This window comes from Saccostrea echinata, unplaced genomic scaffold, assembly GCF_033153115.1.
Source record: "Saccostrea echinata isolate AGI-Se365-2 ecotype Australia unplaced genomic scaffold, CSIRO_AGI_Sech_v1 ptg000022l, whole genome shotgun sequence".
In the NCBI taxonomy this organism is placed as follows: Eukaryota; Metazoa; Mollusca; class Bivalvia; order Ostreida; family Ostreidae; genus Saccostrea; species Saccostrea echinata.
The window spans coordinates 2,680,199-2,741,146 of record NW_026889771.1 but is presented as its reverse complement, the minus strand read 5'-3'; the positions used below and the strand labels follow the sequence as shown (position 1 = coordinate 2,741,146).

At 32.7% G+C, this 60,948-nt stretch overlaps 1 protein-coding gene across 1 annotated transcript; it reads left to right on the top strand.

Annotated features, from left to right (window-relative positions):
• Positions 1 to 546: 546 nt before the first annotated feature.
• LOC133190223 (receptor-type tyrosine-protein phosphatase mu-like) lies at positions 547 to 35,442 on the top strand. The gene is made up of 21 exons (XM_061325735.1): positions 547 to 751; positions 4,020 to 4,205; positions 9,452 to 9,640; positions 14,701 to 14,812; positions 15,339 to 15,457; positions 15,555 to 15,751; positions 15,901 to 15,988; positions 16,103 to 16,179; positions 16,316 to 16,352; positions 16,484 to 16,581; positions 17,293 to 17,412; positions 19,665 to 19,813; positions 20,971 to 21,106; positions 21,291 to 21,440; positions 21,770 to 21,869; positions 23,237 to 23,307; positions 23,430 to 23,576; positions 23,765 to 23,908; positions 24,834 to 24,979; positions 30,337 to 30,472; positions 35,365 to 35,442. Exons 2-21 carry the CDS (start codon positions 4,058 to 4,060, stop codon positions 35,437 to 35,439), a joined length of 2,439 nt encoding a protein of 812 aa, XP_061181719.1. The 5' UTR covers positions 547 to 751; positions 4,020 to 4,057; the 3' UTR covers positions 35,440 to 35,442.
• The last annotated feature ends 25,506 nt before the right edge of the window (positions 35,443 to 60,948 follow it).

Below are 60,948 nucleotides of genomic sequence, written 5' to 3'. Positions count from 1 at the left end.
TTTTTTGTTTGGTTTTATTTTTATTATTATTATTATTATTTTTTTTATATTTACTTAAGAGAATATTTTTTTTAATTTTGCTACCGAATCATATGACTAACATCCAAAGTGTTTGCTAGTCAAGGATGGAGGCTCTTACATAATTACAATATAGTGCATTTTACATGGAATCTTACAATGGCAATATTTTTATTACATAAAAGGTATTAATATAGTCTATCATCGTTTTTTTGTAGGACTTTTTATCTTTTAAAATATTTTTATCAAGAACAACGAATCCATGTCTAGTTTTATTTATTGGAAACATCATCAGGTAGTGTAGAATTAACATTATTTTTGTGATAGTGTCTATTTTATCACAGAATTTTTTTTTTTTCAAAAAAAAAAATTGCAGTAAAAAAGTACTCAATGACTTACAATTTCCGTTGGACAGAATATATATTGTACACTTAACAAGTCTGAAAATGAAGCATGATTATCACTGTATTCAATGTCTAGTTGGTGGAAAATCTTTTACATACATTGTTATTCAATTGACTGTCTGTTGTATTCATTACAATTCTTTTATCAGTCATCAAATGTAGAAAACCCATCTTGCCAAATTCGGAAATATTACCCAGCGGAACTGAATTCATTTACAACACGACAATAAATATCAATTGTGAAGAGGGTTACTATCTTCAAGGATCCTCCTTTGCAATATGTGGAACTAATGGTTCATTTACATTTGAACACAACCCTTCATGTCATAGTAAGTATTATGCAACTCATATTTCATTTTTGTTTAAAATTCTTCATGATTGTGTTATCTATTAACTGATTTTTACCGTACATTTTAACCAACATTTGAAGTAATACGTCTAGGATTGATGTGCATCTCATTGAGAGACATAACAACTTTTTGGAATATTACATTGCAATCTTCTACCATTGCTTTGATATAAAATCAACAATATTGTCACAAGCAATACCATTAATGCCTGTTTTGATATTATATTTTACAGAGTATGTAGAAATTAAAAAATAGTACCAATACATTATATTATTCGTGGGGTTTCCCTATGTGATACTTCATTTCATTTTGTGAAAGCATTGTTAATCATGTCCATTTCAATGAATATATTAAAGGTTTTAACGATATATGATACAGATTTTATTTTAATTGAAGCTTTTGTACTTTTCCGCATTAAAGATAACAATTTTTATATAATCTTTTTACATAAGTCATTCCTACTTCAAATATATAGCACATTTAATTATTCCTGTAAATTACCGATGTTTAGAATAAAGCTGTTCATCTGAAACCTTTATCAAAGTCAAAGCAATAATTAAGCTTCATTTCAATATATAGGATTCAACAATTTCTCAGAAACTAGGCACTGGAGCTTCAGCAAGATTTAAACAATGACAGCTGTCATATCTGTCATATTTTTCACAGCTTTGCCATTTACTTTAATGAAAAATAAGCCTCTTTAAATAACAAAAAATATTATAAGTTAATTATTTTATATATACTATCATAGTTGTCATAATTTTCAAATACTATTTCAGGACATTTAAGGAGGTGAAGGACCTTGGGCTTAAAAAAATTCCGTCATTCAATTTTTTTCATATTTTGTATATTTCTAATTAAGTATGTCCCGCATATCTTAAAGCAGTTAAATCATTAGGTTTCTTACCTTATTTTAGAGATATTGATTGACAAATACTATGCCTTACAGTATCTACAGTGTAAGTGGAGTTTTAATTCTCCATGTTTTCGGGTCCATTACTCCGTCCACAATTGGATTTTTTAAGCATACATAAAAGATATTTAAGGGGACATGTGTCTTTTAAAATATTTCAGTGTATGGATAGGGTTTAAAATTCGAAAAAGCAAATTTCTTCTGTCTCACTGCATCTGGATAGGGAAAATTACGTACTTTTTAAAGACAACTAAAACAACCAAAAAAATAAATTTGCAAAAAATTATATCATTCAATATTTCTAAATTTACGTTGAAATGCAAGTCCTTCGCATTATTGATTAACTGTAAAAATTTCAAATGGTGAAGCTGACCTCAATATTGCACAGGACATCGTTAAAGAAGACATAAGCATGACAAAAAGGTGTCATGTTTACATTTCTTGAGTACGGGAAAAACCAACTATGACGTCACACGTAAGCTGAATAAGCGAAATAAGGTATAACGTGACCTACATAAGATTTCCGTCACCAGCCTTGCAAAAATAATTATTGTGTTCCCCGTTTCTCAAAATATTTCATCATATACTGATTATGACCTATTTTTACATAACAGTACCGCCCCTATATTCACCGAGTCTGATTTTGCTGTACTAACAGATCGTGTATGACGTCACCGACGTGTTGGACGCGCAGTGTAGAGAAATAGAGGAGTGGATCAATCTATTTCATAATTTGAAAATGTTTACAAGAATGTTATTTTTTCAATTTTTCTATATAGGTTGGTAATTAAAGTAAAAACAAATTGTCAAAAATTTATACAAGAACTTATGGATTACATGTTTTGCACTTATATAAACAGAGACTATGACGTAGTTAAACAGTCATGTGACCATGTGTCCTTCATCCCCTTAAGTAAAAGAGTGTGAAGTTTCTGTTTTTCTATCAAATTCTTCGTCTGTTGTTTAAAACTTTCAATTTTTCCTACACAACCAACAAGCCAGGTTCAACCAACACACGGTCCAGCAAATGCTCTATCAAGCCTATATCTTAACTTGTCACTGTTAACTGCTTTAGAGGAGAAATTTCTAACGTACTGTGCAATATTTTTATAGTGATTTCAATCAGATATTTATTCTCAAAAATTCCAGAGAACTTTTAGAAAATTTAAACACACTAAATTTTTTAAGAGTCAGTAACATCCAAACGTATAACGTTCGCTGCACTTTATGCAACCATTACTTACGATAAATTAAAAAAAAAAAATAGGCTTTTTGATACAGAAGGGAACTGCTACGTCAATAAAAAGGTAACTTGGAAATTTTCATATCTTGTGATTGCACGATCACTTGCAGTGACATTCAACTCCATTGGTATTTTTCGGCGACGTTAAACAGTCTTTTCCACTCCGAATTCGACCCGATATATCCTAGTGAACTAAGATAAAAAGATACAACAGATTACCACAGATTCTGCCACAACTGTTGCATATTTGGGTATTAAAACACAGGGCTCGGGGTAGTTGTGACCGATTGAAAGGTGATGTTTACTCGTTGTAGGCGCCTGATTCCACCCCTGAAATTTTTGGGGGTCCATGTTTTACGTTCTGTTTACAATTTTTTTTCATTGTTTGTAGATTTTTTAAGATCGATTTATGTTCGTTATTTTCATATATCAGTCTTAATGCGACCAAATGATAGATTATTTCATAGCATTTGTATTCAAGGTCATTAAAATGATTGCCTCTGAAAATCGCTAGCATCCTCTCAATATAGATTTCAAGGTATTTATCACAGTATGTTTAAATAAAGTAATTTTTTGTGTTACTTATTACAAGGAAATGAGTTTTTGGAGGTTCAATTTTATTGAAGAAGCTATTGTCAATGATGTCAAAACGCCTGGTCTATAGTTTTTGTGAGTAATAGATGTATGATGTGTATAAAAAGTTTGTGAAACATAAATGTATGAAGTATAGAAAAGTGATTCTTTTTTATGTTACTGATTTGGGGAAAAAATTGTGATTTCAAATTTTATTTAAATTCTCTTAAGTTATTAAAAATCCTCATTCGAACAATACATCTACTGAGTGAGTACTAAAGCTTCTCCTTCACAACTGTTATTATTATTGGGGTTTAAGACAAAGGCTTTGCTAAATGCACTTTCAAAATTATTCTGAAGGACCTTTTTTACTTAGCTTACTTCGGCTTCCTTGAGTTTAATATTCAAAGCAACAATGCCTTGGCTTCTAATCTCTTGTAAACAAACGTGGAGTCATATAATATATTTGGAGTTTTGAAAGAAAAAATAATGCAGCTGTGTTTATATTTGTATTGCAGGGATTGAGTGTCACGTTCCTGATATTAAAAAAAATGACATGCTCTTAATAAATGAGACAAGAAAAGCAGTATTCTATGGTGAATCTATTTCGTTTACTTGTGAAACGGGATTCAAGATTAACGGAACATCAGTTAGTATTTGTGGATTGAACGGCACATTTGATCAAATTATACCTCACTGTTCACGTACGTATGCAGTTGCAGTCGCTGTAAGAAAAGTAAAAACTCTTTGTGATATATTATGGTCTAGGAAAACGAATGTGTAAATATATGTGTTAATTTCTAGAATTTAGGTTTTTAAAATAATTTTTTTATGAAGAATTGAAAGAAAAAATCAAAAGTTTTGTATGTTTTTCTCTCATTAATTTAATAAGAAGGAAGGTAGAAAACAAGATCAAGATCATAATATTAAGGTCATATATTGCGATTTTAGGTCACCTGAGTAACTCAGGTGACCTATTGCTATCCGTTTTCGTCCGTCGGCGTGCGTCGTGTGTTAACATTTCAACATTTTTAGCTTCTTCTCTGAAACCGCTCAACCAATTTCAACCAAATTTGGCATACAACATCTATGGGTGAAGGGACAAAAATTGTGATTTTCATGGTCCCTGCCCCCCTGGGGCCTTGGGGGGTGGGGCTAAAACCACCAAAAATAATGCAATCTTTAAAAATCTTCTTCTTTACTCCTGGACATCAAGAAGTCAAATTGTTGGCATGATTGTAATGAGCATTGAACCCTCTACCAAACTTGTGAAATTCATGGCCCCAGGGTCTGGGGTATTGGTGCTAGGGCGGGGCTATATAGATCATATAGTGAAAGTGCATTATTTCTTTGAAAATGTTCTTCTCTGCTCCTGGGTATTAAATAAAGTAACTAAGTACATAGTTATGATGAGCAAGAGTGCCTCTCCCAAAATTGTGAATTTCATGGCCCCAGGGTCAGGGGTACTGTTGTTAGGATGGGGCTCTATTGACTTTATAGTGAAAATGCATTGATTCTTTGAAAATCTTCTTCTCAGCTCCTGAGTATTAAACAAACTGAGTACAAAGTTATAATGTGCAAGGATGCCTCTTCCAGAATTCGGAATTTCATGGCCCCTGGGTCAGGGGTTCTGGTGTTAGGGTGGGGCTCTATTGATTATATTGTGACAATGCATTGGTTTTTTTGAAAATCTTCTTCTCTGATACTGGAGATTATTTAAACAAACTAAGTGCATGATTATGATAGGCAAGGATGTCTCTTCAAAACTTTTGAAATATATGGCCTCAGGTTTGGGGGTTCTTGTGGAGGGGGGGGGGTCTATTGATTATATAGTGAAAAAGCATTAATTCTATTAATTAATCATTAGTTAATCCTGTCTGCTCCTTAGTGTTGAGCTGATAAATAAATTGCTTAGCTATGATGAAAAAGGGAACTTCAAACAGAAATTTTTAAATCTTGTGGTCCTAGGGTCAGCGGTTCTGGCATAACGGGGGGGGGGGGGGGGGGGGCTTTTGATTATATAGTAGAAAAGTGTTAATTCTTTGAAGTCCATAGTTATGATGATGATGAGGGTAACTCTTCCAAATTAGTAAATTTCTTAACCCTGGGTCTTGGGTTCTGGTGTTAGGGTAAGGCTTTGTTGAATCTGTAGTGAAAATGCATTGTACCTGTGAAATTCTTCTCTGCTTCTGGGCATATCGGAAGCAAACTGAGTAAAAGTTTTAATGTTATAAGTAAGGGTATTTTTACCAGATTTTTTAACATCTGGACCATTTGGTTAAGCATTCTTGTCCTGGACAGGGCTCTATTAATTTGTATTCTACTGAGAGGAGTTATTCCCCTTTTCCATTCACCTTTGTTAATTAATCACTGTAAATAATGTATTTGAAAGGTTAATAGAATAAGATAATTATGCAAGAATTTTTATTGTATAATTCAGAAAGTTTTCTCTTAGTTTAAATAATCAGGTAGACCTGTAAGTAAAAGATAAATAAAAATGAGACAAAAATAACTTATCTTATTAAAAGTTCTTCAAAGACCATAAGAGAGGTCAATGTTAGAGGTATTAATATGGGTTTAAAAATAGTACAGAAGCACTAATAGTTTGTTAATAGTTTGCATAGTGATAGTGTTAAGTAGGGGACAGATTAGAACTTAATGTATGAGTGGATACTGAATACTAGACTAATTATTTTGTTGATCCTGATCTTCTTGCTTTAGGGCAACAAAGCTTCATCTATCAGTGTATTTCTAAGTCGTTGTATTATACTCAGGTGACCGTTAAGGCCCTTGGGCCTCTTGTTTAATAAGTTCAGACTAACTAAAATTAAAAAGATTTTTCTATTTGTTTTATTACTTTATATAAAGATATGACTTTCCTGTAAATTACATAATTTATATCAATCACGTTTCAAAGACATTAAAAATTTAAAACAATAACCGATTTATTTACCGACTCCTCATTTAAATAACAGACACAGTTTAAAGTCAATTTTACTAAGGAAACAAGAGGTTAAGTTCGAAATCGGTGAAAATTTTAATTTGAACGTAAATAACATATATCACGTTTATCTATAATCGGTCTCTTATTTTATCTTTTAGCTCAGATACGCCATATATAGCTTGAATAAAACTCATAAGCTAAATATATGTTTCTATTAAACTTTATGCACTCTGTAGGAAGTTTCGTTTTCCCCAAGATAAATGTTTCAATAAAATCATCCACACACTTTATAGTTGTGTTCGAATCACGGTCCCGACTGACCTTAGTCGATAAAAAAAGGTAGCAACTGTACCTTCGCCAAGCGCTCGGCACTTGACTGAAAGTTGCGGGTCTTTCGGATGAGACCTTAAAAACCGAGGCCCCTTGTCACGGTAGGCGTTGTCACTACCAAATGGTCCTATAAGTGCAATGGCATGATGACAATTTTTGTGGATTGCTTAAATTTTACTGGTTCGTGGGGACGTTATTTCGTGTATTTAATCATCTCTACACAAGGAAATATGACTTGAATCCCATGAATATTAATTCGCGGAGGCTGTAAATTTTGTGGATAAGAATACCTACGAATTCCATGAATAATGCCTCCACGAAATCTAATCATTCCACAGTACTCGTGGGTTGTTTGTGCATCTATCGAACTAGGTTGCAAAACTGTCGTGCATCTTCTCCCTTATAACTCAACGAAACACGTACTGCAATTTTTTTTAATGCTACAGACTTATTTTGTCACTCCAAAAGCACAACATACTTTCTTTATTTTTACATCCACTTTACAAAAAACTGCTATTTTTTTCTCTACTTCCTTTGCGGCTTGTACGAGTTTCGTCTACGCAAAACGCAATGGACTTGTGATTGAAAAACCGTACTGCTGGTTTTGATTTAGGTTTTTAACAACAATCTCAGTCGAAATCCCTATGGAAAAAAGCTATAAATACGTGAGGGCCCTCCACACCCCGGACTTGTGACGTATATCGAGAAATATTCTTTTACTTCCGTTTTTTATAGTTTTGCACTGACGATTTCCCTGGCACCGCCTGTAAGAGAGTCTTATAAACGCTTTAGAGATGATGGTTTTGTCAAAGGAAAATTACGGAGTAAACTGAGAGCGACACCCTAATTATAAACAATGAACACATGGCATGATCTCGGTGTGACTGAAAGAAAAGGCCCCGATTTTTTCAATAAATGAACAGCAAACTTTTGAGTTTTGTAGTATAATAATAAAACGTAAATAACAGGTTTATCTACGAGAAAAAGTTTTAGTTTATTTACTTTCAGGCTAATCGTTCTGTTGCGATATCGTCAACAAAGTTTGTTGTAAAAGTTGACATGATTTGTGCGCTTCAATAATACCGTAATAATCTCATTGTGTGTTTATAAATACTGATAAATAATGTGCATTTTAGAGGTCCTGTTCAGTTGCCAATAACTAGTTACTTGAGTATCATGACGTATGCGGATACTTAATAAAGTTTTTGAGTTCTGGGTAACAGGAAAGATAACTCTAAAAAGGAACTTTGATACCAAAGATTTTGAAAATAATTTTTCGAAATCAATAAGTTTGATTTTCATTTAATTTTTTGTTGTAATTTAACTCTTTAATATTTCTTTTATACTATTGGGAGTCTTCCCTAATTTTTTCCCCATGTATCTTAGAGAAAATAAGGTATATTTATTTTTTTAATATATTTTTATTAATTTCTTTTAAAAATATGTCGACTGATAAAATTAAGTTTTTGTCGTTTTTTTCTGACCTTAATAATATAAGCCAGGGAAAAAAATTGATGCGCTTCTTATCAAAACGCGGTGGGGAAAAATTCCTAAAACAAATGAATTTAAATTTTCAAAAAAATCAGTATAAATTAAATTTCAATTCCTGGCGAGATTTTGAAGGTTGATATGCTTGTTAATAGTATTGCTCATTAATATGAGAACAAAAGCTGGGGTGCGTGGAGGACCCTTAAAAAGGTTACACCATGCACAAACAATTTTTGAAACGAGGCAAGCTATTGACAAATAAATATGAAACAAGTATATGAACTGTCTTGTTTAAAGTCAACATTATGCAAATGACCTTGAAAGTAAAAAAAATCAATCTATAATTCGAATGTTGACTGGTGTTTAATTTAATACAAATTGTTACTCCCTTATTTCCACTATGAAATTTTCTATGTTTTCTCAGTTTACCCGATCATGAGTAGTAGCACGCCGAGGATGTGACCGGTCGACAGGGATGCTTACTCCTTTCTCAGTGGCACCTGACCCCATCTCTGATGTTTTAGAAGTCCGTGTTTGCGCTGCTCCCGATTTTGTATTGTTTCAATGGACTTTTGAGATTAATTACTGTTCTTTATCGTCATATTTTTTTAAACCAAGTGATTTTCACAAGATTGACTAAACCTGAGATGAGAAACACGTGGAATTACCGTTTGATATAAATTGTTTCATGTTCTCAATTGCAGTTGAGCCTTTGCGATTCCCTCGGGTATATGTCATGTACTTCGCTGTGTGAATAGGCTAAGTGTTGTATTTTTTTAAGTTTAATTTCTTGATCACCCAGAGTCAGATATAATTCTTTTCTTTTTTGGACTACCATGTTTATCGTCCTTCGTGCGATTTGTTTACTAAGCTACTTCATATGCAAAATCTGTTTATTCTCTCCATTTTTTTTTTCGTGACCCAACAAAAATTTATTTCTAGAAAAGAATAAATAAATATTTTTTTTAAGTGAATATTTACTACAGAATATTATTTTTCATCAAGCGAATTTAAAAAGAAATTGTCGTGATAATTGTAACCTTACTTCATTTTGTAATAAAGGCATCAAATTAACATTTTTAAAGATTAAAGACAGATCGCATCAACAATGAAAAATATATTTATATCAGTACTTAAATTAGAAAATTTAGTTTTACATTAAACTTTTTCTTTTATTTTCTTTTTCAGGCATTCAGTGTCACGTCCCTGAAATCTTTAGGCAAAATAAACTAATTGTAAACGAGACAAGGAAGTCTTTATTTTACGGAGAAACTATTGAAGTTGCGTGTGAAAAGGGGTATAACATTAACGGGACAACAGTCTCTTCCTGTGAATTGGATGGTCATTTTGATATTCAACTTCCTCCTGTTTGTATAAGTATGTATTATTTTACAAATTTAAATGAGAAATTAACAAGTTTTGTTCTTTTTCTATCAAAATAGCGGAAATTGAGAAATAAAATAGCAGATACTACAGATGAAAAAAAAAGTGAGTGACACCTCAATCTAAATACACTAGACAAAATTGCAAACGCACCACCAAAGAAAATTTATATTTTACTTTTCAAAACTTGTTTTTGATGTATTTGATATATAATTATGGTACTTAAAGAGGTTCGTTCCTGAGCTTTTGAGCAGATTTTTGTTTTGCCCTTTATTTAAAAAATTCTGCTTAATGTTTTAGTTACTACAATAAATTTGGATTCTACAATGCATACAAGTATTAGACTATATTCAATTAAAACCCCATGATTAAATTCCATACCAAAAGGATTGAGGAACTATATTTTGTGGGGAAGGTTTTTTTTCAAGAAGAAAATGATCAATTTTTCTCTTTCGAAGTATTTACAGTATTGTTAAGTTTGGATTCCTATTTTTCTATGCAGCCTGCACACAGAGTTATTTTGTGCAGTGAACTATTTTATGCTGTCCTAAATTATTTATTAAATTAACTTTTATGAATTCTATCATCATATTTGACAAATATAGCAAATATATTGTAAAAGTGCAGAAAAATAGCCCCAATTTAAGCTTGAAATTAACACTTTATTAGTAATATCTAAAAGTTAACATCACAGACCCCCACTTTTCATTTCCCTTTCTGAATATGTAAGATAATTTTAACCAATCAGCTTAAATTCAGTAAAATGACATTACTTTCAAATTATTTCATTGGTTGTTAAATTTTTAATCCCAGAAAAAATGACATTTTTGAAGTGCAGAAAGGTCAATCAAATGACCATGCAAAGTAATTTGAAAACTATTTTGTGGTCACAAATTTAATGTGTTTATTCAAGATGAAATAAGACTGTGATTGTTCCCATAATTTATTAGAATAAAAAATATTGGAGGAAAAATTGATTTATGTGTTAGACGTGCAAAAAGATCATATTAATAGCTCCTTAGCGCTAGATTGAAAAAGATGGCACATTAGATACACTAGTACCGAATTAGACAATTATTAAATTCACAAATAAATTAAAAAGTGGCGCGTTAGCAATTTTGTCCAGTTAATATATATATATATATATATATATATATATATATATATATATATATATATATATATATATATATATATATATATATATATATATATATATATATATCACATTCTTGCAGGGGTTCAATGTGTTGTTCAGGAAGTATTGCAAAGTTTTTCCAAAGTACCCAATGAAATATATGGAGATAACGAACAGTATTCAAGTCCATTAATCAATACAAAATAGGAGCAGAGCAAACACGGACCTCCAAACATCAGAGGTGGGATCAGGTGCCATGGAGGAGTGAGCATCCCCTGCCGACCGGTCACACCCGCCGTGTGCTCCTTGTCATGATCGGGAAATAACGGGAAAATCCGTCGAAAATTCAGTGTGTAAATAATGGCCTTACAATTAGTGTGAAAAACGTCAGTCAGCATTTGACTCAATGATAAATTGTATTTGCTGACAAGGTCATTGTATCGACCATAGAACTTACGAAATGATGACTTTAAACGAGACAGCTGATATTCTTCTTTCATCAACTTATTTGTCAATAATTTACCTCGTTTTAGAAATTGTACATACGTAGAGCATGCTCTTGCGTATCGAATCAACTGAGAGATATATACCCCGTATGCAGGTGATGAAGGTATATTGCTGCATAAGTAAGGGAAGTTGACGATTGAAAAGTTAAAGTCATCACGTTTATCATAAAGCTTGGTTGTTAGATTACCATTAACGTCTTTTTCAAGTAAAATATCCAAATATGAAACAGATGTGTCAGACTCTGTGGTATCTTTTATCTCAAGTTCACAAGGATATATCGTATCGACATAAGAATGGAAATAGCCATTGTTAATTGACAATACGTCGTCGATATATCTAAATGTCGAGTTGAAGGCCACAGCAAGTGTTTTCTTCTTTTCACGTACAAGATTTTGGACAAATTCTGCTTCATATGAATACAAAAAAGGTCTGCTAATAACGGGGCGCAATTGGTACCCATGGGAATTCCAATAGATTGTTGGAAGATCTGGTCTCCAAAAACCACATAGATATTGTCAATCAGAAACTCAAGCATCTTTTTAATGTCAACTTCAGAGTACTTGTGTGAACAATCAGAATGTTTTTTAACAAAATAATTTAGCAAATGACCAATGACAAGGTAAGTATATTTACGAGTTCCATTTTTCTTGAAAAAGCAGCTGTCAATGATATCAAAAAGCCTGTACTTTAATTTATCGTGGGGAATGGTTGTGTACAAAGTTGAAAAGTCGTAAGTTTTTAAGCTGTTGATTTTGGTAAAATCTTGTGATTTCAAATTTTCCAAAAGTTCCTTGGAATTTTTAAGTATCCACATCTGATTTACACCACTTCTCGAATATATTGTTGCACAGTACTCTTGAAGTTTCTCCTTCACCACTGTTAATATCTTAGTGAGAAGTAAAAATAGAGGCTTGGTTGAACATTTACTGGAACCCGCTATGTATCTTTGTTTGTAAGGATTTTTATGAAGTTTCGGAATCCAATATAAATATGGTAATTCAAATTCATTTTGGTTGTTTGGAATATTAAAAATACCTTCAATATTATCATTACTTTTTCTTGTACGGATGGTTTTTTCATATCGCTCAATATCACTGCAATGTGCGATTATGGCAATATATGGAGAGTTCGAAACTGGCCAGAATGCAATCGTATGTTCCATTTAAATTATGGACTGAAGATAAACTTTCATATTAAATTTAAAATACTTTCCCGTTTATATAAAAATCACTATTTCTATCTCTAGGTATAACATGCCGTTTACCCACAGATTTCCAAAATAGAAATATTATCCTATCACCAAATTTGACGGCGTATGATTACAATACTACATTCAAAATATCATGCTTAAAAGGTTATCGTTTAATGGGAGAAAAATACAAAACTTGTCAATATGATGGAAGTCTTCAGCTGCCGACATGTGAAGGTAGGTACTTAGAAAAGGTGATGTTGAAATATAATAAAGAACTCGATTCTAGACTACAAGCACACTTAATTAGAAAAGGGTCTTGAAAGACATAATGAACTGCAAAACATGACAAGAAAATAAAATATAATGAAAGGGTCTACTTTAATGTATCTCATTTGCATTTTTCGAATATTGGCCAAGTCAATTGCTTTGGACAATTAATGCTGTTATATATGTCTGATGAATCATACTTTGACTCATACTTGATAATAAGGTTGTTTACAATTAGAGCTGGCACAATTTTCAAGCAAAAAAGAAACCAACAAGATATGGGTCACAAGGATTTGCAGTATAATTCTTTTTGCAAAATGTTTTTTTTATGCTAAATAAGGCATATCTGATCGGGAGGGGAGGGAACATGGGTACAATTGTAATAAGTTTCATGAGGGCATTTTTAGATCGGTCATATGAACTTGGAAAAGTCGCCTTAACTTATTAGGGTCAAAATGGAAGAAAGCCACAAGTCCTCAGATTTTTTAACTATGTATTTTACTACTGAACAAAGTTCTTAAAGTACGCATAGCTATAGCCATGTTTCTCTGATATTCTAAGTAATATCATTATATACATAGTGCATGTTTTGAGGCTCACTCCTCCATGGCAGCTGATCCCACCTCTAAATTTTGAGGTTCATGTTTGCTCTGCTCCAAATTTGTACCATTTTCATTGGACTTTCGAGATTGAATACTGTTCGTTATCTTAATATTTTATGAAAACCAGGTCAACTGACGCATTACCCTGAAAAACATATGCATGCACTGTTTATTGTATTAAATTAAATGTCTTTTTAAACTTCAATATAACTTATTATGTAACTTCACTGCTCAATGGCCCTGAATGACTAGCAGACTTTCTCAAGCATAGGTGACTTCTTTATACAGACTGTATGTGTTTAAAATTCTAGAATGAACCGTTAAACAACATAAGATTTTCTGTACGTTTAAATACCGCCTTTTTACCTATATATTTAAAAAAAGTACCCGTTTTTCAATTATTTTTACCTCTCGGACACTAAAACAACAGTTTGGTTATTTAGAATTTTGCAGACATTCTAGTTACTGCCTTATTTTATTGGAGAGAGATAAGTGAGGACATGCGTGCTTTTAGGTAGCATTCTTAATGTTATATGTTGAAATTTAATTCCGATTCACTTGAAAGCTTCATGATTAAGAAGACAGTCATATTGCGCAATTTATATGTTCTTTGATTATTTATAACATCTATATCATAATTAGTTACGTGTATACTTATGATGAAAAATACTTGGAATTTTGAGTTTCTCAAATAAACAGTCAAGCTACTAAAAGATGAAATCGTCTGGATTGATTGTGAAAGTTAATTTTTTAAATTAAGTTTAAAATAAAGGGGTGGCTGAGATATATTTTACGTCAACGAGATGTTTCTGAAGTATAAATTTTCAAATCACAGTTACTGAGAACCCTCATTTTTATTTCTTTCACTAAATTATATTTGAATAATAAAATCTCTATAGTGGCTGCAACGTTATTATTGACAAACCAATCGTGTAGAATCGTGCATTTGCGTTAGAAATCGTGATCGTTCGTGTAACGTGTAGAATCTTGTGCGTGAAGGATCATTCGTGTAACATGGTTAATCGTGCAGAATCTTTCGTGAAACGTGATCGTTCGTGTATTTTGTCAACAATAACGTTGCAGCCATTGTAACAGAAAATCTATCTGTTTAATTATTCTTTGTGTGATTTTTTTTTTAATTTTAGTTATTGCAAAGATATTTGTATAGGATTCAAATATTCTATTTGGAAGTAATTAAAATTAAAATTAAATACATTTAATCACATTGTTATTTGATAGGCTGGTTATCATGCAATAAATGCTTGTTTTAAATATTTCGACTACATTAAACACCTGTATTGACATGCTGAAGTTGTATGATTGTATGATTGTAACATATTGGTTTCAGTGGAGAGACAATCAACGTCATTAACTTCCGATGGTGTAATAGCTGGAGGTGTAGTTGGTGCAATATTCTTTGTTACAATTCCATTCATCATCATTGTCATCATAGTTTGGAGGTAAGAGAAACCAGATTTTAATATATATATATTAAGAATTAAATATCAAATGACCATTTAGAAATATGAAATGCACTGATGACTTATCAACAGCAGCCTGCTCAATAAGGAATATCATTATCTTTATACAGTGAAAGATGATGCTTTATGTATTGAGATGTAAAACAGCTGCTTTTGATTTGTTAATGTTTCCACTTCTATAGTTGTTTTTGAAGCATTAATTTGTTTAAACACTGACAAGATAGTAAACAACATTTATTTATAAAGTCATCTTCTTCCGGAAATTGAATAGCCAAAAAAAAAAAAATAGATTGAGCAATATGATTATAAAAAAGTCACTTTTAATAACTCGGCACATTTTCTCTGCTAGAAATGAAAAAGTGGGACATTAAATCAGATAAATTTCAGTTAGAAAAATGTTGTTAATTTATTATCAACTGAAGACATAAAAATATCATTTGTATGAATTGTATTAGGAAGTTAATACGCTGATATAGAATTTTTGCATATAATATTAATGAAACAGAAGACGAGCTGGAAAACCCGATTATACTAGAAACACTGAAACCCATTCCCTTAGTAGTCTTAATTCTCTGGGTCTAAAAGATGCCATTGGAATGCAGCAGAAAGACGCACCAAAATCAAGTAACTAATTTCTCGTCTCTTTTTTTAATCAAAAGATAAATAAAACTATATAAATCGAATTGAAAAATATAAAACAAACCTTTAAAATATTTTTAAGATGCAGTAGGTGAGACATCTACCTATTACAACCTTAATAGCACAGATGCAGAAAAGGCGAGGACGGCACGACATGATGTATATTATGAATTCTCGCCAATTTTAGCGCCATCAGCAACATCTGTTAAAGTTACAGAGTTTAAGGATTATGTGGAAAACAAAAGGAGACAAAAAGAATGTTTCAACGAAGAATTTAAGGTATCTTTTGTAAAATATTACGTGCATTATCGATATTTGATGTAAACATTGGTAAAGTCGATGGTTCAGAATTATGACTAGCTGAATTCCTTTTTTTTTTTGAAAAAGATTGCTCAAGTTCAGAATGCTTTTTTTCTTATCAATTTCAGAGATTTTTCACAGGACTTCAGTTTCCTACCACTGCAGCTACAACTCCAGGAAACAGAGCAAAGAACAAATATAAAAACATTTATCCCTGTATGAACGCTTCTTCAAGCATATCAGAATATGTGATTACATGTGTATCTTTGAAAAAAATACTACATGTGCAAAGATATTTATTAACTAACCTTTTTTATCGTTTTCCTCCAGATGATGACACAAGAGTAAAATTAAAAACTGACCAAGAGCATTTTAAGTCGGACTTCATTAACGCTTCCATAATACACGTAGGTATCTCTTTTTCTTTCCCTTCCCCGCCTCTCTCTCTCTCTCTCTCTCTGTGTGTGTGTGCTTGTGTATATGTGTGTGCGCATGTATGTGTTTGTTTTGAATTTAGTGTAATATCAAAGTTTGTTTTTTAAGGGATATGGAAACGTTAAGTCCTACATTGCAGCTCAAGGTATTTATATGAAGGAGAATGCATTCAATTATTTTATGATTGAAACAAAAATATCATGCTATATATCAAGATTTTAATATATTTAGAAAACTTAAACCCTGTAATAACCATTTGGTATTCTGTTTATATAGGACCATTAGTTGATACAATTGGGGATTTTTGGTGGATGGTTTGGAATGAAAATTGTGAAAAAATTGTCATGCTTACTAATCTTATTGAGGATGACAAGGTAAGATTGTTTGTTTGTTTGTTTAACGCCAGTTTGAAAATTTTTCACTCATATATCGAGACGCTACCACTTACCGGTGGAGGGCTGCAAATTTAGACCTATACTCGTGACTTACGGTCTTAGAGCAGTGAGGGATCTTTTTCGTGCCAGCACCTACTGCATCACGGGACCTCAGTTTATACAGTCTCATTCGAAGGACAAGACTCTACGTCCCGAAGTAGGATTCGAACCCGCGACGTAATCTTCATGTTTATGCATTTATTCTTTTTTTAATCCTTCAATTTTTATATAATTTATCAGTTTAAATAGCAAATGTTTTTAAAAAGCATTGATGCTCCATGCATGGCCATTGAAAAGTGTTTATAAATTATGATCACGAGTAGTTTCATAATTGAACAAAGGTTATAATGATATCAAATTTACATTTTTCACAAATTAAAAGTTATCTTTGCATTATATTGCTTTATACATAAATACAGAGAACTTACGGTGGGTTTGACCGGTCGACATGGGTAGCGTATTTCTTCCAGATGCTTGATTTTTCCTCTGATATTTCTAGGGGCCCGTTTTTTCCCTTCTGACGACATGTCTTGGGTTTAAAAAATTGATCACTATTCGTCATTTTCATTTTAAACATATTAATGCAGGAATTATTGACTATAAAAATATAAAATTGTGCTCGAATCATGCTCTTTTTTTCTCATTATCTAGGTCAAATGCATCCAGTACTGGCCAGAAAAGAATAAAATGTCTGCAAAAAATCTTAATATAGAAGTGGTAGATGTTGAAAACTTTGCAGACTTTACTATTCGAACATTCCTTTTAAGAAAAGTAAGTTAATTTTTTTTGCGTGTGTTTTTGCAAATGTTTCGCTTATTTTGACCAACACCACCCCCAAACAAAAGAAACAATAACCGTGAAATACAAACCTCTAAGAAAAATTGAGCATTTGTACGTTTGGTGTATTAAAATTAAGTGAAGGTGGATTTAAATCGTCATGTGAGAGGTATGAATGACCGACAATATGGTTTCAAAGCACTCTTGGGGCGGAATCTGTATGCACTACTAATGGTATTGAATCATTCATGATTGCCCCTGCACAGGACTTCCGTGTTAACGACATTCTGGCAAGACAATTCCGTTCAGCTTTTTCATGCATAGTAACAATAAGCCTTTTATTAAATCTCTTTCAAATTTTACAACTATAATATTCCCGGGACAAGTACAAGAACTGTTCGTAATAGACTTTTGGAAGCAAAAAATGCGTGTAGTCCTTGAGGTAGGTCATAGAACTTTACTGTACATTGAACAACCTACATCCTATTATAAATCATATATGGTACCAATTTTGATGGACCAGATCCGCATTTCGACAATTGTGAGGGAAATATAAGAGGAAGTTGATATTGGGAGAAACTGTTCATCAATATTTCTTGCCTTTCATCCAGAACAAGTTATAGTTACACTATAGATATTAATTGGTTAGCGGTAAATACACTCACAGTTTTTCATTCACGAGGGGCGGAGTCCCGAGTGGATAAAAACAGTGAGGTATTTACCGCTGACCAATTAATATCTATTGTGTAAGTAACTTGTACCAGAGGACCAATGAGAGAAAAGCGAGTTGATAATTAGCACCGCCTACTACGAGGTGTCAAGCCACGGTCCGGAGTCTGTATAAATAGCTGTCTCCATCTGCAAGGATCATACTTAACTGCGGCACTGCACTGCAAGTTGTTGATAAAAAATTCGGAATTGGTACGTGTGAAGATATTGTACCTTTGAAATGTTGAAGACGCAGAAAACATGATTTTTGTCACGTACAGGTATAGGGGTAGCGATTGTAGGCTTTTATATTCAAGCTGTTAACTCTGAAAGAAAATTTATCTTTTTAGATCTTTTTTTTTTTTTTTTTTTTTTTTTTTTTTTTTTTGAAAAAGGGGAGATGGGTATGGGAAACATCGGCATTGAACTTTTTCTTTATGACAATTGGCGTACTGAAAAAAATGAAATGATTTGTGACATTTTAATGAAAGTTTGAAATGGTATTGGTAAAAAAAAAGCGCGGGGACTTCTGATGTGAAATTGCTATATGTATTTGGAGACGGGAAAGAGAATGACGAGAATTCGAGATAGGACGTATCATTTACTGATTAAGGATACGCGGAGAAAACATACAGAACCATTTATGAAACGAACATCGACAAGCTGATGTTAGTATTTTTGAAAATAAAAATGTTGACTTATTTATTCATTCATCAGCCATTGCCAAGGTCTTAGAATTGACATATCATTCATTAATCAGTCAAGGTCTTGACACAGTATGGCTTGATGCCAAAAAAGAGGGCGTGGCTAAAAAAAATGTGATTCTTCTGGCAAATACACCACAGCAACATCAAAGCAAAATCTAAATTTACCACCAGTCCTATGGTACAATATTACTTACAACATAATGTTACAATATAACGTGGTGCAACACGTCGTCGCAAACCAGGCAAAAATGTACGATCCTTTTCCATTTTTTTTTTGTCGAAATAGAAGAGAATATTTCGTAGCTTAGTAAAATATTGACAAATGCGAGTAAAGCATAGTTGGAAAATAAACTTTGACGCGACCTTAAATAAACAATCTCAGTTTACGGAACATTTCTCGCTTATAATTGATTTCAATTGCGATAAAAGAAAATTATGTTTATTGGTTCAACTTTAATTTACGCCATAGCATAGAGGCGTTAATGTTCAAGATTACGAGAAATCAGGTGATCAAGCAGCCACGGGTAGGACAGAACTATATGCGGACTCCGGACCGTGGCTTAAGACCACGGGTGCAACAAGACAACTTAAAATTGCTGTGATTGTTTAAAACAAAAGAATGTAAATGAAATAATGTGTTGACCTTCGAATTATTCAGCCATTCAGAATTTTTTGTATGAAATGTATTCTACCACGGTACGGCTACGGTTATGATTTCGCTTTAGTTTACATTCAGTGTAATTTTAATGCTGAAAATATTCTACGACCTCATACCAGATCGGGCATAAATGAAGGTTAAAAATTGTTGAAAGCATTCCAATTTTGTTACAGAGTAAAGAAGAAAGAATAGTCCGCCAATTCCATTTTACTGCTTGGCCAGATAAAGGAGTGCCGCTGTATGCTTCCTCGTTGGTTCACTTTCATTCTAAAGTGAAAAACACAACATTGCAGGGCAAAGGACCTTTAGTTGTGCATTGCAGGTATCATTGAATGATTTATGGAATGATTGAATGTTTAAATTCAAACCAGTAGATTTACCTGCAAATTCATACAAAGGAGAATCAAAATCATTTCAATATCACTGTTTGTCAGTAATAAAATAGAGAGAACTAAAAGAAAGTTAATTAAAAACTGTGTTCATGTACCACCATAATTTTCTACATGTTTTCTATTTTATAGATTTGTACTAAACTATTTGATAAAAAATAAATGTAGGTAGTGAATGTTCCTTCGCCAAACAGCCAGCATTAGAAGTAAAAGTCACGGGTCTTTTGAAAGGGCCCTTAAAACCCGAGGTCCCGTTCCACGATAGGTATTGGCAGGATAGAGAACTCATACTGCCTAATGGCCCTGAGTGTCGATTATAGGTCTAAATTTGAAGCTCCACGGGATGAAACTGCATATTTCAGTCAACTGAAATGTCTGGAAAGATGACTGAATGGCAGAGCTCTGACATTAAGTCACCTTTCAGTGAACTTTCAGGCACGCTTCGGTTAACTGAATGGCAGAGTATTATCCTGTGCTCTTTACCAGTATATTATGACGTCTTTATATGAGTAAAATATTCTCGAATGGGAATAAAACATTAGACAATTAACATGTCAATCATCCTTCAAGCGACATGCATTTAAGGGCTTATCATACTGGGTTCAATACTTTTTCTTGAGTTTGTTTTTTTTTCTTTAAATTTGTTAAAAAGTTGGTTATATATATGCATATATATAATTAAGTTAAAATTATAACAATTTTTTTTGAATTACAAATATTTTATCATTATTTATCAAATTTGGCCCAATTTTTATAAAGTTCTTTCACAGATAATTAATCACAATTCTACATATTTATTTTTTTTACAGCTCAAGTCAAAATATGTATTTGAGGTGAAATGTTGAAGTCAATCAGTCCAAATAAAATAATGTTCATCAGTGTGCTGTTTTCTAAAAAAAAAAAATTAAAACTTGGCTGTGAATAATTCACATTTTACCGGTTGTTGCAACTTCTTCTGATCCTGGTGCCAGTTCAGTCTTTTACCTTACTTTATATACATGCGGTAGAGATATTTTCTAAATAGATACTTTGGTTCGTATATTTCAAGTTTCTTGCTTTCCTTGTCGTAAACGTATAACATTTCTTTCAGTGCAGGGATAGGTCGAACAGGTACCTTTATAGCGTTAGACTACCTTATACAACAGGCAAAAGAGTCTGAATACGTGGATGTGTTTGGATGTGTGGAGACGTTAAGAAGACAACGTGTTAATATGGTACAAACACTGGTAGGTGTATTTTACAAGCGAAATTTAATCAGTAAATTAATGATTAGGATATGATATTATTCTTACAGCATTTGAATACTATTGGGAGGTTTTCGGAGTATATGAACATAACATGCTGCATATACTACGAATTTCATCTTTAATTTCCATGTTTACATGTATATTAATGAATTATTTCCTTTAGGAACAGTATGTTTTTGTACACAGTGCTTTGTTAGAGGCTTTGATGTGTACATCATCTGATCCCTCTACTGCCGAATTCCCCCAGTTGTACAAAGATCTGATGAACATAGACCATAACAGTGGAAAACGAAATATTGATATACAATTTGAGGTACATTGATACTGTAATGGCGGGAAATAAGTGATGCAAAAACAATTTTCTTGTGGCAAAAAAAAAAATCAATTGAAGAATAAAGCCGGCTTAAAAGAAAGAATATAAAAATATCATTTTGCTAAAACCATAATCACAGTCAGTGCAAAACAAGAGCGTTTGCATACCAAAAGCCATTGCTTTTTCGTTTTGCAATAATTTATTAGGGAATACATGTATATAAATTCGGTAGGAACATTTGTTTTAGAATTCTCAGACAAAATTACTTATATAAACATGTAAGTTATGTAGGAAATATCAATTGTATTGAAAATTTATGTTGTTTTCAGTCGTTGTTGTCCTCTTTAGGAGAAATTCCAGAGTCTGCTTTCAGATTTGCTAAAGAGCCATTAAATAAGAAGAAAAACCGATACAGTAATGTATTGCCAGGTACATGTGGTCACACTCTGGGAGGTTCTTAAACTTCTACTTTGCTTCCTCTGTCTTTTAAACTACAAATCTATTTTGGAGAATATAAAAAAAAATTTAATACTGTATTAAGAATTGGCGATTAATGACAATTAAAAAAAATGCTTAATATCGTTTATAGTTGCACTGTTGTATTTTAATTATATACGCACAAATTATACATATTAATTATACCCCCCGCAAACGAAGTTTAGGGGGGGGTATATTGGAATCACCATGTCCGTCTGTCTGTCCGTCTGTTTGTAGACGAGATTTTGTCCAGAGCGTTTCTCGGAAACTATTGCATAGATTTGTCTGAAAATTTGTACACTTACTATTCACTATATGAAGGTGTGCACCTGGTATTTTCATCATGATTGAATAATTTTTCTGCAGTTTACAGGTGTTTTTTTTCATATTTATTATGTGGTTTTGTCCTGATCTTTTCTCAAAGTCTATTTCATAGAATTGTATGAAAATTTGTACACTCAATATTTACCATATGAAGATGTGCACATGGTATTTTCAACATTATTTGATAATTTTTCTGCATTTTACAGTTTTTTTCATTTTTATTGACTTAGTCATTTTGGGTTTATTTCTAAGGTTTGAGACATAAAATCTGGAACATCTGTACAAAAATGTGACCTACAGCTTAAAACTATTCATTAAAACAACAACAAAAAATCATCAAGTATTAAAAACAATTTTTATATTAGTGATAGTGTAAATCCATTTGTCCCTTGGGAGTAATGAGTGGACATGCATCCAGTTAGAGATAAATTAATGAGTTCAGTGTGGGAAGTTGTTAGGTCGAATCTGATCAAGCAGGTCTTATCTATATCTCCTGGGAATTTAAAGATCTCTGTTCTTTAATTCTCTTAATTGTAATTTATTGTCTGTCATAGTACATAGTTACTGGATGACCAGCCTTTTATTTTTAAAATGACGTTGATATAAAGTTATCAAGATTAATTTGATTTTGTAATTAATTGATTTTTTTTCAACAATCAATTTGCAGAGTGTCATGTCTCAAAATGATGACAGATAGCTGCAATTTATTTTATCAATGTATTAAAAAAACAATGTAATTACAATGTATTTGTATTGATGTTTTATTAGGTTGTTCCTTGGTTTCATTCATTAAAAAATATAATAAGCAATTATTTTTTCACTCTAAATGTTTATAAGAAAATTGTGAACACCTCTTAGATCCATAAAATATTAGTGATTTGGCACTTCTGAAAAACCCAGCGGGGGTATTTGTCCCTTTTGGACAGTTCTAGTTATCATTTGAATCGCAGCTATACACTTGAACAATGTACCATATGTACATATTTTATTTGTAGTTGACAATGAAATGCCGGAGCTAAGAGATGCAGAAAATAAGCGTATATACATTAACGCCGTTTTTCTTCCGGTAATTAGATACTTGTATAGTAGTTTTAATGTATTGTTTCCCAAACCAGATCTTTTAAAATAACTGTAAATAATATACCCGTATGTTCAATTTTTTTGTATGTTTAAGTATTGGTATTTTAGGCCTACAAAACAAGAAGGTCATTCATCGTGACACAAATGCCTCTCAGAGAAACCGTGGACGACTTTTGGAAACTTCTTTCTGATCAAAAAATTTCTACTATTGTAATGCTTAACCAGACTGTACTTTTAGAGGTGAACGACAAGCAGGTAAATATGTTTCTTGTTTTCTCATTCAACTTTATTAAACACTTTATGAACAGTCTATAACCAAACAATAAATTTTGAAAACCAAATCACCTGAAAGACAAGAATAGATTCCTGGGACGATGTCATAAATATCTGAATCACAAATCACTTCTATTGCTCAGAAACAAGGTTTTTAAATCAATTTTCAGAATATCGGAATGTACTGGCCAGAAGGTTCTGAGAGTAAAGAGTACGGGATGGTCGTGGTGTCTAAGGAATGTTCGTCTGTCAACGAAAAGGATTATACTATCATCGATCTTCTTTTCAAGATAAAGGACGACGAGGATGATGAAGTATTTATACTATTTACCATTTTCATTTACTGAAAGATTAAGCACAATGTTTTTTTTTTTTACCAGTTTTACTTTATTTTTGATAGGGAGATGATGAGAAAAAATAGATGAATAATCAAGCATTCTGAGAGTATTGATAAAGCAAGACATGCTCCCTATCGACATTTTCAATAATAATAATCTGAATTTTATCTTCAACAAAACATACATAAATAGATGATTTTATAGAATACTATGAATTTGCAAAATTTGAAAAATTGCAATGCGGTAGCATTATTAAAAAAAGTAAGCACATTAAAGATTGTAGGATAGATTTGCCATCCCAAACAATCTGCTGTCAAATTAACGTATATGACTGAAAAATTGAAGAATCCCTTGATTAACTTTTTTAATCTTTTACTATTATTTTATGCAAACATTTTTAAAATGCTATAAATTCAAGCAACTTTAAAGGAGTTAATAATATCTTTAAAATAAATTTTGGCTATTATGACTAAAATTTACACAGTGTAATATAATTTACAATATACAGTTAAGTACAAACAACCAGCAATTCTCTCCTAAAATTTGGTATCAACTTTTAATGAACAATCAGAAAGCTTACTAAGCAAGCATTCAATCAGTTAAGTGCCATACAAAGTTAGAATTCCTCGAAACTCAAACATCATCGCTTTGCAAGAAGTGCAACATTTTAAAAGTATCTTGATCTTATGTAGATCATCGTCTATTTTATCACTTTATCAAATCACGAAGAAGTGGTGACCAAAAAAAATGAATAAAGAGCTAATACTATTTAAGTTATCTTTGAAAACCCAAAAAAAATATAAACATGAAAATAGATACAAACGTGCATTTTAATATTTATTTGAATAAGAAATTCTACTGCATATTGATTTAATTTGAAACATGCCCTGTACATTTTTAGGAGAGGAGTGTCAGTATTTTCAAATGCAATTTCTGGCCGGATTCCACAACAATTCCGTCATCAATCCTCTCTTTCCTAAAATTGGTAAACGCTGTAGAGCTACATCATGACAGAAACAACACCGGCCCAATCGTTGTCCACTGCATGTAAGGGAGCCTATAATTCTGCTAGAAATGTACAATATAATTTTTAAGAACTATAATCGATTAAAAACTTTGTTTATTTCTTGTTTATTTCTGCTATTAATTGGTAGAATTTGAATCACTATCATCTTTAACGTGTTGCATGGCATATACATGTCTAATAAACCCATTTTGATATCAGTAAAGCGAGTGGTAAAGGTCAGTTCTTTTTTATAATTAAATTAATTAGAGAAAGGAAAGTTGAAATAATTCGACCGTAAAAATAAAACATAGGAAAACGTTTAAGTTTTTGTACTGAATTCTGTTTAGTTACTAGTAGTACATGTATTACTAGGATATACAAAAATTCTATCTTGGTGTAATTTAGTATTTGATAGTGTGTGATTTTAAGCTTATAACAAAATCCTACAACATGCATCCTGAAAGGGAAATGGTGTCTTCTAAGCTTGTAAAATTAAAGGATATCTGTCATGTTACTCCAACTTTAAATTGGAAAAGAATTTATGGATTGTATGTTTTTAACTGATTTCGTATCCATGATCACAACTTTGTCACGCGATTTAGTGCATTTATCTGTAAAAAAGCATAAAGCATCCTCGGATTATTAAGTTAAGTTTGTTAAAATGAAGAGAAACACTACTTTTGAAAGGGAGATAATGCAGAAATAGTGAAAGTACGGTGGGATGTGTTCTTAACCCTCTCAATAACCAGAGTGATATTTCAAAACATAACTTACACGATAGTTACCTTACTGAATGTACATGTAATGTAAAATTTGTTCAGATTTAGGTTCTAAAAGGAAAAAATAAAGGAGGGGGTTCCAAAGTTAAAATAGAAATAAATAGAAGTTTCCAATGAAGTGTGTTTACCTATTTCAAATTATGATCAAGGGGTACTGTAGAACCAAGATAGGGAATCAAATTTCTACATTGGACGTACAGTAAAAATATTCTTTTCAAGCAAAGTAGAATCATGGTTAGTTATATTAATATTCAGGCATATTATGTACATGTACGTGTACATTTGTTCAAATATTGGTCTAAGGTTCTATTATAATAGTGAGTGTACAATATACATGAATGGTAAAATTAAACAAAAAAGAAGAACATATTGAGAGACTTTAAAACCTTCCATCAAGAATAGCTGGATACTGCTTGGTCATCTTCACATGGGGAATCATCATGTAGTGTGAATATAAATTTGTTGAAAAAAATGACCATCATGGACTCGTGTGGGGGCCATGTCAGGACGTCAAAATCTTTAGCTCTACTGGTCAGAAACCAGAATGCTACTCCTCCTGCAGTTTTAGTCTGATTTCAATATAGCTTGGCACACACGAAGGCTACAATTAGATCACCTTAGTCACTCAGGTGACCTATTGCAATCCGTTTTTGTCTGTCGTCGTCCGTCGGTCATAAATTTTTGAACATTTTCAGCTTCTTCTCTGGAACCACTGAACCTATTTTGGCATATAGCATCTATGGGTGAAGGGGAACAAAAATTGTGAATTCATGGCCCCTGTCGCCCTGTGGCTTGAGGGTTGGGACTAAAACCATCAAAATTAATGCAACTTTTAAAAATCTTCTTCTTTACTCGGATCATGAACATCAAAAAGTCAAACTTAATTGGCATGAATGTAATTAGCATTGAGTCCTCTACCAAAATTGTGAAATTCATGGCCCCAGGGTCAGGGGTTCTGGTGCTAGGGTGGGGCTATATAGATTATATAGTGAAAGTGTATTATTTCTTTGAAAATCTTCTCTGTTCCTAGGTATAAAAGTAAACTATGTACATATGTACATAGATATGTTGAAGATGGCTGCCTCTTCCAAACTTTATTATATGTAATGAAAAATGCATTATTTTTTTGAAAATCTTCTTCTCTGTTCCTTGGTATTAAATAAACTATGTACATAGTTATGATGAACAAGAGTGCCTCTATAGAAATTGTGAATTTCATGGCCCCTGGATCGTGGGTTCTGTTGTTAGGGAGGGGATGTATTGATTATTTAGTGAAAATGCATTAATCCTTAAAAAATCTTCTCTTTTCTCTGCTCCTGGGTTTTATTTAAACAAAAGAAGTGCATGGTTATGATAGGCAAAATGTAAAATTCATGACCCCAGGGTCAGGGTTTCTGGTGAAGGGGGGGGGGGCTCTTTTGATTATATAATGAAAATGCATAATTACTTTCAAAACATTTTTTTACTCCTGGTTATAAAGCAAAGAAACAAGTGTACAGTAATGAGGAGCAAGGGTACTTTTACAAAATTTTTAAAACTTATGGTCCCAGGAGTTTTGTTTGTTTGTTTGTTGTTTAACGTACCTCTCGAGAATTTTTCACTCATATGGAGACGCCACCACTTGTCAGTGGAAAGCTGCAAATTTTGACCTGCACTCGGCACTCAGAGCCATTAAGCAGTGAGGGATCTTTTTTGTGCCAGCACCTACTGCAACACGGACTTCTGTTTATACGGTCTCATCCGAAGGAATGGTCTCAACGTCCCACGGTGGGATTCGAACCCACGACGCAAGGATCAACTCCTTACTCCGCGACTGTAGAGCAAATTCTCTCACCAGTGCGACCCCAGGGGTTCTGTGTTTCTCCGAAAAGTAGTGAAAATGTGTGAATTCTTTGAAAATCTTCAATATATTGCATAATTATGATGATGAGTGTATCTTTTCCAAATTTGTAAATTTCATGACCCATGCACAGTCAAGGATTCTGGTGTTAGAGCAGGGCTGTGTTAAATCTGTAGTGAAATTAGATTATCTTCTCTGCTCCAGGGCATAATGGAGGCAAACAGAGTAAAAGTTTTAATACGCAAGAGTATTTTTACCAGAAATTTGAACATCTGGACAATTTAGTCAAGTGTTCTTGTCCTGGCCAGGCTCTATTAATCTGTATTCTACTGAGCAAAGATATTCCTCTTTTCCATTCACCCTTGATAATTAATCACTGTAAATAATGTATCTGAAAGGCTAATAGAATAAGAGAATCGTGCAAGAACATAAATTGTATAATACAAAAAGTGTTTTCATAGTTTTAATGGTCAGGTAGATTGGAAATAATAGATGAATAAAAATGACACAATGTTCTTTAAAGGCCGAAAGAGGTCAATGTGAGATGTAATGATATGGGTTAAAAATAGATATTTTGTTAATAGTCTGCATGGTAATAGTGATAAATGGGGGACAGATAGATACCAGACCAATGTTGTTAATCCTAATCATACTATTTTTCTTGCTTTTGGGCAACAAATCTTCATTTATGAGTTTATGGATCCTCTGAATTGTTGTACTCAGGTGACCGTTAACGCCCTTAGGCCTCTTGTTCTTTTTATTGACTTTTTTGTGAGTGTTGTGAGTGCCATGGTTACTAAAAAGGAAATAATTAATCTGTCAATACGGTACTCCTCCTAAAGTTTTGGTCTAATTTAAATATAACTTGGACACAAGATTTCAAACTCAGATAAATAATTCTGTGTATAAATTTTTGATTTGGAATAATGGTGATGCCATGCATACTAAAAATAGATTTCCTTGAAATGCTTTCAAAAAGGCTGCTCCTCCTACAGTTTTGATCTGATTTAAATATAATTTTGCACACAAGTACACTACAATGAGACATCGAATTCTCGGAAACGGCTCGCTCAATTTTCATGAAACTTTCAGGACTGATAGAACATCAATATCTCAAAAGTATTGAGATTATAAAACAAAAAGAAGCAAAGTTGTTCAAAATGATATGTAGCAGCTAGTGAAATCGTCAAAATAACGTCTCTTCTGGCCAAACAGGAAGTAGTCACAATTGCTACTTTTTACAGATATTGACATGGAATTAAATAATAAATCTCAAAGAGAACGCCAACTGTATTTCCTATCGAGTACCGTCACTTTCCACCGCTTCCGGTTAAACTGGATGAAGCCAGAAATGACTTATTTTTGCAGATATTGAAATAAAATTAGACGATTAACATCACCCAAGACTTTTCTGTCGATTAGCGTCACTTCCACTTTAACGGGAAGGAGACATCTGACGTAAATTAGGGAATCCTTAACCTAGCACCGGAAGAAGCTCACTAGATAAATTTTTTGCGGATATTGACATAAAATTAAATGATTAATTCCATCCAAGACAACCAACCTGATTTTCTGTCGATTAGCGAAATTTCTGGTTAAACTGGAAGTATTCATAAATTGCTTTATATCAGGTATATCAGTGTAGATTTCAGTCATAAAAATATTCGAAAAGCAGATCAACGTCGTTTTTAGCTCACCTGAGCTGAAAGCTCAAATGAGCTTTTCTGATCACCCGTTGTCAGTCGTTCGTCTGTCCGTGTGTAACCTTTTCACATTTTTAACTTCTTCTCAAAAACCAATGTGCCAATTTTAACCAAACTTGGTACAAAGCATCCTTGGGTTAAGGGAAGAAAAAATTGTAAAAATGAAGGGCCAAGTCCCCCTCAAAGGGGAGATAATCAAGAAAAGACAAAAATTGGGTGGGGTCATTAAAAAAAAACTTCTTCTCAAGAATAACTGGGCCAGAAAAGCTGAAACTTATGTGGAAGCATCCTGGGGTACTGTAGATCCTAAATTGTTCAAGCGGAAAGATACTCGTATATTGTGAAGTTTTACAATCTTTGTAGTAGTACATATATGTTCTAATTTTAAACCTGTCACGTGACAAACAGCTGATGCAAGCGATGTCGCTTTGGTCGAACTCAGCAGAGACCCGATATATACCAGTGCAAACACCACAATTTACATTCACCAAAACTAATGCTGTTAAAAAAGTATTAAAATTGTATTCATTTTCTCTGAATATATTAAGGCGTATATTTCATGGGTGTCCTTAACCTAGCTGCGTTATGATGAATGGTCGCTCGCGTGGCGCAGTGGTTAGAGCGTTTGCTCTAGAGTCGCGATTAAGAGGTCAATCCTTACGTCGCGGGTTCGAATCCACTGCGGGACGTGGAGGCCAGTCTTTCGGAGGAGACCGTATAAACAGAAGTCCCTGTTGCAGTAGGTGCTGGCACGAAAAAGATCCCTCACTGCTAAATGGCCCTGAGTGCCGAGTATAGATCAAAATGTGCAGCCTCCACTGGAAAGTGGTGACGACTCCATATGAGTGAAAAATTCTCGAGAGGGACGTTAAATGATGAATGGCTTACCTTCATTAACCGTTCTTACAGACAGTGAAACAAAATCGGACGGAAGACCTACACGTTGCTATGCAACGAGCTTTGCTCTAGTTATTATTATTATCATTATTATTATTATCATTATTTATTTATTTATTTATATTTTTTTTTAAATCAAAGACATACAAAAACCTTTCTATTTGTTTTGACTTTATTAGGAATGGTGCAGAAAAAAGTGGATTATTCTGTGTTATGCAAGTGGTACTGGAGAGAATGAAAATAGAACAAGATGTGGCTATCCATCAGGTGATTCAACAGATGCGCAGTGTGAGACCAAGTATCATCCCGAATGTAGTACGTTGATTAGTTTCCAGTTAACTCATTTCATACTAGATCAATTAAAATCAATCTTTAAAGCAAAAAAGTCTCACTTTTAACTTAATCAAATAGGAAAATTCAATAGCCAATTTAGTCAATATTTAAAAGATATATAACTCAAATGGGCAATGCTTTTGTTGTTCATCTAATAATTGTTCGCTATTTTTTTCTTTCTTTTGAAATCGCAGGAGCAATATCAACCAAATCGGATAAACATATTTTTTTAAGTCTGTTGCTTTCTATAGCGTACTATAGTATACTTTATATTGGAAAAATATCGGGGGATTCCCCCATCCCCCCAGTACATATTCCTACGGCCTTGTCTTTAACTTTAATTATTATCTCCATTATTTTGTTTTCATTCATTATGTTTAAATTCACGGGTAGTATCAATGAAAATATCTGTTTCAAATTTATTCAAATAAATAAATTTCTTTTTTGTCTGTATAGGTTTTTCAAAATACACAATGCTATATCACAAAATAAACATATATAAAATGAACGTAATTTTGTCATTGTTGTATTCATTTTGTGTGAAAAATAGAGAGAGAGAAATAGAGAGAGAAGTGAGTGAAAAAAGAAAAGTAGGTTGTTTCGTCTGTATTTTTAAGTCACCTGAGTTTACTTAGGTGACCTATTGCCATCTGTTTTTGTCCGTCATCGTCCGGCGTGCGTCGGTCATAAACTTTTGAACATTTTCAGCTTCTCCTCTTGAACCGCTGAACCACTTTCAACCAAATTAAGCAAATAGCATCAATGGGTGAAGGGGTACATAAACCATGAATTTCATAGAATTGACCCCTGGGACCTTAGGGGTGGGGCTAAAACCATCAAAATTAGAGCAATCTTTAAAAATCTTCTTTTTTACTCCTGGGCTTTAAGCAGTCAAACTTTTGGTATGACTGTAATAAGCATTAAACCCTTTACCAAAATTGTGAAATTCATGGCCCCACAGTCAGGGGTTCTGGCGCTAGGGTGGGGCTCTGTTGAATATATGGTGAAAATGCATTAATTCTTTAAAAAAATCTACTCTGCTCCTGTGTACTAAATAAACAAACTTAATGCTAGGAAAAGTACCTTTTCCAAAATTGTTCATTTCATCGCCCCTGGGTCATTGGTTCTGGTTTTAGGGCGGGGCTCTTGTGGTTATGTAGTTATAATGCATTAATTCTTTAAAAATCTTCTCCTCTGCTCCTGGATACTTAGCAAACAAACTAAATGCATAGCTATGATGAGGAAGATGCCTCTTCTAAGTCGTGAATTACATCGCCGCTTGGTCAGGAGTTCTAGTGAAGGGCGGAGCTCTAATGATTATGATAAAAATGCATTTATTCTTTAAAAATCTCATCTCGTGCCCCTTGGTGTTAAGTCGATGATGCATGGTAGAGTGTCTCTTCCAAAATTGTGACTGAAAATGAATAAATGCTGTGAAAATCTTCTCATCTGCTCCTTGGTATTAAGCACACAAACACTAAATGCATAGTACCGATGAGCAAGGGTGTATTTCTAAAATTTTGAATTTCATGGAATAGTAAAATTGCATTTAAGCTTCGAAAATGTTCTCCTGTGCTTCTGAGTATTAAGCAAACAAACTAAATGCAATAATATCAAATGTAAATGTATTAGATATAATTATAAGTAATTCTGCCTTTCCCTTGCTCCTGAGTATCCAGGAGGCAAACGGAGTATAAAATTCTATTAAGTGAAGCAAAAGAGTTACTCCCCTTTGCTAAATTGTGTTAATAAAGAAATCCTTGAATGCATAATTAATTAACAGGTTATTTGATTGAATGAGAATACAAGAAAAAATGTTATAATACAGGGTGTTTCAAAAAACATGTCCCGACTTTGCAATTTTATATAAAAAAAAGTTATGCAGCATTTATGAAAGGAAAGTTTGCGGAAAAGTAAAGAACAAAGTTATAGAATTTAATCGATACAAGAGTTTTAAAGAAGATGGATCATTTATATATAATTATTTTAAAGACAGATATTTTTAGAACATGATCACTACAGGTAGATTTTGATCTGACGTCATTTTATAACGTGTTCCAAATGTCCACCGTTTTTTTCCGTCACCAGTTTCATTCTGTGTCTGAAGTTTCTGATAACATTTCTGCAAGAGTCCAAGGATATACATCTAATTTCTCTTCTAATAGCCATTTTCAGAGCTCTTGTATCTTGTGGGGGTGGTGAATAAACAAGATCCTTTAAATATCCCCATAAAAATAATCTAAAGGGTTAAGATCGGGTGAATGTGGTGGGCACTCAATGTTTGAACGAAGGGATATAAACTTCTCTCCAAACCTGTGAGACAGCCAGTCAAGCACAATATTTGCGTAGTGAGGAGTGGCACCATCTTGCTGAAACCATACTTCGTTAATTTCTATTCCTCTTCTCATTAGCTCAGGCAGAAATTTGGTTCTCAGAAGAGTTAGGTAGCGTTGAGATGTTACGTCTGTGGTTTCACCATCCTCTTCGTAGAAAAAAGGGCCTACGATACCGGTAATGCTCCTTGCCGCCCAGACTGTTACCTTTTGGCTATGTAGTGGTCTCTCTTCATAGAAGTCAGGCTTTGAAGTTCCCCCAAAATGCATGTTTTGCTTGTTTACATGTCCATCAAGTGAAAAATGTGCTTCATCTGAATACCATGTTAAAGAAATGTTTTTCAACATCCACCTAGCAAAACAAAGACGGGAGGAAATATCGATATCTTTCAGATGCTGCATTATCGAAATTTTATAAGGTGATAATTCTAAGTCGTATTTCAAAATTCTATAAACTGATGAGGAACTAATGTTTGAATCAAGTTTTCTAAATACTCTTCTCACTGATTTCTGTGGTGTTTCGTAAATGATTGTCTTCACCATTCCGATATTTTCATTTGACCGTCCAGTCCTTGGCCTTATAGGCGTGTCTTTTTTTCTGTCAACAATAGTCCCATACTGATCAAATTTTGACACAATCCAAAAAATCTGTTTTCTATAGAGAAGCTTTTCATCTGGATACTTTTTTTTCAAAATCTTTCTCAAAAGTGTTGATGATTTTCCATTTGCGTAAATCAGTTTAACAATATCAATGTAGAGATCTCTTTTATCTTCATTTTAAATACCTAACTACCTAACTTTTGATGATGTCATCAAAGCTTAAATTAGTAATTAGGACGTCATAATATCATATATTCATATTTTAATACAATTTGCCGTAAAATTTGCTTTCAAATGCAGTTTTTGTTATAAACATATTTTGAGATTTGGCAAAAATATAAATATCCAAAGTTGGGATATATAGATCTCTCTCTCTCCCTCTCTCTCTCTCTCTCTCTCTCTCTATATATATATATATATATATATAAACGAAATAAAAATGAGTGTTTTGTTTAAATGAATTAATGCTTAAAATCGGATTCTTCCCGGGAAAGGAATATAAAAGATTGATAGAAAGATTATTTATATATGTAGCAAAAGTAGAAATTGTACACAGTATGGTTATACAGTGGTGTCCTGTTTGCCAATGGACAAGTTATTTCAGGTAAAGTCATTGCTGACAACAGACTGGATAATGGATAAAATTGTTTTATACTTTATCAAAGTGAACAAATACTGTACAGCAGGAAATTAACTCGCGGAGTCAATATTCTCTATATTCGCGGAAATAAAAATTCCACAAAAATTCCGCGAATACAACATACAGTGAATAATTCTTCAAAAATTGATGGGGATAAATTGAAATATTACCGATATTTGTGATAAGATTCCGTAACTCTATTTGTGTTTCCTTGCGAACATAAAAAGCAGTAATTAATATTACGGAGATGTAGACTGTCTTCCTAATTATGCGGGTGTACGGATCAATCACTAACACGTAGTAGTTGTTGTTGTTGTTGTTTTTTTTTTTTTTTAAAAGCTTAATTGATAAATCAATATCATAAAATAACATTTAATTCTTCCACCCAGTTATGAGTAGAGGTGCGATGTAATTATCTTTAAAACATGTATTGTTAGATTTCACCCGTGCGTATTACTCAGTCTTATTATCTTTAATCAAGGCACTTACGTAATAAAGACAACACTGTTACACATTAATTCAATTTTATTAACAGTTCAACATTTTGATTATCGGTAGTGACAACTGATTTAGATTCAGAGGGATTAAAATGAACTACAGTTAATACATGTACTACTCTGTACTCTACTGAAAACATACCTATGAACGAACACGTGCCAAAGGGCTTCTCTTTTACATGAATGTTTGGGATACGACTTGATATCACTTGAATAAATCACTCGAGTATAGATTCATATGTATATCAAAATAATGAAAGAACAAGAGAAAGAAGGAAGAATATTTATCTGAATGCGTAACATTGTAAATCGTACAACATTTTGTCTTCCACTCAGGATCAGTATGGTGTTTCGTTCTATTTAATCGGGTTCAGAATCGACACAATACGCAAGGAAAATACTTGCAGTGCTGAAAAAGTTTTTGTATAGTTTTTCCTCTCCGCGAATTCAAACGACCGGGCATCTTGTAGTTAGGGCATCTTGTAGTTAGTGACAAGTGGTAAATAGCCACATTGAATATCCAAGTGGCAAGTGGGGGGAACAGGTATTACATGTACCAAGCTTGGAAAAACCAAGAGCACTCCCGAGGAGATCACGCGGGTATCGCACGTTACAATAAGCAAGGGTATTTTTACCAGATTTTTTTCAAATTCTTGGGCAACATAGCTTCATCTATCAGTTAATTTTGTTTTATACTTCTATGGACCTTTACAGTGTTATATTATACTCAGGTTACCGTTAAGGCCCTTGGGCCTCTTGTTTTATTGTAATCTCCACTTAATATCTTTCCATTATATATTTTAGGAACAGTTCAAATTCTGCCATGATGTTGTCATGGAGTTCATGAAGCAGTATGATGCATATTCCAATTTTCAATGACAACAGCAAATAAAAGTTGCATCTGGAGTACTTTTAGATATTTGTTTATTATACAAATGTGAATATTGCATATGAAGGAACATTTTATTCTTTAACGGCTTTTTGTGTAGTTTATGTGGAATCTGCAAATTAATATTTTTAACATTTATCTTATTGTATTTGTAAAGTAAAATTTGATTTTAAAAAATCCTATAAGAAGCCATTGAATCAGGCGATTTATTTTTTTTACTTTTTTCTGATCAAAGACTGTCAGATGTATAATGGATTTTTTTTCGCATCATCAACTTCTGAACTGTTGGGGCACATTTACCGAAAAGTGTCACAAAATACCCTTCATATCCATTTTAAAATTAATTCATTTGATGTGAACTGTTTCTATTCAAAAGGAAATAGATTTAATTTCTTCAAACAATTTATTATATGTTCAAAACAATTGAAGGGATTACAGTAAGGGTTCGATTTTACATGTACCTGCTTTCTATTCTAACTTATAATTGTAGTACTGAACACAATTTTAAAGTATTTAAGATTTAATTCAATGTATTCCAATACAATGTTTATTAAAATTTATTAAAGCCATTATTCTTTGGACTAGGATAGAGATACAATGGGGATTGACAGTTTACAAGATAGAGATATATAGGCAAAATCTAAATGAAATTTTATTCTTTAAAAAACATCTTGACTTATCTATATATAATGGATACCTTCCTAGTTTAGAATAGATTCCTACGTTTGTACAAGTTTTAGATACCCAAATAATATATTTACAGAATTTCATATTGAGTTTTTCAACTTCCCAATCTCTTAATATACCAAAGAGAGGGACATTTTTCCTTTTGGAGAAACATTAATAATGCTCCAGTTCTCACAGCCATACAAAGTTATATGTTTAATGCTGTGATCTTATACATGTATATTTAGAGGGATTAGCTTTCTTTATATCTCTATAAAATTTGAAGCATGCCTTTATGCTTTTTTTGGTACAATTTTGTTTGTTTGTTTGTTTGTTTGTTTGTTGTTTTTTTTTTTGTTTATTTTTTTTTGGGGGGGGGGGTGTTTTGTTTTTGTTTTTTGTTTTGTTTTGTTTTTGTTTGTTTGTTTGGTTTTTTTTTTTTTTTTTTTGCTTCAATAAACTTTTTATTGTTTTCAAGAGTTATCCCCAGATATTTACATTGTTTTACACATTCTATAATATCATTACCAAGATGGAATGAATTGCTGAAAATTGTTACTTTTGGGTTCTTTTTATGTTTACTTCTAGACACAACTCACTACAGTAATCATGGAGGAGATTGAGTTTATGTTGAAGATCTGATTTCGTATTGTATATTAAAACAAGGTTATCTGCATACAGAGGACGAAATCTTTTCTTTATCTAGAGTAACAGGGACAGAATAATCATCCAAAATACTTGGGAGATCATTTATAAAGAGTTTAAATAAACTTGGGCTAAGGACATCACCTTGTCCAACTCCCCATATTTGACACCCCATATCAGAAAAAAAAACAAAATCAGGAGCCCTTAAATTGATGAAACTATTCAAAATCTTTTAAATTCTTTTAATTGTATCAATTTCTGTAAGTATTTGTCTACAATAAATCATATTAGGATTATTTTAAGCATTTAATACATTGATTTTGCTGGAGAATAGACCTTTCTTCCAAAAAACTAGATTAACGAAATCGAATGGCGTCATTTTAAAGACTTTAAAGTGTGTGTTTTATTTTTTGGGGTGTTTTTTGCGAATAGGTAGGTAGGTTTTTGAAAGATGGGTGGACGCTAAACAGAGAAAAAACTTTCACACATAATCTATCATTCTTATACATAGATTTTAAAATTCTGTAAAAATACCCACTGATATCATTTGATTGTAGTTTATACATAATGACAACATGAATAACTTTATCAAATGCCTTTCAAAAATCAACAAAACAGGCATATAATTTCTTATCACCAGTCTTGAGATATTTGTTGATTAGATATTTCAACACAAATATATAAAATATTGATATAATCTTCAGGAGTACTGTTCAACAGTATATATTCGAGAAGTGGTGTAAATCAGATGTGGATACTTAAAAACTCCAAAGAATTTTTGGAAAATTTGAGATCACAATTTTTTTTACTAAAATCAATAGCATCAAAACGTACAACTTTTCAATACTTTATACAACCATTCCCCACGATAAATTGAAGTCCAGGCTTTTTGACATCATAGACATCTGCTCTTCAATAAAAATGGAACTCGTAAATATTCTTACCTTGTAATTGGTCATTTACAAAATTATTTTGTTAAAAAGCACTCTGATTGTACACACAAGTACTCTGAAGTTGATATTAAAAAGATGCTCTAGTTTCTGATTGACAATATCTATGTAGTTTTTGGAGATCAGGTCTTCCAACAATCTGTTGGAATTCCCATGGGTACCAATTGCGCCCCGTTATTAGCAGACCTATTTTTGTATTCATATGAAGCAGAATTTATTCAAAAAATTCTACATGAGAAGAAGACGATACTTGCTGTGGCCTTAAACTCGACATTTCGATATATCGACGACGTACTATCAATTAACACTAGTTACTTTCATTCATATTTCAACTTGATATATCCCAGTGAGCTTGAAATAAAAGATACCACAGATTCTGACACATCTGTTTCATATTTAGATATTGTACTAGAAAAAGACGTTAATGATAACCTAACCTAACAGCTTTATGATAAACGTGATGACTTCAACTTTTCAATCGTCATCTTCCCTTACTTGCGTAGCAATATACCCTTATCACCTGCATATGGGGTATATGTCTCTCAGTTGATTCGATACGCAAGAGCATGCTCTACGTATGAACAATTTCTAAAACGAGGCAAGCTATTGACAAACAAGTTGATGAAACAAAGATATCAACAGTCTCGTTTGAAGTCATCTTTTCGCAAGTTTTTCGGTCGATACAATGACCTTGTCATCACATACAACCTGTCATTGAGTTATTTGCTGACTGACGTTTTATACTGATTGTTAGGCCATTATTTATACACTGAATTGTCTACGGATATTTCCGGTTTAAGTTTCCCGATCATTACAAAGAGCACACGGCGAGTGTGACCGGTTGGCAGGGGATGCCTACTCCTCCATGGCACCTGATCCCACCACTAAATTTTGAGGTTCGTGTTTGCTCTCTCCAAATTTGTATCGTTACATTGGACTTTCGAGATTGAATATTGTTCGTTATCTTCATATTTCATTCAACACAAATATATGATCTGAAGTGCGAGATTTCTTGGAGAAACCTATCTGTGATTTATGAATGATATCATTCTCCAGCAAAAAATTGTCAAGTCTGCTGTTCAATATTAAGTTAAATAATTTTCCAATACTACTTCTAATAGCTATGCCTCTATAAATTTCTGGCTTGTTTGGATCCTCAGATTTGAAAAGAGGTCAAATAAAATTTTCTGACCATTTTGAAGGATACTTTCCAGATGTAAACACAGCAGTAGATAGTTTCATCAAGCAAGGATTAATAAAGTGTTGTGATGCTTTAAGCATTTCATTTGAAATATTGTCTAATCCAGATGTTTTTTCAACTTAAGTTTAGAAAATGCTTCTTGAAATTCTGTGTTTCTAATTTGTTTTTATCTATCATGGAAAAACTGCATTTATAATGTTCCATTACTTTTAGCTATTCCTCTAAAGTATCTATTTTTTTTGTATATTATCTGAAATAAAAGTAAGATCTGAAAAATATTGGAACCAAGTATCACCCTCAATGCAGTTTTGATCACCTCTTTTTTTTCATTCCGCAACTGGTTTCTTTAGGGACCAGTACTCTCCTCTTTTTTTTTTTTCTTAGTTTTGAATATTGTTTATTTAATTTGAAAGAGGAACCTCGCACATTCGGATCTTTAGAGAAATGAGACAGAGTTAATGCTTTATTTTGAAAAAGTTTTTTTTTCATTTTCAATAGGTCTTCATCAGACCATTTTTTTGCATTTTTTACTTCTTCTTTTCTTTAGTGAAGCTATACAAACTTTATCATAAATCATATAAACTTTGTTAGTGGCATTATTTATTCCAAAATTGTCAAAAGAGATCTCTTCATCTAAGAACTGCCTCATTCCTTTTGTGTCGCCCGCGTGGCGCATTAGTTAGAGCGTTTGCTCTAGAGTCGCGAAGTAAGGAGTTGATCCTTACGTCACGGGTTCGAATCCCACTGTGGGACGTGGAGACCAGTCCTTCGGGTGAGACCGTATAAACCGAGGTCCCGTGTCACAGTAGGTGTTGGCACGAAAAAGATCCCTCACTGCTCAATGGCCGTAAGTGCCGAGCATAGGACAAAATTTGTAGCTCTCCACCGGCAAGTGGTGGCGTCTCCATATGAGTGAAAAATTCTGGAGAGGGACGTTAAACAACATACAAACAAAAACAAACAAACAAACATTCCTTTTGTATTACAAGGTGTGCAAAAGTCTCTTTAAAATTTAATGCATTATTTGCATTCCACACATATCTCAAAGGAAAATCATGTAATCGAGAATCATTTTTCATACATTCATTATCAAAACATGCTAAAATCTTAAAAGAGAGTTTACAGTGGCAATCAGAAAAATTTGCTTTAAAATCTGATACACCCATATAAAGAATATCAGGAAATAAACTTTGTGAGCACATAATCAACTACACTACATCCATTAGACTTAAGACAGGTAAAATTGCCTGAACTATCACCAAAGCACCTTCCGTTTAAAATACGTATTTGGTTACTTATGCAAAATTCTAGTAAATCTTTGCCTCTAAGATCAACAACATTATCCTGACTAACTCTCTGTTCAATCGCAACATCAATATTATAGTTATTATTGTTAACTGGAATGTGAAGGATACTCTCTCCTGCTATATAGTCTGCATATAGAATAGCGGGAAAATATTATATAATAGAAACATACTCGGTTGGTATTGTTGTTTATAGTAAAGTGGCCAAATGAAGACCAATGAGGATGCTGAATTCAGTAAGGTGTTTTGATCATTATTAGCCATTGCACTTCAGAACACACTTGATTTTCAGAGATTTCGGGAACATGGATGCGCGTAATTTAAATATCATCTTTAAAAGGGTTTCTTATATGATGGACAGTAGTTTACAGTCTTTAAAGGTAAAAATGTCTTAATTAGTGAAACTGCAATTGCAGGCTGTCACATGTAAAACTTGTTTTAAAGAGAAGAGGAAACAAAGAACAGTTCAAATTTAACAATTTGGTTGTTTAAAGTATGAAAAGTCGTACTTTTTGATGTTATAGATTTTGGTAAAATATCGTGATTTCAAATTATTTTCTAAAATTGCCTTGGAATGTTTTAAGTATCCACATCTGATTTACACCACTACTCGAATATATTGTTGTACAGTACTAAAGTTATCCCAGTCATGTTTCCTAACAACAACAAGCCTTCTTGTGATGTTTGTAGCATTGTTTACATAGAAATACAAATGCTCATCCAAAGAGGTTGGGTAACTGAGGTCAAGGATGTACCTTAATCAGTTAATACATAAACTGTTGCATTCAACAAAACGAGTAAAAATCGATTGGTTCTACATAGTAGACACATTAATCAATGTATACATTCAAATATACATGTATATTCCAATTCTTTTCCTTCATTCTCTGGCATCGTTGGAGCGTCTACCTCATATCAGGACAAAAACTGACAAGGCTGGGAATGATCTTTTGTACATGTAATATATTTCACCATATATACTTTTTGCATATTATCTTGCATTTTAATGCGTTTCCTGTAGAATGATTTTGTATATTAAATATTTTGTGTTCAATATCTTTTATCATTCGATATTTTATCCTCTACATTCAATGAAATGTGGAGATAACGAACAGTATTCAAGGTCAAAGTCCATTTAGACAATACAAATCGGGAGCAGAGCAAACACGGACCTCCAAAAAAAAACCTGAGATGGGATCAGGTGCCATGGAGGAGTGAGCATCCCCTGCCGACCGGTCACACCCGCCGTGTGCTTCTTGTCATGATCGGAAAAGAGAAATCCGTCGACAATTCAGTGTGTAAATAATGGCCTAATAATAAGTATGAAAAACTTCAGTCAACATTTCACTTAATGATAGATTGTATTTGCTGACAAGGTCATTGTATCAACCATAAAACTTGGAAAATGATGACTTCAAACAAGACTGTTGATTTCCTTGTTTCATTAACTTGTTTGTCAATGGCTTGCCTCGTTTTAGAAATTGTTCATACTCGGAACATGCTCTTGCGTATCAAATCAACTGGGAGACCCCATATGCAGGTGATAAGGGTATATTGTTACGCAAGTAAGGGAAGTTGACGATTGAAAAATTGAAGTCATCACGTTTACTATAAAGCTTTGTTGTTAGGTTACCATTAAAGTCTTTTTCTAGTTAAATATCCAAATATGAAACAGATGTATCAGACATTGTGGTATCTTTTATTTCAAGCTCACTGGGATATATCTAGTCGACATATGAATGGAAGTTATTATTTTTAATTGATAATACGTCGTCGATGTATCTAAATGTCGAGTTGAAGGCCACATTTATTAACAAAGCAGCTGTCTATGATGTCAGAAAGCCTGAACTTTAATTTATCGTGGGGAATGGTTGTATAAAAGTGTTGGAAAGTCATTCGTTTTGATGATATTGATTTTGTTAAAATTTTCTTAACTTGGCGTTTTCACGTATCCACATTTAATTTATATCACTTCTCGAATAAACTGTTGAACAGTACTCTTGAAGTTGCTCCTTACTGCTGTAAATATTTTAGTGAGGAGTAAAGAAAGAAGCTTGGTCGAATATTTACTGGAATCTGCTATGCATCTTTGTAAGGAATTTTATGGAGTTTTGAAATCCAGTATAGGTATGGTATTTAAAACTGATTTAAAATAGCGCCAGTAGTGGTGGACGCATAATGCTCGGTTCCGGTGTCGTGGATCGAAAAATGTGCAGTAATCATATTTATGGTAGATATAAAGGCAGTATATAGGTTTCCCGTCAACACTTGATTCCAGAGGCTTTATAAAAGTGTAAAAAAAAAAAAAAAGTGTGAAGAACAGAATATTTATTTATCAAGTATTACCTTGTTTCCATCTAAGAGTTTTTGTGAGTTTTCATGTTGGTTTCATGTTTTGTTAGTTACACAAGTCACAAGATTTTACCAAAACCAACAGCTTAAAAACTTACGACTTTTCAACTTTATACACAACCAGGCTTTTTGATATCATTGACAGCTGCTTTTTCAATAAAAATGGAACTCGTAAATTTACTTACCTTGTCATTGGTCATTTGCAAAATTATTTTGTTAAAAAACATTCTGATTGTACACACAAGTACTCTGAAGTTGAAATTAAAAAGATGCTTGAGTTTCTGATTGACAATATCTATGTGGTTTTTGGAGACCATGTCTTCCAACAATCTATTGGAATTCCCATGGGTACCAATTGCGCCCCGTTATTAGCAGACCCTTTTTTGTATTCATATGAAGCAGAATTTGTCCAAAATCTTGTACGTGAAAAGAAGAAAACACTTGCTGTGGCCTTCAACTCGACATTTAGATATATTGACGACGTATTGTCAATTAACAATGGCTATTTCCATTCTTATGTCGATACGATAAATCCTGGTGAACTTGAGATAAAAGATACCACAGAGTCTGACTCATCTGTTTCATATTTGGATATTTGACTTGAAAAAGACGTTAATGGTAATCTTACAAATAAGCTTTATGATAAACGTGATGACTTTAACTTTTCAATCGTCAACTTCCCTCACTTATGCAGCAATATACCTTCATCACCTGCATATGGGGTATATATCTCTCAGTTGATTCGATACGCAAGAGCATGCTCTACGTATGTACAATTTCTAAAACGAGGTAAATTATTGACAAATAAGTTGATGAAACAAGAATATCAGCTGTCTCGTTCAAAGTCATCATTTCGTAAGTTCTATGGTCGATACAATGACCTAGTCAGCAAATACAATTTATCATTGAGTCAAATGCTGACTGACGTTTTTCATACTGATTGTTAGGCCATTATTTACACACTGAATTGTCAGCGGATTTTTCCGTTATTTCCCGATCATGACAAGGAGCACACGGCGGATGTGACCGGTCGGCAGGGGATGCTCACTCCTCCATGGCACCTGATCCCACCTCTGATGTTTGGAGGTCCGTGTTTGCTCTGCTCCTATTTTGTATTGTATAATGGACTTTTGAGCTTGAATACTGTTCGTTATCTCCATATATTTCATTACAGTGTAATAAATACAAGTACTTGAAATTAAATTTGAATTATCATTCATCATGTTCAATTTTAAAAGGGTGGGATGCATGTTTATGAAAATAGTTCCAAAGTTATGTATTTTTATTTCTAAAAACCTCCAAAAGTAATGGTAATGGTAAAGCATTACTATGCTAAAGTAATGGTAATGTAATGCATTACTTTCAGAAATTAATGTAATGGTAATGGTAATTTAATGCCAAAATTCTTGAAGTAATGGTAATGTAATGCATTACTTTACAATGTAATTCGCCCCAAGCCTGGTGTGCATCTTACTGAGCTACCGTACAATGAAGTTGACCTTTTTGCACTTAAATTTCAACTCTTTGGTTAATCACTTTTATCTTTATCATATTTTATCAGATGTAATTATGGCAATAAATATAATCTTATTTTACGTAAAATAGTTTGAATAAAATTTATATTGGAACAAATCATGCAAATTAATGTGCATAAATTATTTTGTGACCTTTTTGCACTAAAAAATATCATATTTGGGGGTAATAAAAATCTAAATAGGCAATAAAATATTTTCTTGTTTCAAACTTTTTATGACTTAAGTGCTGATCGGTTGGAAGTATCGTGTTGTTTAAAATAATGAAAGAAAAAGTTGGGGTCAGTGATGTAAATTTTGAGATATTGATCAAAATGTACGATTTTCAGGCAAAAAACGGTGTAAATTTTATCTTGACTTTTTATTGAATTATCTTCATTTCTTGGCAAAGTCCGTTGAGTGGATGTGTAAAATTTGTTCTAAAGATACAAATTGAGACCTATATTTAATATTCCTAGCATATCATAATGGAAAATATTCTCTAAGTAAAAATATGTGGGGCTAAAGTTCCAAGATTTTAAATTCAACAGACATGTAGAATTGAAGAATTTTCTTCTAAATATCCTTCTAGCACAAGAAATAGTCCCTCATAAATCTTGCTTCTTTATGAATTTTTGAGCAGTTTTTTTTATTTGAATGTTGAATAATTTGCATTGTTTAATTTAAATATGTTATAAAAATTGATTTGTAATCAATAGTTTTGAAGTTAAAGGTTCTGACTGATCTTTTCTAAAAAGCTGACGTTTGACATATCTTAAACACAGATTTCAAGTACTTGTATTTCTTACACTGTAAATAACTTGTATATCTTTATACTATTCATAAGAAGTTCAATATTTCCAATTGACAATAAGAAAAAAACATGTACAATATGCACTTTCTGTGTGGTTATTGATGTCATACAGCAATTTAACTTTTGGGGTACTTTAACCCCTCCCTCTAAATCAATAAGACTTGGATTGTTTAGATCTAGTACCTTATAAAAAAAATTAAATACATTACCAAACTTAAAAAAAGGGTTCGACATTATGTATACTTTGCTCTGCTAAAAGTGGAATGCCTGTCTTCTATTCCTTTTTGATTTGTCATGGTCAGCCCAAACTAGACCAGCTCATTTAATGTTTTATAAACACAGTCTGGAGAAAGGGACTGGTTTTTTGAGCACTTCTCAAAACAATACATTGTTTTAATTGTTAAACCCTAGAGGCATTGTGTGTCTTGATGACACTCGATCTATTCAAAAGATGGCAATTATCAGTTAACAGTGTGCATTTATTAGTGTACCTCATACCGGAATTATTTTTTAAAAGTATTTTCTTAAAAACTCTTAAACTCTTTTAAATATTCTTTGAAATTAAATATGATCTAAAATAAGTATGAAAATTTAAATGTGTGGTAATTGTACTTTCAACAGATTATATAGTGTACATAATGTAAATAGATACTGAGATTTTATTTAAACAGGTTAACTTTTTTCATTGCGTGGACCCTGAGGTCCACGCAGAAAATATATTAGCGGAGTTAAACCGGATGCCATGGGCTTACGTCATGCTACGCATGCGCAAGGATGCTAGAGAGTTCGCCTCTACGACAACTTGCCCGTAGAACAATTCGCCCTTTTCGAATTAGAATATGCCAATCAGCAAACCTCGCTCTAAAATCTGCACATCGTATTTATGTATTCTTTGGCGTAACCAAGATCTGAATTCCTCTTTAATACATATATCATTATATACAGACTAAATTCTATGGGACAAGCATTTTAAATAAGTAGGAAGAACTTATAGAGATAGCTTAACAGCTTGAACATGTTGAATTAAAACTACTAGGTTTTAAAAGATGGTCTTTGCCATGTTTACCGGCATTAGTTTTGTGCATCAAGGTTTGCAAAATAATTTGATAGACAGCAATCCAAATATAGCTTGATAAAGGCCTGTAGCAATGTTTTTCCATGTGGGGGAGAGGAAGAAACATCCAAAAAAAATTCTGCGTACTACAGATCTGTTCTACACGTGTACCATCTATCTTTCCATATACTTCCGTATAAATCTAGTACAAATGTCAAGTCCCAGCCGTCAAGCATTATATGTATTGAAATAGCCCGATTTTTTTCAGTTAAATGACAAAACTATAGGCCAGTCGGGAATAAAATTTAACAACTTTGCTATGAAAGTACAATCACTCAAAGTAGGCAGATCATTGTAGAAAATGTTAACGAAAGGTAAACATGTGCCACCTTTCAGAGTAACCAATGAACTCGTCCATGGATGCATTGACGGTCGTTGTAACAAGAATAGATATGGGTTACCCCATATCCAAAATATTCGACTTTTAATTTACTCCAATTTTCACTAGAAAAAACTGTACATCTTCGATTCTGAAAGGGGGTTCCAACACCCGACCCCCCCCCCTCCCTGGATACGCCAATGGAGATTACGATACCTGCACGCTTAAGCCTCTTTTAATTCTGTTGTTAATTTTTCTTTGAATTTCGTTTCGAAACACATGCATATGGTCCACGTATTGCAGTCCTTTTTTAAAGGACAGCAACTTGTTCATTTCTATCATTTAAAAAATTATTTAATCTAAACAGTAATATCCATGTCCATTTTAAAATAGATATCTACCAAATAATATGCTTTGTAATGCTATGTAATGCCAGCATTACTCAGGATTTGAGAAAGTAAAGCATTACATTACCATTACTTGTAATGCAAATATTTTGGCAATACACATTACTAGCATTACTTTGAGCTCAAGTAATGAATTGCAATGCATTACCATTACATTTAGCATTACCCCAAGCTTGATATAGGGGCATTATCCTGTATCTATACTTATAAATTAATAAATTTTGCAAATAAACTCCGAAACGGGTGCACCAGAGTTCTTACTTACTCCTCTAACAATACACTAGATACAAGATGATGTCCGTAAACTATATTTAGATCTCACTCGCATAATAAGTATCTTACATTAAATTAAAAGTCTACTTTCATTTTCTATAAACAGCCATGAAATAGCAAAAACGTAAGAACGGTGGCGTTTCCGGTTGGCAATCTTTAATGAAACTGACAACAAGCAATCGTTTATTTATTTTCTAAAACGTCATCACTAAATTATTCAATCAAAACTTGATTTAAATGATATAAAAGAAATAATTTGTGTTAACCGATTAAAAAGGGGAAATGCAAATTATTTTCGTCATTCACCGATTTTTAATATTGACGGAAGCTTCTAGAACATCATATAGCATCGAGCTCGATGTTAAAAAGAAAAACGAGGCGATTATAGCTGCATGAACTTTAAATAAACTTTTGTGTGAGTGGTCATTGAAATAATGGTAAATCATTGATAACACTATAAGTTGTGAATATATTTATATATCGAAAGACAATTACATGTAATTATGTAGTAGGTTTTCTAATAAATTTATCTTTAAAATTTATATATATTCCTTACTGTCTCAAACAGGATGACTTTTGCTTTCACATGTTAAACTTTCCCTATTACTTATATTACACTTTTGTTAGTATATAGTGTTTACGTATCCCAAAGAAAATGATCTGAAAACTTCTACAAATAAGTTTATGTTAGAGGGTTTACAATCTTGTCAGTATTGTCAGCATTTCTGAAATTCTACGTTCATTATATTGACCTTGCTTGTAAATACAACCTAACTATTGTTGAGTCGTAGTTTGACTGACGTGTCTCCCACCAGTTGATAAGCCATCGTTTTTATACAAATTTAAGTAAAAATTAACCCATTTAATTGATCAATACATAGGGTTGACAAGGTATTCAAACTCCTCTGAGGCAATTGATTCGACCGCTAGCGTTTCATGTGGTCTGTGCTTTTGCCCTGTTCACGATTCTTTTTTCTTTACTCCATTTGTAAAGATCTAGACTTATCACCGTTTCTTCACTTTGACATTAAATCTGTTTTACTCAAAATTTGTCTGTGTCAGAATTAGGCTTTTTTAAGGGATTAAAAACAATATGAACTTGCGAATGCAAAAGTAAACAGGTCGAATGAAAGTAATTTTATTTGTTTTAGGTGATTTTAAAATGCTGTAAATATTACATATTGGAAAGCGCCTTTTGTTTTATATTTAAAATTTTTACAAAATTTCGTTAGTTTAGATAATTATAATGCAATGACATGGAAATCAGCTTCCAGTGACTTGTATTAAGTATATCGTGCGACGTATTTCTCTCTATAACTCTCTACAATAAATAACCTACAATTAAGATATCGCGCTCTTTTGAATGAATGGTTTATAAGCAAGATTTCCAATGAGGTTTTATCAATACATACTATTCATTTTCATTCCTACGTTGATTTGATATAACTCCAAATTGAAGATACCACAGATGTTGTCACATCTGTTTCATTTTTTGATAGCGAGCGCAGCGAGCGGCGCAACGCGCCGCTCGTCACTGCGAGCTCTTAAAGCAACGCCTGGGTGAAGAGAAAATTCGGACTTTGCACATTGATTCAAATGGATTTTTTTCCGCAGTTACCTGTGGTCCCATAATGCTTTGAGAATTGCATCTCGTCGGAAACTACGTTCTCGCGGTAGCAATAAAATTCAACAAAAAAATAAAATCACCTTGATTTAATGGATATATAGCAGACAAATAGTAGAATATACTTTCTTGATTAAAATTAGCACTGTTCACACTTCGTTTTGGTAGGCTAATGCAACATATAAACGACGTCACATGACGTCAAAGTCTAGACGTAGCAAATGTCACGTGCGGTTTGACGAACCCGATCTAAGTAATGAAAACTGAAAGGTATCTGCGCTCGCTCTAACGGTCGCACCGTCAACATATTATTTAACTAAAAAAGATATTAATGGCAAACTAACAACAAAACTTTATGATAAACGTACACATGTAATGTACATCTTTTCTATCGTCAACTTCCCCTGTATATGTTTCAATATACCATTATCCATTTGCCTCCCAGTTGATCCGATATGCAAGAACATGTTCTATGGACAAATAGTTTCTAAAACGAGGCAAACTATTGACAAATAAGTTCAAGGATATCAACGGTCTCGTTTTAAGTCAAAATTTCACAAATAGTATGGTCGATACAATGACCTTCTTAGCAAATAGAGTCTATCGTTATGTCGAATGTTGACGGACGTTTCTGAAAGGCTTTGTTAGGCTATTAGTTTTAAGCTGAATTGTCTACAAATGTTTCCATTTGCCTGTTCATGACAGGAGCATACGGCAGGTGTGATCGGTCGACAGAGGATGCTTACACCTCCACAGCACCTGATTCCACCTGATGATTTAGAGGTCTGTTTGCTTAGCTCCCAATTTATATTTATCCAATAAACTTTTGAGCTTGATTACTGTTCATGTTATTCATATATCCTTTATAGAGCAATTACTTATGGCAATTTCTTTAAATTTTAATGATGATACTTCGCAAAAGACGTTCAAACAAGCAAATATATTTTTTAATCTGAAATAATAAAAGCCAGCCTTTATTACATACAAATAACATACATGTCGATGGGGATTCGCTCAAGCGCAGGACTTAAATCGCTTCCAAGCACTGAAGTATTCAATACCATTGTTGACAAAAGAATTCCAGATTTTTTCCAAGTAGTTAATTTGTACTGATAACAAATTAAAAATATTTTTTAATAAGAAAATCATTAAATTTTCTCAAAATCATGCAATATCTTAAAAATTACATTTGGAAAACTTACAAGAATGTCTAGTGAAAATTAATGCGAAATGACTTGCCTCCCTTGGTACCAAATCCCGTTGGCAAATTATCTTAAGAAAACTCTCTCCTGAAAATGTACGCCTATATCTACGGCACAACTTTGACGCTTTTCAACATTAAGTAGACTGAAACAATACATCTAATTATTTCTTAAATTCATAAATTAAAAAATATCAAATTTGTCCAACAGCGCTGATATTGGTACATCATACGTTCAACCTTGGAGGTTTGAATAAGGCAGGAGGATTTGAAAAGACCAGTACAAAGACAAAACATCGAGCATGTAACATTTCATGAGTCGTGCAATTGTCGTAAGATAGTTGCAATCCTGAAATAACTAGACTTAACACGACATTTGCAAAGACGAACGATAGAGGAACATATTTCTCTCATAGTTTTAATATTTACCAATCTTAAGACTTTTTATGGATATTCCTACGATTCTCGCCAACAGATTGATCACCAGTTATCAGCAAAAAAGCACCAACAAATCAGCAATAGATCGTAAGAAATTTGAAAATCTATCGAAACACAGTATGTTGGTGTGGCAGAACATCTCATAATGGCTATTAATATTTACTCGTATAATGGTTTTTTTTTTTTTTTTTGGGGGGGGGGGGGTCATTCAATAGAACGATATGAGCAATTTTAAACAACAATAATGTAGATAGGACATTCATATATTCATATTTTTCCTCTGTTTTCATATTCCCTCCCTTTAAATCATAACAAAAATGATCACTTAATATAAACTAGAAATATTGAGATACCGAACAGTAATCAAGCTCAAAAGTCCATTGATTCAATACAAATCTGGAGCAGAGCAATGTGTAAAAAATGGCCTAATAATTAGTATGAAAAAAGTCAGTCAGTTAGCTTGTATTTGCTGACAAGGTCATTGTATCGACCATAGAACTTGCAAATTGATGACTTTGAACGAGACTGTTGATATCCCTGTTTCATCAACTTGTTTGTTAATAACTTGCCACGTTTCAGAAATTGTTCGCACGTAGAGCATGCTCTTACCTATCGAATCGATTGGGAGACATAAACCCCATTTACAGCTGAAAAAGGTAATATTGCTACAAAAGTAAAGGAAGTTGACGATAGAAAAGTTGGTCATCACGTTTATCATACAGTTTTGTTGTTAGGTTATCATTAACGTCTTTTTTCTAGTAAAATATTTAAATATGAAACAGTTGTGTCTGACTTTTATTTCCAATCATACAATATACGATTGCAAGTACCTACAGTTGTATTTATGGAACATTATTTCTTTTTTTGAATATTGAATATTTATATGACTACGTTATTATACAATTATAGAGTTCAGTGTAGGTCGATACATGTATATGGTTATCAGAACCCATGGCAATGATACTGACCGAAGACACAGACATTGATAGTGACCAGCGTGCATTTAATTATTATTTCATTTATTTCAACTTTTAGATAACTTCTAGTTGTGTGTAATTTAATTTTACAGAATTTCAAACATTTAGTTCTGAAGAGAGAATTTTTTTTCTTCAATTTAATGGATCTGTATAAGACAAGTGTTACTTATCTACTCCATCTCTCTAGATGGCTGGTGCTAATTGATTGAAATCATTTTGTTCAATTTTCCCCCCGATAATTAGGATGGGGTATTATCTCTTTTTCATTCTGAAAGGCATAGGACAAAGACTTTTTGAAAAAAAAAATTAATGATTTTTTCACACAGATCACACCCTGGTGACTAATATTGCCTGGTTTTGTTTGTGTTTGTGTTTGTTTGTTGTTGTTTAACATCCCTCTCGAGAATTTTTCACTCATACTGAGACGACACCACTTGCCGGTGGAGGGCTGCAAATTTATACCTATACTCGAAACCTTGGTTTATACAGTCTCATCCGAAGGACCGGTCTCAACCTCCCGCAGTGGATTCGAACCCGAGATAAGGATCAACTCGTTACTCCGCTACTCTAACCACTGCGCCACGCGGGCGACTAATATTGCCTGGTCCATTATTGCAATGTAGTTCAATTTTGCTAGGTAAACATATTCCCATTGAATGGGAGGGTTGGGAAAAAATAAAATTAAGCATTGGGTCACCGAAAAGCTGTAGCTTCCGACATTAACAAAAAACAAATACCGCAAACTTATAACACAGAGGGAATCATCTTTAACGAAACCTCCATGATGAATAAATATATAAGAGTTAGAAATACTTGATACTGATATAATATGATTTTCTTTTCTTAATAATAACACTAGTTGTTAGCCAATTTGAATACGATCTAGCAAGAAAAAAATCTTACTTCTTATACAGGCATAATTAACTTGTAACAGAATTCTTGATCGCAAGTTAGGCCTCATGTAAATAATGCATTCAGGAAGTTCTGAGTGGGTGATTGTTAAGCTTCGCGTTCTTAATCATGATACTCATATGAATAAAAACAATGATCGCCTTTCCTTTCAGAGAGTAAGCATGATTCCTTTAGACTGTCCTTTTGTTAAATAAAAGATTATTCTACTGTGAATTAGGACGGGAAATTCCTTTATGATTTGGAAAAAGGGCAGTTGTGGACACCTCTTTTTAGTTGTTATTATGTTATTATGCATTCGGAACAGAGTTATCAGGAGATATATGTAGATTTGTGTCCCTTTGTACGCGTGTGTGTCGAACAGAGTTCTGAAAGGATATATGGAACACTATATATGGTTATCTGTAGTAATATTTGCTACGTAGATGTACTGTTTCCAGGAAATAACAGATCAAGAGTAAAAAGCCGCAAGGTCAGGGTATTCACAGTATTTCATTTGTTCTTTCAGTCTCAAACTTGAGATGTCCACTGCTTGAAGAGGAAGACGATATATTTCAGGTTTAACAAGCTAAGTGAAGTATATATGCATACATACGATTTCCAGCGTAAAAAGAGGTAAAGAACATTGATAAATATGTGGAGATGTAGTAAATAACATGATATTAATACATTAATTATTATATACATGTACGCAGACTGTGTTCCCTGCCTGTAAAAAAGGGCAGGACCAAGTGTGTTGTGCCCTAGATTTCTTCAAAATATTTGAAATCAATGAAATAAATTTGGCATGCTCACGGAGATTAAAACAATTCGTATTCCTTTCACACATCGTTCATTCCTACTGACGTGTTGCTATTTAGTAGAAGTGTGGCTTTCTGAAAGATTAATATAGCATTGAAATATATAGTCTTAATTAATAATGAAATTTAAAAAATCACTATAAATGCAAGTGCAAAGATATATTAATGTAAGGGAAGAAAAAACCCTGCGCAAATGCTAAAAATACACTGTATAGGTAATTTTGAAATATTTTAACGATTCATTGAACAGGACGGAAAAAGGAGGAATTTTCAGGAAATAGATCAAGGGCAGATATAAATGATTTATTTGTGATTAAACATGCATATGTCATTATACCAAACGTGTTTTTAATTTATATATTTTGTTAAAGAATTTTTCTCCACAGTTCTGTTCTTAATATTCTTGAATTCAATTAAGAAGACAAACTTAGCTGCTGGTAATTCACTAATATCAATTTTTGAATATAATATCTATATGACAGCCATCGGCTTTTTAAAGCTTTAAAAACATTTAAGAAACATTCAAAAAATAAACAAATTATAAATGTTTCTCAACAGTCTATAAAACATCGGTCTGTCAAGGTTACACTTTCGAGAAAGAAATAATCCTTATAGATTGAACTTTTTAGTAATTACCATCAATCAGACATTTAATTTAAAACAGTCATTCTACGATAAATGGACCAATTCAGAGTAAAAAAAAAACCATGAAAATAATTGTTTCAAATAGCAAAATGAACATCATAAATCTCTAAAGGACATATCAGTGAACTTGAAAACAAAGAATAGTGCACAAATCTGGTATCGTTAACTTTTTACAACAATTTCAAGATACCATTGATTTTAAGGTAATGTTACGGAGGTTAATGCTTGATCAAGCCTCATTATTTTTTAAATAAAGCTGAATTTGACCAATTTTTCGTTTCTGATCTTCAGTAAAGAGCGCTAAAGTATGATTCATGAAGTCTCGCATGAATCCGAATTTAAATTAAATTTTCGGGAAAAATATCATTACGGAAGTTAATCGTTACGGAAGTTTATTCCCAGCAATAAAAGTTAAAATTCTCTTCAATAGTTGAAATCAAAGTTTGTTTTAGGATATTAAACAAAAGTATGAAGCATTTCGCTCCCAAAATAATAATAATAATAAAAATTATACCTTTAATGCAAAAGCTTTCCTGAATTACCGTTACGGAAGTTAAATTTTTAAGAGAGACAACTGTTTTTGTCTAATTCATTTTGTTATGTCGAAAATGTAATCGTCTAAAAAAGCTGAATCGCAGCTAGAATCGATGATAAAAGGTTCCATGGTCACTTTCAGATAAGTTTCATTCTTTTTGATATCTGCATTCTATGCGTGAAATTTAAACAAAATCGTTACGGAAGTTAATCGAGTTTAAGCGACATGCTTACGAATTTGCATGAAAGGAGATCCATGCATTTCTTTGCCAGAAGTGGTTCAAATGATTTCTTTTTATATAGGATAAAAGACATTTTTTAACATTCATTGCAATCTATTCGGGACGATTTTACGGCTGAAAATTTCATCTTGAAATTTGTAAATAAATTAAGCGACATTAAGATTTACAGTGGAATACGTTGTACAAAATTACATTTTGTTCATATCAAAACTTTAACTACATATATATCGGTGAATATTTACAAAACCTTGTGTGTAATTTAAGTCTTAGAGTTGAAATCGATCTTTTAATTTATAGTTAAGATATTATAACGGTAAATTTTTAAGCGACATAAAAAATTTCTTAATTAGTCATGTTTTTGTAGAATGACTGAAAAACCATCTCCTACACGTTTATGTACGGATTTTAGAATCTTAATGAACTATATTTCACCATTTCAAAATTGTTATTTGTATCAAAGCAACAAATTATGCCTGCTTTTGAGGGTTTTGCATAAATAATTGAAGAGTTTTTGAAAAAAACAGATTCTTCATTTAATCAAGTTTTTTTTTTATTAAAAAAGAAGAAGATATTTTTGTCCACTAGTTAATTACATTCATATTTCGAATCGATGTATCCCAGTGAGCTTGAATTAAAAGACATCATAAAGTCTGCTACATATGTTTCATACAGTGTATTTGGATGTTTTACTGACTGTAGACAATAAGGGCCAACTAACAACTAAATTGCATGACAAACGAGATGACTGCAGCTTTTCCATCGTCAGCTTTCATTATTTATGTAGTAAGATTCTGCTATCACCTGCATATGGTTTTTACGTTTCCGAACCTATTCGATACTTAGGAGTATGCTCTGAGTACGATCAATTTTAAACCAATTAAGGTAAGATTCTGGCAGATAAGTTGATGTTATGATGTTACAGGGTTTTCAATATTCTCATTTAGTCTGCTTTTCGTAAATTGTCGTGTCGTTATAATGACCTTGTAAACAAATATAACTTATCATTGTTCGTATTTTGGCTGATATGTTTCATACCAGTTGTTAGGCTTTTATTTTCATATTAAATTTGACTACAAATATCTACGTCTATCTGATCAATACATAGGGCTCACGAAGGGTGTGACCGGTCAATAGGGATTTTTACTCCCCCTAGTTACCTGATCCCACCTCTGGATTTTTCGGAGGTGCGTTTTTTATGCCCTGTGGACAGATCTGTATTGTTTGTAGATCTTTTTTTATTTTAGATCGATCACTGTTCTTTATCTTCACTTTTTTAGCTGTCAAGATAGCTGAGTCGGTAGAGCGCTCGCTAAGTGATCGGAAGGTCGTGTGTTCGAATCAAGGCCGCAACTGACCTAAGTCGATAAAAAAAGGTAGCAACTGTTTCTTCGCCAAGCGCTCGGCACTTTGAATTGAAAGTTGCGGGTCCTTCGGATGAGGCCATAAAAACCGAGGCCCCGTATCACAGTAGGCGTTGGCACGATAAAAAAAAAACCTCACTGCTCAATGGGCGTGAGTGCCAAGAAAAGGTCTAAATTTGAAGCCCTTCACCGGTATATGGTGACGTTTCTATATGAGTGAAAAATTCTCGAACGGGACGTAAAACAACATACAATCAATCAATCTTCACTTTTTATCATTCACTCTGATTACTTCATTTTGCTTTTCCATATAATTCTACTAGGATATTTTAATTCCTGAAGCCTAATATAGAAGATTTTTTTTACATGATTGTATTATTATATGCTGACTTATATATGTTTCCGCATATAGTAATACTGATATGTTTGATATATTTTAAAAAAAGAAACATGACAAACCTGAATGCAAGTGTAATAGATTATATGTCAGTTTAGACCCACGTCCGGCATTATATTTTGTCTACTTTTGAAGATGGAAGGCAAATGTTGGTGATGGAGACGGAATTACTAGACTTTGTCTGGTACCCATTTTTTTCTTCATTTTTTTATTAATAAAATGTTGCTTAAATTAAAGATATGCGAATAGTATTCTTAAAATAATATCATTAGTTTCGACAGTCAAATGGATACCTGAACTGCAAGATCATGTCTCTGACCGAAGATTTAAAACAAACCAATGCAACTCATCAAGCCAGTCTTCAGCAAAATTTGCAATGCATGACTCGGTTTATACACCCATCCCTTCCAACTTTAAGTGTTACGTGGTGTTTCTATACACTATTTGCTTGCATCTTAACAAAATAAAGTTTTATTTGGAAAATTTACATTTACTTCCTCCTTTTTCAGTCGTCAAGATGACTGTCCTTCTGTCTACTTTTATTCACTGTGCTGCAATTTTGCATCTCCCTTTGATCAATGGTAAGTTATTTTTATTGTTTCATCCTTTGATATATCGATGGCTTATTCCTTAACGTTAACGCCAAGTCTGCAATATTTAACCTTACATGTATTTTGTTTGGTCATTATTTAAGCTATGCTTACAAGAAATCTCTTAATTGATAAATAAAATGTTTTGAAAATATCATTACTATAGAACTCGTGCATCTTACAAACGACATCATCAGGTGTCTGAAATACATTTGAAAGTAAAAAGAACCAAGAGTACAAGGAATAAGACTTTACACTTTTTATGCAGGAAAGTTCTGTGCATACCAATTAGGAAGGAAGTATATAAACACAGATAATTGCACTAAACTAGAACACTGTAAAAACAAAGACTTTGATGAGAATAATGGAGCATGCTTCGGACCTGGGAACCAGTGTGAACCTGGATGGATGGGACCGGGATGTCAGTATGGTAAGCTCAGAAATATACAGCTTCGAATGATGCATGTGCGTGTAGTTTAATGATTTTTAAGTTTAGGTAAATTATCATTATATATCTTCCGAAAATACCTCACATTTGGTCTGACCTGAAGATATATCCTAGTTTTAACTATTATCATTGAGGAACTGCTTTCGTTTATGTAGCATTCCAAACACTGAAATTGATACAAATGTAGTTTAATACCATGTTTAAAAAGAGATAGAACCATATAGGATGTTTATTTGTCATATCTGATTTTGTTTTGTCTTGCTTGTTTGATTGTTTGTTGTGTTTGTTTGTTTTGTATTGTTTTTTGGTTTGTTTTATGTTGATCTAAGTTTTGTGCCTATTTTGAATGATGTAGTTTAAGTCAAGAAGATCCTAATTTAAATGTTTTCCTTCGAAATCTTGCATATGCTTAGATAGAGACCTTTGTAGCCCACGTGCTTCTTTACAGAGTTGAACACGGATATTTAATCAAACATCAAGCATCTGCTATATCATCGGGGAAGTAATTTCCAAAAAAAAAAAAAAAATTTAAAAAAAATTATTTATACTTCCTGATATTTTTGTGTTAAATATCTTCATACTACACAGAGAGAGAAACTCTCAGTACACTTATCAAACATAAAGCCACTCATTTATTTACAGTATCTAATGTAAATTTTCAAACGATAAAAATCTGAAAAGGATAAAGAGTTCATTAGATCTACAGCCCAGTAGCTAAGTTCTTCTGTACTAGCTTGAAAATAAGGATATATATTTAATTGATGTGGTAAAATTTAGAAATTTATTTCGAAATTAAGGATTACATGTATCTCCTTCATGCATAGCTCTGATCCTTCGAAGTATTTGGAACTAGTCTTAGGCAACTCTTTTTCAGCTCTACAAATTCTGTTTTATTTAAATATTTCGTTTTTCCAACGTTTCGGCATGACCATCAATGAAGAGACATAATTTGTCGAAATGCGCATCTGGTGCATCAAAATGTGTACCGTACATGATTTACATCTACGTTCTCCTGAGTGATACTAAATATATGTACTTTTTGATAAGTAAGTACAGGGTGTTTCAGAAAACATGCAACCATTTTGATTGATTACAATTTAATGGTGTTTCATCTAATACCATCCACCAACATTCCATATCAAAAGGCAAAATTTCAAATTTATTCATATAAAAATAAACTTAATCTGGCAAGTAGATAATGAGTTACAAAAGAATACAGAAAACGTGTAAAATTTCACTTAGTTACAAAATATGTTCTAAATGGCGCCAATTTTGCTGAATCAATAAATCTATCGAATGTAAGAAATTTTCAGTACCAGTGAACAGTGTCTCTGCGTAATGAGCCTGGTCTCATTTTTGGAGCATTTTGATTTCTCGTGTTGTTGGGGGGGGGGGGGGGTTTAGTTTTTTTTTAAAACTATTACCTTTAAAATTACCCACAGTGAAGAATACAGATGGTTTAAATCAGGTGAGTGTGGAGGCAAATTGTTCTAGGATTTGAAAGAGATGAGTCGTCCTCCAAACCTTTGTTCTAACCCAATATACACTTGACTTACTTACTTTTAAGTCAAATATACACTTGACTTACTTACATTTTAGTCAAATTTGTTCACAAGCTCAGTTACTTTGCTTAAGGATTTTATGCGAGTCTCTGAAACGTATCTAACATTATCAATGTTTTCATGTGTTCTATAATTGTCTGTTCTTCCAATTTTTTTTCTTTAATCATCAACTTTCCACGTATTCCATTAGCTTCAAAAGTTTTAACAACTTTGTACAACTTCCACAATAAATTATCAAAATAAGTTCTTTGAATTCTGGACACCTCATCTTCCTTTTCCATGTGATGTTTGCTTATTATTATATTCCAGTGATGTCAAATATGACGTCATAATTATTTCAAATGATAATTATTTCTCAATTTTTTGTTATTGATTAAAACTTAAGCCTTTTTTACGAAATCCCAGAAGGCTCATTCGAGATTCGAGTTTCGAAATACGATCCTTTGCTTAAATAATAATGCAAGAAAAAATGTTATATGTATCAAAACAATATAAAAATGAATTTTGGGTCACGTTTTGAAAAATGTATATAAAATCTTATTTTCCTCATTAAACAAAACAAAAGATACATCTATAGAATATTATATCTTATAGTTGAATTGCGAAATTATGTAACTAGCACATGGGTGAGGGAGAAAATTATTATTGATATGAAGTACGAATGATCGTATCGTCTTTACACTGCACAGTAAATTAATTAAGGATACATTTCATTACTTTTAAGGGTGCATTTGTGCAGTTAGACCGATCTACTATTTGATATGGAATATCTGTATTGTACATATAATTTTTAATTAATTCAAGTATTCAAAAGCTTAGACCAAGATAAGTAATTGAAAACTTATTTTTTATGTATTTTCTCCTATCGGGAAACAGTAGTGTATATTCCTTTCTGCTAATGTGTAGGCTAATGTGAAGTCACAGATTTCACCTAAAGCGCATCATTACCGTGTTGTGGATAGGTAAAGAGGGAGTCGCCTCCCAATGGGGGTGGGGGGGGGGGTCGGATGACCACTTTCCGCGATCTTGGAGACATCTATCATTGTCATTTTTCAAGTAAATATAATTATAAATCATTTAATTAAACATATTTTTATGATACAGAAATTAGAATCTTCATGTCCTCTCTTAATAAAATTGAGAAATTTTAAAATCCTTACACAGTACCTGGAAATTATGGAAACTTCTTTACTGAATAATCTAAATATATGTTTGCCTTCCTACTAACCCAAACATATTTCCTAATTTCTATTCCCTGTCCTAATCGTAGACTCCTGCTGCTATAATTTTTTAATAGTCTGATATCGACTTCAAAGTAACATTTCAATTTTAGATTTAACAGCTACAGTGCCTTAAGCAGTTCCGGATTTTAAGCAGTTCCGAATAATTTTTATTAAATGATTAAAATTAAGCAAACAGAAAGGTTTCTGTATCTTATGATTTTTTTCATATAAATAAATCTTTATGTATTGTCCATACTCTGGACGATACAGCAGGATCAACAACTTCGTCTTTCTTACCGTGTCCAGGCTTTATGTTTACTACCGCAAGCGCTTTAGTGACGTTGAATGACATAAACACGTGCTATCTTAAAAGTTAAAGGTGTGCTCTGAAACTGTTATAAGGTATGTATTTCATTTACGATATGTGGATGAAACACTGGAGTATCTTCTGTCTCATAAAATTTCAGTTTCGTCAAAACACAACGGAAATCCAAAATAAGGAGCAATCTTCACAACATCCCTTTTTAAGCAGTTCCGGATTAACTATGGACGGGGTTTTCTCAAAAGAGTTGTGTATAAAAACGAGAAAATTAAAGTCAGACACATGCATTAATTTTACATTCAGAGTTTTATTATAAATTACGTTGATTTGAAAAGGCTGGGAAAGTTTTATAAATTAAAAGTCCTGACTTTAAAGTATAATTTTCTCTCGAGACTCTCTCATCATGCTGTTTACAGTGTATAGATGTACTAAAAATACACAGATATGGATTTGTGTCCCTTAGAAGAAAAAAATATATACATTATAAACAATTTAATGAAATTGAATTCATATAAAACATTTTCAGAATAAATATTCTCATAAATATTTATGATGTAGAGTGTTTTTATTTATTTTTTTTCAGCCTGTGCTACATATTATATCTATATAGTATCACTGACCAAAGGTAATTAAGGCCTACTACATGTACAAGAAGTTATGGGAAGAAAAA

What these genes read in the sequence shown, in the direction of transcription:
- LOC133190223 (XM_061325735.1), top strand. Translation starts at nt 4,058, where the DNA reads ATGCTCTTAATAAATGAGACAAGAAAAGCAGTATTCTATGGTGAATCT. An exon ending in TTAACGCTTCCATAATACAC is followed by an intron (nt 16,180 to 16,315) that starts GTAGGTATCTCT and finishes TTGTTTTTTAAG; the next exon opens with GGATATGGAAACGTTAAGTC. An exon ending in CAAGTATCATCCCGAATGTA is followed by an intron (nt 30,473 to 35,364) that starts GTACGTTGATTA and finishes TATATATTTTAG; the next exon opens with GAACAGTTCAAATTCTGCCA.